At 43.5% G+C, this 72,089-nt stretch overlaps 2 protein-coding genes across 2 annotated transcripts; both read left to right on the top strand.

Annotated features, from left to right (window-relative positions):
* Nucleotides 1-5,690: 5,690 nt before the first annotated feature.
* Nucleotides 5,691-12,612, top strand: Ptgdr (prostaglandin D2 receptor). Its single transcript, XM_075949896.1, has 2 exons — nucleotides 5,691-6,533; nucleotides 12,379-12,612. Exons 1-2 carry the CDS (start codon nucleotides 5,691-5,693, stop codon nucleotides 12,610-12,612), a joined length of 1,077 nt encoding a protein of 358 aa, XP_075806011.1.
* An 18,937-nt stretch (nucleotides 12,613-31,549) lies between these two features.
* Ptger2 (prostaglandin E receptor 2) lies at nucleotides 31,550-41,919 on the top strand. Its single transcript, XM_075949735.1, has 2 exons — nucleotides 31,550-32,532; nucleotides 40,290-41,919. The coding sequence occupies exons 1-2, from the start codon at nucleotides 31,690-31,692 to the stop codon at nucleotides 40,533-40,535; spliced, it is 1,089 nt and encodes a 362-aa protein (XP_075805850.1). The 5' UTR covers nucleotides 31,550-31,689; the 3' UTR covers nucleotides 40,536-41,919.
* The last annotated feature ends 30,170 nt before the right edge of the window (nucleotides 41,920-72,089 follow it).

The raw sequence follows: 72,089 nt of genomic DNA, 5'->3' as shown, positions 1-72,089 counted from the left end.
CCCGGCTAGATCAGCAGGCACGACTAGAACAAACCATAGACACTGCCCTCCAGCAGAGTACATTCCAGGGCACAAAATCTCGCCGGATCTGTCCCCTCTGATACAGACCAGCCTTTCTTCCTCCCTCTCTGACATAACAGACACATGAGTCAACATTTCCTTTTTCTTCCTATTGTTGTCTTAACCCACGGGTTAATTTGTGCCGGACCATAATCCGAAGCAATTTCCCAATCATTACCACCCATGAGCTTCTGCAGCTGTGAAAGTGAAGCCTGAGAACAGGGGACCGAGATAAAAGAACAGGTTAGTTAAGTTGTGTTTTCAAGTCCCCAACAAGAGGTGAAATTGTAGTAATGTTGTTGCTGCTCATAATGTTTTTCTAAAGAATTTCTTTAGAAGGCACAGACAAACACAGATCCCTGTGTCTTGCTGTGTAGAGCAGCAACTCTCCTGTCAGATAAATTCCCTCTGAGACTCCATGTCAAACCCTTTCTCTAACTGCCACCATCCTCTACCATGTCTATGGACTTGGCTAGAGCGTGCGTTTTGGTTGATCCTTCGGATAATAAGATACTACATATTAACTTTCATCCTCTTCATACCTGTTTGTGTTCAAGATGATCACAGAAACAGGTCATTTCTCCTCCCCTCCACCTACCTTAGTGATAATTATTCATTCTTAAAATTGGGTGTTTACAGCTTCTAATTGTTCATTCCCGAATCTTTCCTAATGAAACTAAAGCATATAACTTTGAATAAATCATAAATTGGCATCAGCCAATATCATAGATACAGAAAACAGTTATTTGAATCTTCTTCTAGGGCTGCCTTCAGGTATATGAAATAATACTGGGTCGTAGACTTGCATTTTCATACAATTTGTATTTATTTCATCTGAACTTTGCCTAATAGTTGCACAGATCTTTGCTTCTTAGAATACAAGTCTCAAATTATTTAAGACTCAGGAATAGGATATTTCAGGGCATGGAAAATCGTAGAAGGTATCATGTAGTCTTCATTCATCCAGTAACCATTCATTGAGACCCCATTGTGTGCCTCGCTGGGCCACAGAAGACAAATTAAAGGTAGACATAGCCCTTGAGAGGCATCACCTAATATACAAACACATACATCATACAGTAAACACTGTGGGCTTTTGACAGAGCCCAAGTGTGGATGACTTGGGTTTGGAACAAGACCAAAGAACTTCCGAGACAAATCAGAAGAGTCTTGAGTCATCAGAAGAGTAAACAAAGACTCAGAGACCCGACTACAGACAGTGAAAGCAAAGCCCATAGTGTAGCCATGAGGCCAAGCTTTCAGTTGTTCAGCAAAGGACTTTTACCAGAAGGTTCAAGTCCTGTTTCTTTGTCAGCCCAGCCTCTGTCCCTTCCATTCTTCAGGTGTTCATTGCAAAGTAAAGACCCTGCACACCTTATCCTAATTGCCAGTTCAGAGTCTGTTCAACAGGGAACACAACCAGCCTCATCTGCTAACAGCTTCCTTAGAACCAGGACCAAACTGCTGACAGCTCAGTAATCCATCGGGTTCCACAGCCTATGACTGGGAGGAAATGAATGGTTCAGTCACTGATTGACTCTAATGCCCAAAGACAAGTTCCGTTTTCATCCCAATCCTTAAGATTTAAGATGGAAATTAAAATTATATTTTCTTCAAGTATAGTGCCAAACACAGAGAGAACCCAATCCAGATTCACACAAGAACTTAGAAGGTTAGGAAAATTGGCCAATACCAGTCATATCTCAAAATCTTTGGAAAATTTAATTTCTCAATTTGAAAAGAAAAAAGTATGTATATATAATAGTAGAGATTCTTACCAAACTGAAGGATTGACAAGTTGTGGAGGGTTGAGATATAGGAGACGAAGTCATTATTAAACCACCAATAAATATTGCCAAACATGCCAAAATGATGTTGGGGCAGACTAGAGCATGTGATATTGACTAACCACAGAAACATAGGGATGGCATGTTTCTGACTGGTGGTGCTGTGGCTCCCGAGTTCTCATCAGGTCATGGAAATCTCATGTTCACCGCTTCCTCTCTCACTTCTCAATGTACAAAGTAGAAGCTTAGGACAAAAGATCCAAACCATAGGATGCCACCCTAGATTCATAATGTATTATGTGAGCGCAAGCAGCTTAACTTCTCTGTGTCTTATTTTCCTTATCTGAAAATGAATAATGGATGCTTCTGTGGAGTAGTTGGTAAGAATAAAAAAATTAACTAATGTGACTTATAGGGCTGTACAGAGCATGTGCTTAACATTCTATGGGCAGAGCAGTCAACTGGGGAAAATTAAATAAATAAATAAACATCTGGAGCACAGAAAGTACCCTCAGGATGTTTAGTCCACTTGGTTTGGATGCAGAAGCATCAGAAGTGTTTTATCTTTCTGGGTGTTTCTTTTTCTTTTTTTTTTTCCGAGACAGGGTTTCTCTGTAGCTTTGGAGCCTGTCCTGGAACTCCCTTTGTAGACCAGGCTGGCCTCGAACTCCCAGAGATCCGCCTGCCTCTGCCTCCCAAGTGCTGGGATTAAAGGCGTGCGCCACCACCTTTCTGGGTGTTTCTAATGAAAAGAAATCTTATTATTGTGTGTACATGATGTTGGCAAGTATACCATGGTGGGCACGTGTCCGGAGGTCAGAGGACAACTTTGTAGGGTCCATTCTCTCCTTCCACCTTCGTGTGGGTTCCACAGGTTAAGCCCGTGTTATCAGACTTGTCCTTACCTGTGGAGCCATCTTTCCAGGTGTTCCTAAAGCTTGTTCAAGACAAATGATCCTTCTTTCCCAAGGAAACTGAGATCTGGAGATGACAGACTTCATCAGGAGCAAAGATGAGATGCAGTCCTCACAGGAAACCTCCCAAGACCTCCCAGGTCACCGTACTGGACCAGTCACAGGCTGCGTGAGAAGTGTGTCTAGACGGTCTCCAGTATGAGATATTTCATTAAACATTCCTAAAATCACAGAAGCTTGACCCTGATTACCCTGAGAGCTGATACAAATACTTACGGTAGAGGTCACATGACGTTTGCCTTCCCTTTCAAGTAAGGGCCTAAGAACCCACTCAGCCCTCTACTATGCCTGGCCGAAGTAGGAGCTGAAAAAAGTACTTGATGCATGAACAAGGGGTAGATTTTCATAGTTCTACAGTGATGTCATTTGATAGGATTTCCTAGGGACAGGATTGACGACTCTGAAGTTGAGCTGAGGGCAGAGAGGACAGTAGCAAATCAGCCAGGAAAGGCTGCCAGAAACCCATGGTAAAGGCCAGCAGAACTGGCCAGGAGAAAACATGTAGCTCCCGTTTAAGCCTTCAGTCTTTGAAGCACAGCAGATGTAAATCACATCAGGGAGCTGCAGCCCATATTTGGAGGTGGCTTTTAAAAAAATCATTCACATGATTGGGCTCTCTCCCTCTGCCCTGCACCTTTGGAGCAGAGAAAGCTGCAGTTAAGTAGAGGAAGCCACCAAGAACTAAAGTGGGTGTTCTTCAGGCGATGCCAAGCAAGGCCTTCACTGGCAGGTTCTTAAACTGAGATTATTGGGTCTCCTCCCAATACCACAGTGGGAGCTGAGGGAACGGTGTTTCCAGACTTGATAAATTATGCATCTGAATAGAGAAGACATCTCAGCCTTCATCAGATTCTCCTGTCGTTGGCCATAGAGCCTCCTTTTCCTCCCGCTCTGTCACACTCAAGTGGGACTCGTCTACGTTCATTATTATTTGCTAGGAGGTGGAGTTGAGAAGACAGATGACGTAGGGCTAACCCATATAGGGCCTTCATAGGGTCCATGCACCCTGAACGGCTTAGAGCAGTGGTTCTCAACCTTCCTAATACTGCAGCCCTTTAATGCAGTTCCTCACATTGTGGTGACCCCCACAATCATAACATTATTTCTGTTGCTCCCTCATAACTGCAGTTTTCCCGTTGTTATGAATCGTTCTGTGTTTTCTGATGGTCTTTGGGGATCGGGACCCACAGTTGAGAACTGCTGGCTTAGAGGCTGTCCAGCACAGACAAGGGCTGACCTCATGCAAGGCCTTCTTAGAGTCAGCGTACCCTGAGAGACGTAGACTTGCCCAGCAGAGACAAGGCTCTCAAAGTTAGATTTTACTGTCGTTTCTATGTGTCAAGTGCTTTATTGTTATTTTTTTCTCAGTCCCACCGCAATCCTATGAAGTCAAAGAATTCCCCTACCCCACAGATAAGGACACTGAATCCCTGAGAGGCTGAAGCACTAAACCAGAATCCTAAAGGTCCTGTGTAATTCTCAAGCTGTCCTGCAGCCTGAACTGTGGTCAGGCTGGAGGTAGCTTCTCTGCTCGCCATTCAGATTCCACACATGAAGCTCAGGGCCTGCCCTCTCCCTGACCCTGTCCATCAAAACAGGCAGGGGTGCTGCAAATGAAGGTCTTCAAGCCAAGGTGTAATCTATGCACTTACATAATTTAGCCCAAAGAGTCCCTCTAAAATTCCACATTGGACGCCAGTTTCTGTCCCGAGATATGGAGTGTTAAATAAAGAAACCCCAGTTAACACCCTCTCCTGTTTCACTGCCAGAAAGGAAGAAATATTCTCCAGTAGTCACAGGACAGAAGACTGGGAATGCTCTAAAACAAAGCTAATATGTTACGGTTTCAAAATTCATGTAGAAATTCTCAGCCACCTATCAGCAACAAAACAAACAAACAAAACCATTGCTTCCCTGGCAGCAATAAAAGTGTGGCAACTGCAGGTACCAAGGACACTCTCTGTCTGTCTTGGCCTTCCTTCTTCAAGGGCATCAGCCAAACAGGACAGATGCTACTGTTGGAGAAACTGAGTCCAGTAACAGCTGACCCGGGACTTGAACCCAGGCCTGATGACACTATCAGTGCTCTTAACCATATTCCTGTCCCCCTGGCTACACAATCAAAGTGGTTTCTGCCGCCTGCTCAGTAACACCTCTTGTCTTGGTTTTTTTTATGGGCAGAAAAAGCTGGTCTGGAAATTTTGTCACCCTCTTGGGGAAAGGAGCCATGGAAGGGACAGGTGGGCTCAGCAAACACCTGATTCGTGGCTATCTACCACTCTCTCCCTCTGCCTTGCTAACCAGATCTCCTGACTTTCCAAGAACCTGTTTCCTTACCTCATGGTCAATCCCCACGTTGTGAGGTTCTAAAAGAGAATCAGAACCAAGTTTCAGGAGTGGTGCAAATGTTAGTTATTTAAACTGACTTGAGAAAAGTGGATTATAGTCCTTTCCCAAACTCCAGGCTTGGTCGTCTGCAGAGTTCATGGCCACCACCAGTTCTTCTGCTTCCCCACTCCCCATTGGCTCCTCCTCAGTTTCCCCTCTGTGTCTGCAGTTCTCAGGCCTAGGGTACTCACATTCTGGGGAGTTTTCGCGCTCCTTCTGACTCTGTATACAGAGTCTGCCTCTCCTCCCAATCCTGTGCTTTTAGCAGAGCTGCTGGGACACTTACAACAGCGCCCCGCCCTCCTGGAGGGGTGTGACCCGGGAGTTTAGATAGGAGTACTGACTGTGAGCAACACCCAGCCTCCCGCTGGTCTTTCTCTGTTGTACACTTTCCGTGCCCCAACGGCGCCCAGAGTGGCCCGGGGCTCCTCCGCACCTGGCCTGGGCCACAGCTCCCCTCCAGCCGGACGCTTCAAGAGCCATGAACGTGTCCTATCGCTGCCACGCATCCCCCTGGGTGGAAAATGGCTCCTCTGCGACCATGGGCAGCATGCTATTCGGCGCCGGGCTGCTGGGCAACCTGCTGGCGCTGGTGCTTCTGGCGCGCTCGGGCCTGGGGTCCTGCGGACCACGACCGCTGCGCCCACCACCTTCGGTCTTCTACGTACTAGTGTGTGGCTTGACAGTCACCGACTTGCTGGGCAAGTGTCTGGTCAGCCCGGTGGTTCTGGCTGCCTACGCGCAAAACCGGAGCCTACAGGAACTTCTGCCTACAGCGGGCAATCAGTTATGTCAAGCCTTTGCGTTCATCATGTCCTTCTTTGGGCTAGCCTCGACGTTACAGCTGCTGGCTATGGCGCTGGAGTGCTGGCTATCTCTGGGACACCCCTTCTTCTACCAAAGGCACATCACCCTGCGCCGGGGAGTGCTAGTGGCGCCATTAGTAGGAGCCTTCTGCTTGGCTTTCTGCGCACTTCCCTTTGCCGGCTTTGGGAAGTTTGTGCAGTACTGCCCTGGCACCTGGTGCTTCATCCAGATGGTCCACGAGAAGCGCTCGCTATCGGTTCTCGGTTTCTCTGTGCTCTACTCCAGCCTCATGGCGCTTCTGGTCCTTGCTACCGTGCTGTGCAACCTGGGCGCCATGCACAACCTCTATACCATGCACCGGCGCCTGAAGCGCCACCCTCGCTGCTGCCTGAGAGACCGCACCCAGCAAGGCTCCAGTCAAGGTCTGGGGTCCCTGCATCCCCTGGAGGAGTTGGACCACCTCCTGCTGCTGGCTCTGATGACAGTGCTGTTCACTATGTGTTCCCTACCTTTAATTGTGAGTTACTGGGCACGGAAGTTCTGGAAACTGGTCTTCTCAGGCCCCGGCCAGATGGAAAGGTGGGGGTGGGAGGGATACTGCTGTAGCTCTAGGAGCTGCATCCAGTGTAGGATGCGGGGCAGTTGATTCTGGCCTCAACTCTCCAGGGGAGTGAACCTCCACAGACCTAAGATATGACCCCCCCCCCATTTGTAGAGGGAGAAGAAGGAATGTCAGACAAAGGATGTTCCGAAGACAAACGGGGGGTGTCTCCTGAACTCAGCAAAACCTTTTCCAATTGGCAGATGTCCCCTCCTCTCTGCTCCTGTCCGATGAGGTCTCTTGTGAGCCAAAGACCTGAGTCCTCTATTCCCCGACCCCCGCAGGAGCTATGCAATATTTTATTTTGTCAGATCCACCCTCTAATTTAGACGTCTTGGAAAGGGACTTCTCTGGGAGTTCCTCTCTGGACTTTGGCATAGAAGAGAAGGAAAGGGGTTAGTTCATCCTGAGTGGCTTACAAAAGTGAGCAATACACACAGATTTAGTTCTGAAAAACTCTAGGTTTGTGGCTGCTGCTGTACTACCCCCCACGGGGGTGGGGGTGGGGTTACAGCAGAGAAGTTACAGGAGGCCCCTTGTTTCCTTGTCTGTCTTGATGAGTTTTGTTTCTATCTTGGCCAATGAGATGGCAAAGAATCCCATTAACTTGGATCCAAATTACAAGGAGAAGATGGCAGAGACTGAATGATACAGAAGCTGCTGTTCCCAGATTGAAAGGAATGATTGTAATCAGTTTGATGACAGACACCAAAAACTTAGAACCCTAATGAAGCTAAGCACTACTCAAATGATTAAAAAGTTTAAATTCTTCATATTAGATATGTACTTTAAAGTTGTACCCAGTCATTGCTATTGCATCTTTAATTTCATCAGTTTCATGTGGCAGCTCATGTTTATCTGGGGATCTGACTCCCTCTTCTGGCTCCAGAGGCACTAGGCACACATGTGGTACACAGACATACATGCAAACACAAGACCCATACACATAGAATGATAAATAAAAATTGTGGGATATGTTGTTTTCTGGTTATGTTAGTATCTGCTGAATGTGTGTTATCTGGCACAGTGGTCTATAAAACCTGAATCATTTATTCTCCAGCCCTTACCAATAAAAATAAATTTAAAAAACTCCAGACCAGTAGTTGGTGCTCACTTATGCTGTAATGAAAGCAAAGAATAGCTAAATCCATGAGAGTTGGAAGCAGCATTTGGATGCTTTAATGTGGATAACGCAGAAAACAGTGTAAACCAAAGGAACAAACACAGCCTTTGGACACATCTCTAAGGAGATCCATATCTCCTTATGGAATTGTGAGAATTAAAGGAACTGATATATTTAAAGACACTTTGGTAAAAACAATTTGTAAAGTTCTGGATAAGTGTAAGCCAGACAGCATTCCTCTCAGGAACGATCATTTCCTAGAGAGACTAGGGGATTGCTCAATGGCTGTTGGTCTGGGTCAAGTTTCAGCACTCATGGCTATGGTAGTTGTTTATTTACTGGCTGTCCTCATCTGTTGAGGGATAACCACACTAGTTGTGTGGGGTTGGCAAAGGCTAAAAATCACACACACACACACACACACACACACACCTATACAAGTACAGGCATGTGCATGCCATGATGCACACTTAGAGACCAGAAGGCAAGCTCAGACGTTGATCTTTACCAGACATTCTGATTGACACAGGGTCTCTTTACTTGCTGGTATGTATGCCAGACTAGCTGGCCAGCAGCCTCCTGTCTTTGTGTTTCTGTTGCTGTGATAAACACCAAGACAAAAAGCATTTATTTCAACTTACAGTTCCACATCACAATCAATTGGAAGAAATCAAGGCAGGAACTCCAGGCAGGAACCTGGAGACAGGCACTAAAGTAGAAACCGTGGAGGAGCATGGCTCACTGACCTGTTCATGACTTTCTCCACCTGCTTTCTTATATTCCTGCCCAGGGGTGGCACCACCCACAAGGGGCTGTGCCTTCCCCTATCAATCACTAATTAAGAAATGCCCGGCAGGCTTGGCTACAGCCCCAGGCATTTTCCCAGCTGTTTACTCTTCTCAGATGAAGCTAGCTTCTGTCAGGTTGACAAAAACCCAAGCAGGACACCCTGGGAGCACTAGAATTACAGCTTTGCCTTGCCATCAACTTTATGGGATCTAGAGATTCAAACTTTTACCCACTGAGCCAATTCCCTAGCCCACGCTGAGCATTCTTGAGCAGAAAATCCCAAATGCTTCACAATCTAAAATATTTTGAATGTGAATGCCATGCTGCAAGTGGAAAGTCCACAGCTGATTTCAAGTGATAGGCTGGAACCCAGACCGATGCCTGTCTCCGACTACAGGTGTGGAGGACAAACATCTCATAAAACGGTGGCTGTGGAGGGCTGTGTTCTACAACAGTGTCTTGTGGGATGTACATATTCCACATTCTGGGGGGAAACAAAAACCTATCTAGTCCCAAACAATTTGGAATAGGGGTACGTGTGTGTGTGTGTGTGTGTGTGTGTGTGTGTGTGTCAGCACCACAGAATCCAGTGTCTTGCCTCAGTATTGTTACTAATTTTGGTTCTCATTTATTATTATTTCCTGGTGACTATAGCAAATTAATCAGGAAGTATAATCTCCTTAGGAGATGGCGTGGTAGTCTAAGGCAGCAGTTCTCAAAATTTTTATGGTCTAGGGACCTCTTAATACCCTTAAAAATTACTAAGGACCCATACAACTTGTATTTAAATGGATAGTGTCTGAATCTGTATCAATAACATTATATAGTAAACCTAGGAGTTGCAGGGTTTGAGGAGATGGCTTAGTTGGCAAAGTGCTTGTCATGCAAATGTGAGGACCTGAGTTCAAATCCCCAACAACCATGTAAAATACCACCAAGTTGGCCACAGAAACATCTTCTCAATGACTCTTAAAGTCATATAAGGACACTCCTTTAAATTAATGCTCTTTTACATTTAAAAATATTTTATTTTTTAATGATGTGTATATATGGGCACATTGTGTGTGCACATGATTTCTGCAGAAGCCAGAAGAGGGCATTGGAACTCTTGAAGCTGGGGTCACTGGCAGTTGTAGCCCCTCCCACACGGGTGCTCAAACTGGACTTGGGTTCTCTGAAGGAGCAGTAAATACTCTTGGCCCTGAGCCTTCTCTCCAGCCTCCATGTGGATGTTTTTAATGTAAATTACGTGGATGTACAATTGCCAGTTATAGAATAATTTACTTCTAATAACAACTGCAAGGGCCTGAATAATAATGGCAGATTACTCACCCAGGATTCGTGTGAAGTTCTGGGTTCAACCCAAGCATTGCATAAAAAATATGTAAAATAAGAGATAACCTAGTAGAGTTGGCATGGGTAAGTACTGCATAGAAAGAAAATAGTTTAGTCTGGCAAGATGGTGCAGCAGGTAAAGGCGCTTGCTGCCAAGCCTGATGAGCTCAGTTCTAGTCCCAGACCACGCGTGATGGAAGGAGAGCACCAGCTCCCACAAGGTAGCCTCCGTCTTTCACATGTATGCTATGGCGCTACAATCCTAAACACGCAAAATAAATGTGTTTTTAATTTAAAAGGATAAAATGGTTTGTTTTAATTATACAACCATCATTCATTACCAAACGTTCTTGCATGGCTGGAATTTTGGTTGAAGTTACATTCCGTCAAACTCCTCTCTGAGGAGAAAACTAACAAACATAAAACACATCTGTGAACTGTTTGTTTCTACATTAACCTAAGCTTGTGGTCCGTGTCGTAGCCATACAGCATGTATCTGATACCTACCTCATCTGACACACTCTGTAACTCAGTGACATACAAAATGAGGAAAACATCCTGGTGCAGGCACAAGTTACAAGGGAAGGGTAATAATTAAGGCTAAAGGAGAGTGTAGCAGAGGAAATGGGCAACCCCTAGTTAAGAAGACAATATGCTGATGATATGATGATATGAAGAGACATAGAGAGAGAGAGTGGCTTACTGGTAAGGGTTCGGCATCTTTCTCCTTCTGCAGCTACATGGCATCTCTCCTTGACTCCACCTACTATATATATATCTTCCAGTCTGGCTATATTCTGCCCTGCCATAGGTCAAAGCAGCTTCTTTATTAACCAATGATAATAAAGCATATTCACAGCATACAGAGTGGAATCCCACATCAATACACAAGCTAATTATCCAGTGTTTATATTATATAGCAGACCTATTCCTGAAGCTCTCTTCGCACCCTTTCATTGCACCGTCAGAAGAATCCTGGAAAGCAGGCACAACAAACTTATTTTTATAAAAATAAGAAAACCACATCTTCCCTGAAGCCACACATCTGAAGAGAGGACTCCAACCCAGACGTGTAGACCTTTAGCCAGTGGCTCAAAGAGGCTCCAAAAATGTGTCATATTTGAAGTCAATTTAAAGGACAGCATTGTTTGGCTCTTTAATCCATTTCCAGGCTTGTCAAATGGATATAATGACTGTTTTTACTCATAAGACTTTTCTAGGGAGAAAATGAAAATTTCAAAAGACATAGAACAATGTCAGGGAGTTAAAGTCTCTAAGTGGTCACCAACCTTTGTTATTGCTGTTGGCATTATGAAGCAAGAATGAGGAGAGAGTCCGCCTATCAGCAACAGATGAGTCCAATATAAGGCATCTTCCTTATGCACTGGACTGAAGTAGCCATGACCACTGAAATGTTATAGAGAAGAGAGTCAAAAGCTGAGGAGATTGATTCTAGGAGTTTGCATCTTCTCTAAGAGATGTTCCTGGGTGGCCTTGAGTACTCTTAGCCACAGTTTCCCCTACTAATTCTGGATTTAAGTAGTTGCTGTCCCATTAGTGCCAATTTGTTTCATCATGGATTTAGAATCTCAGTAGGCATGGGAAATCTAATGCCAAAAGAAAAGGTATCTGGCCTCAGAATGGTGGTCTGGGGTTGTGCTGATTTAGGCAGTCACATGACCTAAATGGCATGGAGATTCATGATTTGAGGCACTTTGCAGAGCTCTGAGGAAACCACAGAGACGCAAGGTAAGATCAAAGCATAGGAAGTGGCTGGGCAAAGGTAAGAAGGTAGCTATCTTTGGGCATGCCCCCTCCCCCATCTTATATAGAATCTATCTTAATAAAAGGAACAATTTATAACTGATTGGCAGGGGTGCACACTTTTAATTCCAGCACTCAGGAGGCATAGGCAGGCAGATCTCTGTGAGTTCAAAACCAGGATGTTCTACAAAGAGAGTTCCAGGACAGCCAGAGCTACTCAGAGAAACCCTGTAAAAATATATATTTCATATATATATAGTTCATGTACACACATATATATACAGTTCTTTCATCTGGTCACCTCATGTCTTTTTATCACCATAGTTTCTGTCTTTTTACTTCTGTTCAAAGTTCCATTTCTTGGTGTGTCCATACGTGCAGCAATTACTTCTAAATAAACTAATAAGAGTAGACAGAGAGCTGGAAGCTAAATAAAGTATTCATGTAAGGACACTAGTTAGAGAACCTGTGTGTGGAAGCCTGGTGGTGTCTTCATAATCTGACAGCATCCTGGAGAACCAAGAGCAGAATTCAGAACAACCTTGTGAGAGTCAGTCAGACGGATGTCCCAGATGGCCTCAGTTTCCCCACTTCTCAGGCTCCTCACCCACATCTACCTGTTGTCTTGTGACGGTAGATGTTGTCCAGGCTAAGATAAGCAAAGTAAGAAAATTTGTTCCTTCCATCAGCCTTCTATATCCTTATCTGTGTAATGGTTTGGGTTTTTTATTTGTTTTTCTCCCCCAACAGTATCGTGCTTACTATGGAGCCTTTAAACTTGTCCACACAACTGAAGGAGACTCGGAAGACCTCCGGGCCCTGCGTTTTCTGTCTGTGATTTCAATCGTGGACCCCTGGATTTTCATCATTTTCAGAACTTCAGTATTCCGGATGTTATTTCACAAGATTTTTGTAAGACCTCTGAGCTACAGAAACTGGCACAGCCATTCCTGCCAAAAATCTAAGATGGAATCATCTTTGTGAGGGCTCTGCAGCTCTGGTAAGAGAGAATATACCACACACTCAAAGAACCTTAATTGGAAAAAAAACCTACAATTTAAATCCTTAAAATTATCTCTCATGAGGAGCTGGAGAGATGGCTCAGCACTTAAGAGCATGTACTTCTCTTCCAGGGGACCTGGGTTTGATTCTCAGCACCCATTCAGAGGGTTCACAACTGTCTGTAGCTCCAGCTCTAGGAAAGTCTGATGCCTCTGGCCTTCCTGGGCACCTGCACTCATGTGCATATAACCATACAGAGACACAAGCACACACACAGACACAGACACATATACTATTAAAAATAATAAAAGTAAATTTACAAATATCTCCAAAAACTAAAAGATGTATTTTCAGAAGTATCTAATTTAACAATATGTATTTTGGTCCAGTTTAAAATGTACTAATAACAACAATTCAAATGTGTATGTTGTAAACAATGTTAAAAGTGTTATAGCAATGGCATTAATTGTTCCAACATTTGTATCTGGTGGCCCTAAATTTTTAGAGACCTATGGATTTCATTTAAATACAGTAGAAACCTCACTGTCTGTTTATAATTATGTGGTAGGGATTCTTAAACAAGCCTAGCAACAGCTCACACTGTTTTTCCAGTTAAAACTTACTTTATATCATAATTGCTCTTGTTTTTTATTTTGTTTGGTTCTGGTTTTTGTTTGTTTTTGTGAAATGACCTAAGAATAATCTGAATTATAGATGCTGTTCAGAGAAGTGAGTCGGGAAAGCAGAACAGGCCAGGAATTTGGGGAGACCTCAGGGAGCTCACTGACCTCCGGTGAAGATGGACAACTCTTGAGAAGTGTGTATGAGGCAAGATGTAGCTAAAACCCACACAGCTCAAAATGGAAAAAAGAAAACCGAACTTCTGAAGTCCGGTCTCTTGTAGATGGAGGCAGAGATGTCAGTGGGAATTGATAATGTAGATGTTGACCCTAAATTTTTCAATTCGTGAAAACTCAGTGACGGATTCTTGGGAGGAAACGATCCGTTTCTTGGGAAAACACTGGAGTGTGACTTACCAGAGAGCTATATTATTTACGATTTCAGCTGTGTGAACACACAGGGCATTTAGCACTGTAAGAGGCCCACTCAGGACTAAGCCTCCGTGGAGAGATGGCGATGGACTTTACATTTGCCTATTACAGCTTCATTCTGTTTGTAGAGACAATGAGATGAGGCTCCTATGCTTAGCGCTTGCAGAACCAGAGCAAAGCACGGCTCAGAAGGACACGATGGAACACTGTGATTACACGAGTTTACACAGGTCAGCAACACTATGGCCGAAAGAGAAAGTGGGGGATGTCCCTGCAGTAGGACTGAAGGTTCTAAGTCCAGTTCACAACAAGAACATCCACTTCTGTAATATAGAGAGTTTTCACATCCCTGTGCATCCTGAACACTCCGACCCTGAGACCATCTCAAGGCTTCCAGCGGCAGGAATTTTCCTAAGTCCCTTCCAGAGACAAGAGGAGCTTGCATCTTTCCAGCTCAGCAGAAAACCTACTTTTCTCACCTCTGGTTTTTCTGAGATCTCAGAGATGATATGACTGTGTGTGTGCATATATATGTATATATGTATGCATATATATGAATATACATATACTATACATATATATATATATATATATAATTTATAGCAAAACTGTGAAAAAGCCAAATTAGGGATATAGAAAGTAGAATTTGAAAGTATAACACAATGAAAAATACAGTTGGTTTTGGTTTGGCTTTCATTTCTATGTTAAATGTGAATGATGCCTTTTTTTTAGCTGAAGAAGTGCAGCTTTTTTGTGTCCTACTGTATACTAGAACAATTGTCCAGATGATGTAATAAAGTTCCAGATGAATAAATAAATGTAATTTTATGATATCTTGTGGAGGAAATTGCTTTTTAAAAAATAAAAGTCAAACATCTTGGTTTTTTTATGAGCAAACAATTTCCAGCAGTATTTCAATCTCTATCTATGCAAGTGTGAACTTTCCTAGGTCCTATTGGCACTTATATTACCTTAAACAAAATTTCCTAGGCTTATCCAGAGCCTAGTGTTTCTATTTGGTTTACATGAAATGCTGAGAAACTGCTCTGGTGAAATCCATGTCCAGTTTCAGTCCACTGTGCGGGGATCCTCACTGATTTATCATTAACTTATTTTATCATCTACACAGACCTCAGGCCTAGCAGTTGGTTAGGTGCGAGTTACACATTGTCCACTAGAGGGAGACAAGACTGTAATGGTTGTAACAACTGGAAATTCTCAACAGTGAATGAGAATGCTGTGCCAAGACATCCCCAGAAGGGCCACACGGAGGCCTGTCCAAAGAACTTCACAGGGAGCAGATGTTTCCTAAAAACCCTGAAAATGGGTAGACATGCCAACCCCAACTGAAAACTGCAAGGGACACTCTAAGACAGTCCATAGAAGCGGAAACACATACATATACTTCAGAAATGTAGAAAAACATTTAGCCTAACCAAAGAAATGAAAAGGGTGAATTAAATGATGGAGGACCGAGCAAAAACATTGTGACTTGCGAAATTCAGAAGATCATTGAAATGTAAATATTCACAGTCCTCCAGTAAGTTTGTAAATTACTACACTCTTTCTTGGTAGCAGCCTTACTAAATGACAAGGAACCGAGAAGGTCTAGAGGACCAGTGTTGGCAGAGGTTTCTGTTCTGCCCAGTCCCACAATAAACACAAAGAAACTATATTATTTGCAATACTTTTTGGCCAATAACTTAAGCATATTGCTAGCTAGCTCTTATATCCTAAAATAACCCATCTCCATTATTCTGTGCATCACCACAGGGTCATGGCCTACCTGAAAAGTTTTGGTAGGCTCCAGCAGATATGTCTGTCTTCTGCAGCAGCTACATGGCTTCTTCTTGACTTCACCTACTAGATAGATAGATAGATAGATAGATAGATAGATAGATAGATAGATAGATAGACAGATAGATGATCGATCTTCCAGCCTGGCTATATTCTGTTTAGCCATTGGCTGAAAGCAGCTTCTTTATTAACCAATGAAAGCAACACACATACAGAAGGACTTCCCACTCCAGTATCAGTGTTTCCAATCTGGAATTGTGCTCCAAAAGAAGAAATAGAGATACTGACAGAATCATACTTAAAAAAACTATAGCCTTACTTTATGTAACAAAAAAATAAAACTGTCAGAATAAGGACCAAACAAAACTTCAAATATACCTTAATTTATATATACTATATTCACTAAGCATATAACTATTTTAAAAGTTTATTTCAACTAGCATAAGCACTAAGAATAAAATTTACCACATAACAATAAGTGATAAAATCAAGATACAAACTACTATAAATATGTACACACACACACACACACAAATACCTTGCAAAAATAAATCAAAGAAATCATGAACCATAGTTACTCTTGTCCATGGACATTTCCCCATGACTCTTTATGTTTTCTGAGATTTGAGACAGTAAGTATTTCTTTTATGTGGAAGTATTTTTGAAAAGATCTCTAGAGCTAGACTGAGAAAATAAGAGGAAAGGCAGCAAGACTGAGTTTTGGATCTGAAGGACCAGAATCCAGAGGTGTGCAAGCACAAGCAAGGGTGACCTATCTAGGACCGGTAGCTTCATTTGGCAGAAATAAGGGACTTCAGACTTAAACCTGAAGGGGAAGAGGCTGAAAGAGTGGCAGGTTTCATACCATGAAGTAATGGGTGGGTCAGCAGTAGGGTTTGGTGTTCTGGGAGACTGTGGCTGCTAGCTACTGGAGGCTGTGGAGGGGGGCCAATCTGATGGAGTTGGGGTGGACCATGAATGGGGCAGACAGGGGCATGAGAATAGTTGTGTCAAACCTGGGACAGTTCTCTGTACCCATTCTCAGTAGTGGACCCTAGCTCCCAGCTAAGGAAGTAAATGAGTTTAAAATGGCCTGGCCCTGGATTTCCCTGCTATGCATCCCACCTGATCAGAGGAAGAAGAATTTTAATGGTGTGTGTGTATGTGTGTGTTTTGTTTTACTTGAAGAGGGACACAGAAACTCTGTATGTGAAGGCCTAGAGAAGCCCAGCTGCAAGAATCCCCTCAAAAGATAAAAATGAGTTAAAGGATCAATCTGTCTGGTCTTCAAATGTGAACAAAAATTAATGTTAGGCACAGCAGAATTCAAGTCATTAAGTGTTAATGGTTCAAAGTCACTATTTGGCTATAGGATAGGCCCAGGAGAATTACATCACAGCATGGTGGTTTTGGACAAGCAGCATGCCATCAATATACAAAGAGTAGAGTATAGAAACATGAAATCAAGTGTTACTACCATCACACATCAGGAAGAGGCAGGCAAGATGGAACTGGGTTCAGACAGCAGGGAGAGAGGAAATAACGGCTCAGGGGCTTAGGAGGCAGAGCTCCTAGGATGAGAAATGTTCTGAAAATAGTGTTTTTCTCTCCCCTCTACATTCCCAGTTTTCCTGGACAATAGGTTACAGCTCCTTATTGAGATTACTATAGATTTTAACATACCCTACCCAGCAGGGTTAAGAAAAGCTAATTGTCTTTGTTACTTCTCTGTTGCTGTGATTAAATACTCTTACACAAGCAATATTTAAGAAAGAAAAGTTTACTTTGTTTTATAGCTCCAAGGAACTCCATCAAGGGAAGTCAAGAGCAGCAGTTTGAGAGCTGGTTGCACTGTGACTGGAATCAGGGAGCAGATGGTGCTTATATCCAGGTCATTTCCTCCCTCTTATTCAGTCCAGTATGTCGGTCATCCATAGTGAAGTGTGTCCCCCCACTTAACTAGCCAAATCAAAATAGTCCCTCACAGGTATGCCCAGAGGCTATTGATTTACATAATAGAGCAAATACCCTAATAATCTTCCATGGGTGTACCTAGGTACATGTCTCCTAGGTGATTCCAGGTGCTGTTGAGTTGACAACACTAACCACCATGCAACTATGAAGATTATTCATTTAGTCACAGCTAAAAAGCCTACTTGCCAGGTATTCCTGGAACTTCAGGAAAATAGAAATTTTGTAAACATCAAAACCTGAACAACCTCCATCCTCACCAACCAGGCACACTAGACTGACTTCTCAAAGTGTGGTCCTGACAAACAATAGAAGCTTCTCCACCTGAAAATTAGTAGAAATGAAAATTCTGAGTCCTACTATAGATCTACTGAGTCTGATCTTTGGATGAGGCCAACCACCTTCTCTGATTGGAATTGCCTTGAAAGAATGACTTTCTCTTTTCAGAATGGAACACAGCTCTCTTCTAGACAAGAAGAATGCTAAGTTCACAGCTAATTGAGGTTTGGTGATTGGGGCTTCCTCTCCCTGCTTTACACAACTGCCTAACTAGGTTAAAGACATCATCAGGTCTCATCTGTTATTGGTTAAGGGGAACATCCAATTTTTGAGACAACTGAGGATTCAGAAATCAGTCTAGTCTTAGAAACCATCTTAAAGCAGGTATTTAGGATTTATCATGTCTCCTAGCAAAGAATGCACAAACTCAGAAGGCTTTATTTTGTTGTTATCTCTATTACTGTAGTGCTAAAACTAAGGATAATCAAGCATCATCAAGAAAAACAAGAAATATCTTTTCAGTCAAGCTCATAAAATATCTTGATGGTTTCATCCTTAGGATCCAGAAGTAGGAGGCAAAGAGAGGTAACTGGAAACTGCTGGGGCCTTTGAAACCTCAAAAACCGTCCCTAGTGATGCACCTCCTCCACAAGTCCCCATCTCCTAATCCTTCCCAAACAATTCCACCAACTGGGACCAAGTATTCAAGCACATGGGCCTATGGGCTATTCTCATTCAAACCACTAGAAAGGTATAATTTGAAAACAACAAAGCCTCAAATCATAGATAATTTATAATTACCCTAGTACTATACTGAACAGACAACTGAACAAACAATGAAGCCACTAGCTTGCCTACATCAATTTAGTATCGGTGCAACAGGCCCCACACCTTAGCACAACTGTCACCATGATGAAAGAACCATTCAGGTCTTGAAATCAAGTAAAGAGGCAGCAACACCTGCCAAAATGAGAAAAAAGACATAATCCACCAAAGTCCCATGATTCTGGGAAAGTCTCTAAATGTATTAACCTAGCTTTTTGGCTTCTGTAGTTCTGCTTCTGGCTAACAAGTATTGCTAATGAGGTGTGTCAATGCAGGATGTAATTTTTGTTCTTAAAAGTTTACTCTGAGACAGTCTCACGTGACACTGGGACCCCAGACACCAAGTGTAGTTATTGTCTGGCTAATAAAGACTTTTTATTGGTTTGAACCCATGTCCAAGTAGTCTTCTCTGGTATATATCTCACAGTATTTCTAGAGGCTCCAGCAAGATCGCCAGAGACCAGACCTGGAGCAACTGGAGGTCTCAGAGCCCCTTGGAACTGGGAAGAATGTGGTGGTCAAGGAACTCTTAGGAGGTGCCCAACCTGAGACATTCTAGGACCCTGGTATTTCCTCTGATGTATTGCTGCCTAATGCTTCTGAGGAATCAGACACCTCCACCCCTAAAAGGGAACAAATTCAAAGTCATCTGGCCTGTCACCTCTAGAGAGAAGTCTGGTTAAGGCACCTTCTGTTTAGAACACAAAGGAGAGGCTAGTGGTGGGGATCCATGTCTGGAATCTGGGTGAGACTTCATCAGACTCCTCTGGCTTGTTCAGGTACATGACTGCGTAGTAGCCACCCCTGGTTGTTTTTACTCTGCATCTCTCTATATGTTTCTGTCAGTTCTGTTGATTGGAGAAAACAAGATAAAATGAAGGAAGAGTGAACCTTCCTGGGACCACAGCAGCTGCTGCAAAAACACACAATTTCTTGTAGACTTGTGGTCCACACTGAGTCACTCATGCTGTGCTCCCCCTTCCTAAGCAACCCCAGCTTCAGGCAGCAACTGTGGCTCCTAGGCAGTTGCTGCTGTTGTTATGGTAATGCTAGCAGTAGGGGTTCCCGAGAGGAATGGAGGGTGATGGCCGAGGGCCTAAAGATAGTTCTGTCGTGGGAGATGTTTCTATAATGGAAAACTCTGAACCTTCTGTGAAATCAATTGACCATCTTTTGGAGCCAGGTGGTCCGTGACAGTTCAGGCCATCTGGAACATAGTCAGTGGGAAACCCCAGAAATCCCAACCAGTTTCTTGTATTGACTAGTGGCTTTCTCTGGTGTGAGACCCCCAAGCTCCCAGCTTAAAACCTGTGGACTCTTGGCTTGTCCAGGTCACGCAGAGAAACCCCTAATCTCTGCCAGTTCTCTCAGTCCCGATAGAGGGACATTTACTTCCCCATCTTGTTCCCTGAGCACAAGCTGGGGACTCTGACTACTGGGTCACTTGCCCCAAGTCATGTACTTCTTCCCCACTGTACCCTGCCGCTTGAGCTAAGCAGCCAGGTGTGCCCTGGGTTTATGTCCTTTATCAATCAGTGATCTTACCCCAACACTGACCAAGGTAATGAGTGTGTAATCTACTGGCCTGGTCTGTCACCTGGTACCCTGTCCCTCTAAGAGACAAGTCCAGCCCACTCCCGACCTGCCACCCCCTCCCCTTCCACTGAGTTAGGCAGATCTCCAGCCTCCTCTCAAGCCTGGTCTCTCTCTTTCTGTCCCTCTTCTGAAAATGTAACTGCTTCTCTCTCTCTCTCTCTCTCTCTCTCTCTCTCTCCTCTCCACTCCTCTCCCACTTTCCCCCTTCCCCTTCCCTTTGCCCTCTATAACTCACTAAATAAACTCTCTACCCAAACTCTCTCTCTGCATGGCATATCATCTATCTGTCTCTCGCCCACCACTGCCCAGCAGCGGCCCTCAGGTGACCCGCTGTCACCCCCCCCCCCCCCGTGGGACTGACCTCCAGTCCCCATGTCTTTATAAATGATAACCAGGAAGCACTGGCAATTTTTGCCAGACCCTTTTAGGACTAAAGGCAACTGCTACAAAATAATTGCTTTCATCATATAGTTGGCCCAGATATCAGAAAAAGAATTTCAGAACTTAGAAGGATTTGCCAGTATGAACAGTTCCCAATTACTGAAAATTGCTCAAAAGTTTTACAATAACCATGAATCTGTAAAACCCCCAAAACAAAACAAAAGATAAAAGAAGCCTCATAGAGGGAAGCCAGAGACACCAGGAAAGAAAGAAGGAAAAAAAAAGATGGCCCATCCTACATAAATGATTATAAAGAGGGTCCTTGCCCAGGCACTGGGACCCTAAAGAAGGCCAGCGGCCTATCTATCCAAAAGACTTGCTTCTGCCTAGTGGCTGGCTTGTTTGTGGGCAGTTGCCAATACCACCATGCTAGTAAACAAACTGACTTTGGGCCAGGAACTGTTCCCAACAACCTCACAGTCTACAATGGACCTCCTGAGGGGGACCCCAGAGACGGAAATGTGTAACGGCCAAATAACACATCATCAAGCGCTTCTCTTGGGCCAGCCCCATATCTGATTTTACTTTAGCTACCAGCCTGCTGCCAGACACCCAAAAGAGCCGCTTAAAGACAGCAGCCCAGTTAGTGTCATCAGACCCCACCAACCAGATGGGGGAAACAGCAGTGGATGCACACAGGCCCGGTACCAACCCGGGAAAAGGAGATGTGGTCCCGTCCCTCCAGTTCCGACCAGCAGGAGCTAGCCGCTCAGCTTCTCCAGGCATGCTCTGGCCGTTCAGAAACTCTCACAGCTGTGGTGAAAGATGGGCAGGAGCAGCTCCAGCTCTCGTCCCAAGCAGAGTCCCAGCCCTGGCTGCTGCTCCCCCTGCAGCCGTGGCTGCTGCACCCTCCACTCCACAATGCGGCTGGCTGGAGACTTCAGCCTCCACCCTGAGCGCCGCCGCAGCTGGAATCTACACTTCCTGAACGTGACTGTGGCAGACCTGAGGAGGTACTAACTACATGAGAGCAGTGTTGGTCAAGATGGACTCAGGTGTGCTGGGGCTGCAATTGCTACCTGGTCCCCAGCGACTACAGCACAAAGGGCTAGCTTCTGATTTTAACCCAGGCACTTCACTGGCGGAAGGGCAAAGCCATCACTATGTACACGAATAGATGGTATGCGTTAGCCGCTGCCGGTTTCCACTGGTCCCTATAGAGAAAAGGTTCCTTAACTCAGCCCGAACTGACACAGGAAGAAACTAAGTGGATGAAAAGGAAAGAGGCCAAACAGGAAGGAGGCTAATGGTGGTTCTTGCCAGACGAGAGAGCCATACTCTCTGCAGTACTGGAAGATTAAAAAAATAATAATAATAACCTAGATTTGGGTTGCCTCTCTCCTCGGGTGACAACGGCCCTGCAAGTTTCCCTAAATCTGGCAAAGGTACTAAGTGTTCATTGAAAACATTGTGCCTAGAAGTCACAAAGCTCTGGCCAGGTAAAGTATAAATGTCGCTGAGACCAGTGAAAACTGGGCCAACCGTCTACCTTTTGCCCTCTTGAGGGCCAGGTACACCCAAATTGAGATGCTCATAAGGCAAAAATTACTAGCTGTTTTCTCCTCAAGTCCTTACACACCCTGCCACAGACCCAGAGGACTGTTCACCAGGCTGAAACCTTGCTTCTGCCTGAGCCTGTCCACAGGTTCCAGCCTGGCGACCTCACCAATGTGGAAAGGTTCATAACCTGTGATCCTCGCCACCCCTACAGCAGTGGAGGTCCTCGGGGTCACCCTGTAGACCCACCACTCCAGCTACAGGAGGCTACAGATGGGCTGTCACCAGATTCTCCCACCCCTAAAAATAAGACTGATGCTGTCCCTAGACTTACAGTTTTTCCATTTGTCTTTTTGCTCTCCCTGTTGGAAAGGCCCCAAATCCCCATCAGCCTAAGACTGGAACCGGGAAGCCCAAAGCTAATCAATCAGAGCTCCACTTCCAACCCTGACAACTGTAAATGGGACCAACCTAAGCTCACCCTGGGGCATCTCCAGGGGAAGGATGCCTGTTAATGTCACCAAAATACAACTCCCCCCATGGTTCCGCCTGGGCAGTTAGATCCCTGTAGCTACACCCAGCAGGTTGATTCCAGGAGCGACAGCCAAATGCCTTTTCAGACCCAAGAGACTACCTAGCTTGCTTTAACTACCAGCTTAACCAGTGTGAGTCTTCTGAATTGTTTGCACTGGAGGAGACCTCATTCCTCTTCACCCTTGTGTATGTTCCAGCACAAGGGTTCATTTGTAATGGTGAAGAGGGCAGGAACAGCCTAAATCTAAATTCCGGACCTTTCCATGCACAGTGAGCCTTCCCCGTTCTCATTTCTCCATTAGTGGGGGCAGGAATCACAGGTCCCGCTGCAGTTGAGACTTCAACCCTAATTATAGGAGATAAAAACATAGAGAAGCTCCGTGATTGAAAAGACACGGACCCAGTCCATCTTGAAGATTCTGCTTCCCATGTGGAATCCCAGTGAGATTCTTAGACTAGGTTGTTCTTCAGAATGAAGAGGATTGGACCTCCTCTTTATAAAACAGGGAGGCCCCTGTGTGGTGCTGGGAGAAACTCGTTGCTTCTATGCCTACCAGTCAGAAATAATTAGATAAAGTTTAGCTATGCTCAGAAATAGCCTTCAGGAAAGAGAAAGGAGATGCCATCTTTGTTCTCCTGGTACCCTTGGCTAACTTTTGCTTCTAGCCCTCACTACAGGACCCTTGTTGCTCAACAGCCTATGATGTAAAACAGACATAAGTTCTGTTAGACTGTTGGTGCTAAGGAGATGATGTACCACCCCCCCTCCCTGGGGCCCAGATGAGCCATGGTTTGATTGATATCCATAGAACCAGTGGGGAACGTAACAGACCCTAGACTGTAGCAAAACTGATGCCATGATGAAGGAACCATTCAGGCCTTGAAATGCAGCAATTAGGGTGTACCACCTGGCAGAAAAAGAACAAAGGCCTACTCCCATCAAAGCCCATAGTTCTGGGAGTCTCCAAATGTGCCAACCTTGCTTTTGGCTTCTGTAGTTCTGCTTCTGGCTCACTGTTCTTGCTAACTAGGGTGTTTCAACCCAGGATGTGTTTTATTTTTTTCCTTTTTTATTGATTTTTATTGAACTCTACATTTTTCTCAGCTCCCATCCCTGCCTCTCCCCTCCCCCCTTCAACCCTCCCCAAAAGTCTCCATGCTCCAAATTTATTCAGGAGATCTTGTCTTTTTCTACTTCCCATGTAGATTAGATCTATGTAAGTCTCTCTTAGTATCCTCATTGTTGTCTAAGTTCTTTGGGGTTGCGATTTGTAGAATGGCTTTCTTTGCTTTATGTTTGAAAACCATTTATGAGTGAGTACATGTGATGATTGTCTTTTGTGTCTATGTTACCTCACTCAAAATAATGTTTTCTAACTCCATCCATTTTCCTGCAAAATTCAAGGTGTCGTTATTTTTTTCTGCTGTGTGGTACTCCATTGTGTAAATGTACCACATTTTCCTTATCCATTCTTCAGTCGAGGGGCATTTAAGTTGTTTCCATGTTCTGGCTATGACAAACAACTCTGCTATGAACATAGTTGAGCACATGCCCTTGTGGCACGATTGAGCATCCTTTGGATATATATTCAAAAGTGATATTACTGGGTCTTGAGGAAGGTTGTTTCCTAATTTCTGAGAAATCACCACACTGACATCCAAAGGAACTGTAGCAGCTTGCATTCCCACCAGCAATGCAGAAGTGTTCCCTTTCCCCACAACCTCTCCAGCATAAGTTGTCATCAGTGTTTTTGATCTTGGCCATTCTTACAGGTATAAGATGGAATCTCAGAGTTGTTTTGATTTGCTCAAGCCAGGTCCAGTGTCTCTGCTCTCTTGCTGCTGTCTGTGGCATCCTGATGTAGGGCTCTCAGCTATCTCTCCAGCACCATCTCTGTCTGCACACCACTGTGCTTCCCACCATAACAATAATGGACTAAACCTCTGAAACTGTAAGCCAGCCCCAATTAAATGCTTTCCTTTATAAGAGTTTCCATTGCCAGGGTGTCTCTTCACAGTGATAGAAAACTAAGACTAGTGTGCTAGATCTGATCTTGAACAATTCTGCTATAGAAATCCTACAGCTGTAGTTACCCGCCCACGGGGGCATGGCCTCATGCTATTTATGCCCATGTAGAGCATGCATCTGGTCTCTTTTCCTGCTGCAGGATTTGGCTTCTGTTCTCCATTCCAGCAGAGGGTTCTGATTTGTGAGTCTACCCCCCCCCAAATAAACAACTGTCTATTTTTCTCAATTCTGAGCTAGTGTGGGATTTCTTTTAAGCATCCTTCTTCACAGTTCCAAACTCAACCAGGCATGAGGTTTTTGGATCATCTGGGTGAGGTAAAGTTGGGATTACAAGCTCACAGAGAACTCCAACAAGCACATGCATATAGCATCTATGGCCAGGGTTCTCATTTTCTTTGGTGTGCCCGCTCTGTCTGTTCAACTGAGTTTTATTTTCCCTGTGGACAGAGTGTGGAAACAGGCTCAGTTTGATTTCTGTCAGCCCTAGCCTTCCCTTTGAGGCCTAAGTTCATGGGCATGTCTGTATTAGAATCCTCTGTACCTCTAATCTCTGAGATCTTAGACCCCTGAGGAAAAAAATAAGAACCAGGTTTCCAGAGAATATCAAAAAGAGGAAATGAAATCTATAAGTTCAGGAGACTATTTACCCACTCAAAGTTAAATTAATTCAAAACAACACTGTCACACTAAATTATCAATGCATTTTCAAGACAGTAGTACCCAGCACTATGTTGATGTGTTGAAATTCTTATTTTTAATCCCATTTCAGATGAAAGCGATGTGGGCTAGGAGACAGAGGCAAGAGGATCTCCAGTTTGAGACGTCACCTGTTGTGGTTTGGTAATTTCACAGCTTAGATTTAATTCTACGAACAGAAACTCAAATGACAGTTTGATGTAGTGTATCAAACTCCCACTGAAGGTGGCATCTGGATGACAGCGCCCTTGTCTAAGACACAAATGAAAGGAAACGAGAGAGGAAGGAAGAAGGGAGGAAGAATGGTCTTTCTTAAAAACTGAGGCAATCCCGCTGTCCCACACTGGGAGGAGTGCTTATTAGGTCACTACGGTTCAGAAAACAGAAACGATTGTTCCTGCATTACTATACAGAAAGGACTTGGATGGTAGCAAAGACGGTGGCTGTGACCATGTTATATGTACTGCAGGGCAGAAAAACCTCCAAGGGATGCTTCCGACTAGAAATGTTGAAGTGGTACCTTTATACTTTATTTATTTATTTATTCATTCATTTATTCATTTATTGGTTTGGTTTGCTGAGGCAAGGTTTCTCTGTGTAACTTTGGAGCCTGTCCTGGTACTCACTCTGTAGACCAGGCCAGCCTCGAACTCACAGAGATCCTCGCTCCCAAGTGCTGGGGTTAACCGCGAGCGCCACCGTCGCTTGGTTTTACTTTAAAGTTTTTATAACTAGGTAAAATCAGATTTTTCTTATTTGCAAATGAAGCTTTGGAGGGGAGGAGTTCTTATGCTGCTCCTCTAGGGGGAGCCCAAGTGCTGGAATATTGTGAAAATGAACCTCCTCAGGCCTCTATCCCCAGGCGTCAAGATTTTAGAGATGCAAGGGAGCTGCAGCAGAAAACGCTACTGTGACAGCGAGACCCTTAAGCTCAGCTTCAGCCGCGGGCAGAAGATAACCCTACATGGAATCTTCAGCTAGCACTTTGGCGTCAAGTGCCTGCCGTCCTAGTACTTGGGAGACTGAGAAAGGAGGACCTCTCTTGTGAGGCTACAAAGTGAGACACTGTGCTGTCTCAAAACACAAGACAGCATCGCAAAACAGAGCAGAACCGTGACATCTGTCTCCCATGCACTGGCAGTTGTGAAAGGAAAAGGGGTTTAGCTTTGGACAGTTCTCGAGTTTCATTTGACTCAGCCTCTTTCTACCTCTGAATTGATTTTAAATTAAGGTGCATAATCTCTTCCCTGGAACCCAGTTTTATACCAAAGCTACTTAGAACCAGAAGCAGCTTCCTGAGAACTTTTTATTTCTTCTTCCATTTTCATGGGGCCGAGACAACAATCAAGGCAATGAAAACTGGGGCACGAGGAACTTGAGAAGTTTTCAGAGGTTTTGGTACAGAACCGGGAAAGACTTCAGAAACTCCTAGAACTCTCTGGGCTCACAGGCAGGAAACCAGCAAGTGGGTATGTTCATCCTAAAATCTAGAGGTGGAAATGGCCCATCAAACTCTTATTTGGGGGTGGCTTGTTCAAGAAGCTCATTCCTCCTTCAGTCTGATGGGTGAAATGAAGGAGTGGGCTGGTTTGCTGCCATTTTAGGTGTGACATCTTGCCCTAGACAGGTGTTGCACTCCTTGCCTGCTTGGAGGCGCCTCCTCCCCGCTCCAGTTTGCTCACCCCAAATAGTATCACTACTGCTGTCATTGTTATTAAGATGACAAGACTGGAGAGGTGGCTCAGAGGTTGAGAGCATTGACAGCTCTTCTAGAGGACCCGACTTCAATTCCATCACCCACATATCAGCTCACAACTGTCTGTAACTCCAGTCTGACTTAGGCTCTCTAGGGTACCAGGCAGACATGTGGTACACACACATACATGCAGACAAAATACCCATAAACATTACATAAATAAATATTAATTAAAAATAAATAAAGATGATGTGTGCATGGTAAAAAAATACATGATTATAGAAAAGCAAGAGAAACACAATAATATAGCATATTGCTACCACGGAGAAATTGCTACTGTGGACACCTTGGCTCGCCTCCTCCTAACCATGGGTGAGTGAGGTGTCACTGGAGTGTGAGGGTCTTGTTACCTGCTTGTTTCACTCAAGTTCCCCTAACTTACACACAGACACACACACACACACAGTTCCACCTGTCTAATTTTAGTCTAAATGCAAATTTCTGTTCTCAAAATTCTCTCTTATGTTCCTTTTGTTCAGACCACAACCTGGCTTCAGACCTTGTTTTGCTCAGAACCCACCTTCTTCTTGGAAACACACTAGCCTTCTTGACTGGCTATCCCTTCTGAATGCTGGCTTCTGCCTTCTATCCTGCTCCACTTGACCTGATGTAAAAGAAGACGTGACTTCCAGTTATGTCTTAGATCTAGAATGTACACAAAGTTGTACTTCCTGTTGTTTTTTTTTTCAACTCAGAGAAAATAAACATTGATTGGACGTTATGATCTACTTTGGGGTATTGACAGTTTTGGCTTTTAAAAATATAATACATTGAACATTTGTGTGTGCACATGGGTGCACACGCATGCACATGTGCACACACATGAACAGCACAGTACATTGTGTGGCAGACAGAAGACAACTTTTGGTGGTCAGCTCTTTCCTTTGACCATGTGATTCCAGGGATCAAATTCAAGTCGTCAGTCCCGATGGCAAGTGCCTTTACCCAGTGAGCTTGTTGGTCCAATTGGAGCTTTTCATTGAACCATTAGTCCCTCTTTCTCCCTAGCCATAAGAAAGGTGATATGGGAAGTCCTTCTGTATTTGTGCTACTTTTATTGGTTAATGAATAAAGCTGTTTTGGCCAATGGCTTAGCAGAGTAAAGCAAGGCAGGAAATCTGAATAGATACAGAGAGAGTAGGCAGAGTCAAAGAGATGTCTGTCATAAAGCTGCCAAAAGAGAAGGACACGCTGGAACCTGTAGTTCTCCTTCCCTTCATGTCTACCTTCACCTTCTTTTGAAGAATGACCTACAGCAGCTTGTCTTTCAAAGCCCTTGAGTTACAGATTAAAAGAAAACTATGAATTTTAGATTTCAAGAAATATGTATGTGTCAGAGTTCTTCAGAGAAATAGAAGAGTTTTGGGGTCTGTGTATGTGTGTTCTGTATACACAATCATATGATACATAATGTTTTTATCAGTAGTGTATGTCACACTTAAACCACAAATCTGCCTGGCAACAACCTTCTCAAACTGTTATCCCAGCCTTCTGTATACACAATCATATGATACATAATGTTTTTATCAGTAGTGTATGTCACACTTAAACCACAAATCTGCCTAGCAACAACCTTCTCAAACTGTTATCCCAGCCTTTAATTTACACGCAGGTCTCTATATGAGTCTACTTGTAAATTTGATGTTGTAGTTGGAAGAGGTCTCGAAACTGGAAAGTGGAGGGTTCGGATTATAGGCGGTCTGAAGGCCTGAGAATCAGGAACGCAAACGGCAGATCAACGCCCCAGATTAGGCTGGGGATCCACCCTCCTCTACATTTCTAGTTCTGTTCAGCACCCAACAGACCAGAGGAGGTCCACCTACACTGGACTTCATTAGTCAGTCCACAGGAGAGGATATTTAGTTCTTTTAGAACTCCTTCCCAGGACACAATCGGGCTGTTTAATCAGCCCCTGAGCACCCCATGCTTGGCTAAGTTGACACAAAATTACTAATCACATGGTGTTCCCCAAATACAATGGCCTCACAAACAGGAACTGAAAATTAGGGAAGCTTTATGGCTCAATTCTAGAACTGGGGTGTTAGTATGTTTTCTGTTAAGAATCTCTAGACTCTGGATAAACTGACATTGTACGGAGAGATGCTGACACTACAGTTAGAGACAGGAAGAAGTCGCTTTAACTACACGACGAGACTTGATTTACTGGAACAAACCCGATGGCCGTAGCTGAGGAAGTAGGGGTAGCAAATTAAACCTCCTGCCAGACTTCTGAAACTGCTACCTCTCTCTGTCCAAATACTGGAACAACAAAACAAACAAAAAATGGTGACTTGAGAATGTAGCAACTGAAAGCATGTAGCCCAATAGAGAAACTGGTGAGCTATGAACTCCCAAAATTAGAAGAGCCAGCTCTGATCTATGTCTTGTGGCAAATCCACCCATAAGTAGGGATTACTCACTGAGCCCCAAAGCCACCTGTACTGTAGAAAAACTTCCTGGCACCTGAGGTCAAGAATTCCCTGCTTAAATGTTTGCCTTCAGCTCATTTCCAGGCTTCACACTAGCTTCTTCTCCCACCCCTGCCCCCCCGCCAGGTTTACCCAAGGCTGTTCCACATGCATGGGGTCTATGCCCTAGGGTCTGAGGGGCTGTCTTTGAGGAAGGGATGTAGACAGAGCTTGGTCATCAGAAACTGGCTTGTCCACCCACCTCTGTGAGTATCTTCTCACAGTGTACAACTGAGATGGGGTGGAGACTAGCAAGTTAAAGGCAAAGTTTGGGGTGAGGCTCTGCAATTGTTCTCTGGCATCCATTAAAGTCAGAGGAGTCCTGCCACCATGCACTCATCTAGCGAAAAGCTATAGACAAATATATAGAACTAGTGCAACAAGAGGCTTTGGCTATAAGTGGCCTATGAAAATGGAAAGTGTACAAAAGCATTTGGAAAATGAACACAGTGGGAAAAAAACTGCAACAGAATCACACCAGTTCTTCTCATTCACACAGTCGCTTGGGATGAGATGGGGAATGGTTCACCTTGGGTGGCTCGGTTGAGGATGCTACTGCCCTGCAGCTTGCATCCTGAAAGAAAACTAGAGTTTTGACACCCACTCCACCCGCGCCCTAAGAAGGTTAGCACTGGAGTGAATAGCTGCTGTTGCGCGAAAATGAGCCTGTAGGCTTCACAAATAAATTCTGCTTCCCTTATTTTGCTAGAAAACCCTCTCTCGGTCCTCCAGTCCCCAGGCCAGAATCAGGGTAAAGTCAAGGAAGCAAGATGCGCTCTGCAAGTCATCTTTGCTTTGCTTTTTTCTTTGTACCAGGCTCCTGTGCAAACCTGTCTTGAAGCAGTCTCTTTTCTCATGTGAAATATGCCTTTTCAAGTAGCATATGATTGCCTACATTGTCTGTCAAGCTGGATTTGAAAATTTCAAAACATCGGTGCGCTTTCGCTACTCTGTAACTATGACAACAGATGCTAAGCAACTATTTGTGTCAGCTCCATTGTGAAACTGGCCAGCTACCAACACACTCCCAGGAATGAATCTTTCCAATAGGCCTTCATGGTTAACTGACCGTGAGAGGATAAATGAAAGGCTAAACAGCCTATCAACAGTTTCTTCAAGATTGGCTTGAGTTGAGTAGAGGAACGCTAAAGTGCAGTTTCGATCTATGGGCACAAACATGACTCTAGACGACCACAAGAACCTCTCCCGTTTGTTTTGTTAAGGTTGCTTAAGCAAGTTGTCATTTGTTATAGTGTTGGCATAGGAAAAAAAAATTTGGTAACTGACTCAAAGCTACTAACTGTACAACAGGACGTTCTGTGGTGGTGTGTATAGTTCCATTCTGTGGATGAACCGGCTTACTTTCACTTCCTTCCGGTTTTTGTCTCACCCATGTTGAGTATCTTCTTGGGAATGTAAAAAAAAAAAAAGCAAAGCAACAACCTCCCTCATATCGTTCTCACTTCAAGTTGTCTTGAAGTCTTAGTTCCTTTGTTCTTTACATCTCACAGGACTGGGTCCTCCTAACTTCCCTTTAGTGAGTTAGTTTGCTATTCTGTTACCTCAGCCTTACTACCCTGCACTGGTTCCCAACCGTCTGCTAGGGCTAAAGGCTTCAGAGCTGAAGTCAGACGACCCTACAAGCATCCTGGATGCTCCGCGGGAATGAAGACCCTACAAGTCAGCTCAGGGTGGACGCTGGACCCCCTTCTAGAGCCCAGCTAGTGCGTCTCGCCTTGTTCCCCCACCACCAACCCCAGCAGCAGCTCGCAAACAATGGAAGTTGCTTGCCTGACAGCCACTACTGGACCTGCCCCCAGACGGCGCCGGCATGGGGGTTGAGGGCTACCCCCCAAAGCTCTCCCCAGCAGCCAGAGCGGATGAGGCGCAGGAACCTCGAGGGCGACCTGATGATGCTTCAGGGAAGTGGCCACTGGGCGCGCAAGCGGGAGACCCGGGCGAAGCGGCCCTTGGCGCGAGCTGGGGGCCGGAAGGGAGCTCTGGATTTCGGTCCCTCCCCTTTTCCCTTCTGTGTCTTGGAGCACCGGGGCCCTCAGACCCTCTTGCTGTCAGGTACCAGCCTGGAGGAGAGACTTTCTCTCCTCCAAGCCCTCCACCATGGATAATGCCTCCCTTGACTCCGGGCAGACGGAGGACTGCCAGAGTAGACAGTGGCTCCTCCCGGAGGATAGCCCAGCCATCAGCTCAGTGATGTTCTCGGCCGGGGTTCTGGGGAACCTTATTGCGCTGGCGCTGCTGGCACGCCGTTGGCGCGGGGACACGGGGTGCAGTGCCGGCAGCAGGACCTCTATCTCCTTGTTCCACGTGCTGGTGACAGAGCTGGTGCTCACCGACCTGCTGGGGACCTGTCTCATCAGTCCGGTGGTCCTGGCTTCCTATGCGCGGAACCAGACACTGGTGGCCCTGGCTCCCGAGAGCCGCGTGTGCACCTATTTCGCCTTCACAATGACTTTCTTCAGTCTTGCCACGATGCTCATGCTCTTTGCGATGGCCCTGGAGCGCTACCTCTCCATCGGACACCCTTACTTCTACCGGCGCCGTTTCTCGCGTCGTGGGGGCCTGGCGGTGCTGCCAGTCATCTACGCGGTCTCTTTGCTCTTCTGTTCCCTACCGCTGCTCAGCTACGGGGAGTACGTCCAGTACTGTCCCGGGACATGGTGCTTCATCCGGCACGGGCAGACTGCATACCTGCAGCTCTATGCCACGGTGCTGCTGCTGCTCATCTTGGCGGTGCTCGCCTGCAACTTCAGCGTCATCCTTAACCTCATCCGCATGCACCGTCGGGCCAGGAGAAGCCGCTGTGGATCATTCGGCCGTGGCCTGGGTGGCCCTGGGTCGCGCAGGAGAGGAGAAAGGACTTCGATGGCGGAGGAGACGGACCACCTCATTCTCCTGGCCATTATGACCATCACCTTCGCCATCTGCTCCTTGCCTTTCACAGTAAGTCGTTCGTTTGTTTCCACAGCCCAGCAGCATGCAGCTGCCTCAAACTCCCTTCACCTACCCGTTCTACCTCCGGGCACTCACTGGCAACTTGGAAAACAAAGTGCCCTAATTTATAAAGGTCTATTGCCATCATTGCTTTCCCTTTTCACCTTTGCCCACTTCCTTCCGCCCCCAGCGTTTACGCATGAACTTTCCTAAGAGAGCAGTTCTTCTATGCCCTACAGGAACCTTCTCCATGGTCCCTTCCCTGGGTGGGTTGGTAACTGAAGAGGAGGGAGTCCTTCCAGGTTAGGACGGTTGTCCTGTTATAAGCCGACCACTGGAGTTCAGTTTGCAGGGCTTGAAGCCTCATCCCTTGGTGCTTTCATTTCTCCTAGGCAAAATGTAGTTGCGGGCCCATAGCATTCAGAGAGTCCTTGGTGGAGAAGTTTACAGCCGCTTGCATTTGACTTTAGGAATTTTAAGGCCAAAAAATCTAGTTGAGAGACTCACCAGTTTACATATTAGAGTACAAGTCTGTGTGGTCATGAAAATGAGAGGAAAGGATCAACTGTTACATAGTGCTTTTTACATCCCTCACAGGAGACACTTGTAACCTCAAATTATTCTCTTAATGTCACTGTCAGAAATATAGACAGATGCTAGCCGCTCTGTAGCTGTGCACTTGATGCACACGAAGGAACTTGCAGCAACAGCTGGTACATCTCAGGGAAGCAGAGAAAAGGCTTCCTGGGCAATGGAGGCAGGGCCAGGGTAGAAGTGTGGGTGCTGTGCAGTTAGAGGGACCATTAGCTCTAAACAAATTAGTTCTAAAAATAGATCCTGAGCTCCTAAAGTCTAATGTGGAAGCAGAATTGAATTTGGAGCCTTCTGACCTCTCATGGAGAGCTATAAACTGGGGATTTTGGAAATGATGGTATGAATGGTGGCTAGGGGAAGATGAACCACATAGAAGCTACAGACGTCGCTCTTTCCTGTCTCCTGCCCTCATCGATGCTTCTGATTGGTATCATCTACTCTTCCTTGGGGATATGAACCACGTCCCCAAAGAACCCCTATTCTCAGCCATATTCTCTTTGCTCTGCTCCCCGTTACCCTCACACTGGTAGCTCTGTCCCTGGAGCAGATGGTCTGAATTGGTAAGTTATACTTAGTGGGGAATAAGATGGAGCTGGGCTGTAGAAGGTAGCAACTCCCTAGGCACCCCAGCAGGAGAGTTTGTGTAGTGAAATGTGGTTTAGAAACCAACATGGCTCCTAGGCTTCAGCTTTATAGGTAGCGTGTTTTATATTTGGGACCACTGACCATTTTTTACTCAGAATAGCAAGAACTGTTTTTTCTACGTTCCTCAGAAGTATGTCAGACTCTAGCCAGCAAAAAGTAGCATTCACAGCCAGAGCTGGTGGGACCCTGGTCAGTTCTGCAGTTCTCTGGCCACGGAAAAAGATGGGACTCAGAAAATCCAGAGTTAGCAATGAACTGCTAATATCAGCCATCTTCCCAGGTTATGAGCAGTGCAGTCCTTCCTTCTAGGATGTCAGTCCAGGGCCTCCAAAGTTCAGGAACTAAAACTCTCAAAATAGAAAACTAAAAACGTTCAGTATACTGAGATGAATTCAGTTCAGCCTAGCGTACCACTACTGTGACACCTAAAGACTTAGGGTTCTGAGGGTGCATTTTTACATCAACTCGCTATCTTCACACCAACCTCCAAGATGCATCCTATTGTGTAGATGAGTCAAGTAACTTCCTCCTGGGCCCACAGCTAGGGAGTAGCAGAGCTGGGATGCAATGTATGAATAGTAATAGTATCTAAAAGAAAGTCCTCATTTTAAGAATAACATGGGAGAAGATCCAATTATGGTTTCACAAGAGAATTGGGAATACATAATAAATATTTGGACCACCTTGTCTCTTTATTCTAACTTTTACTAGCTTTAAAAATAAAACAGCCTGTTAGCGCTGCCCCCCCACCACACACACACGCTAATACAATCATGTTGCTTCATTTTCTTTCTCTGCAGTCCTGTGAAATACAAGCCTGGGACTGAGATTTTAGGAGATTGGCTAGTGTAAATGCTAGTCTAAATTAAGAAATAATCAGATTAGCCCTCACATAAAACCTTCCTTTGATGCCCATAAAACATTTCTTCAGTGACTTAAAAAGCATGTGATGTGGTGCTTAGGACTTTTAATTGTCCAGTATGAAATCGTACATGAGACCAACAACATGTCCAAACTATTTATTCACTATGTATAAATTAATAAATTCCTCCTTATGTTAATCAGCTGTTGTCATCATTTCACAGGAAGAAAGCTGTTTTTCTTCCTGAAATGGAACAGCGCAAGGGAAACATATGAACCTTCCATTCTTGTCTCAAATACTCTCTGTTTCTCAATTTCCAACCCTTGCTCAGCTAGCTGCTTTCTCAGCACTTTGATAGTTGTGCTTAGCTTCTCAGCATTTTAAACTGTTCTCCACATGCCATTAGGATAAAGTGCTTATGCATTTTATTCAGTTCTAAAATTTCAAGAACCTGCCATTGACTCACTTAAAAAATATCTTCATTTTTTTTTTTTTTACAAATTCTCCAGGGATAGAATTTCTAGGCAAATCTGATTAGTGGAAATCTGATCTTCACACTATAGAAAAATTTGAAGCAAACAATCCTGGAGTTTCCTGTTCATTGCTGTTCATTTCTGGTTTCCTTCATGCCAAATGTCAGGTAAACAGGTGGTGAAAGTCACAAGGGTATAAACTATAAGCTTCAGGTAGTGATGGAAGAGAAACCTAGAAGTCTCTGGGTGCCCACGGAGAACTTAGTGTGGTGATATGTAAGTGAATGTTCATAAGCAGCTGGAATGCCCTTCATCATTGAGGCATCATTAGGGATGTGTTTGACAATTGTTGCAACCGTTGAAATACGCATTTCCTTTTAAGAGAACATTCCTCCGTGTGAGTGTTTTCAGTTGATATCTTTTGCTCCACCAATTTGCTATTCTGCAGTAGTGACTGTAAATACAGACACAGTTCTGGTGGTTTTTTAAAATACAGTCTGTAAGAAGCATCGCCTCCCCCCCGCCCCCCGACAGAGAATTAGAGCTCTTTATCCTCACAGTTAGGTGGATCTTTGCTGTTATTTCAGACTAGGATTTCAGCTTTAAAAAAAAAATAAAAAAATAAAAACACCATGCTTTTGAGATCACTTCCTTCTTCTTTCGCACACCAACATCACAGTGTGAACTTAAAAACAAATAGATACCATGTTTCAGGACCACCAGCCAACAAATCTCTTTCTAGGTAGAGGCTTAACTCTCAGTTAATCTACAGCTTGCTCTGTGTGCTTGGCCTCTCCTGTCCCATTTTGAGTTTCTGACCTTTAATCCCCATTCAGATCTTGAGCGTATGTCCACTGTACCACAATTCCCATCACTGGGCTCACTAAGCTGCATTTCTCTGACAGCTTTGCTACCTAAACTGGTCCCTAAATTGAGAACAGGGTTAAGCACTGTGAAACTAGGACCCTTGTGTAATATGAAGGCCAGAGAAAGGGAAAGCGGTTAGGGAAGGCTGAAACTTCCTGTGGACAAGGGGTGTTGATTTCTGCTCCATGGGCGGTACATGTGATACTGTCTGAGGCCTTGGATGAGTATGTTTTCTCTGCCAATGAGGAAATTTAAAGGCAGGGAGAATCTCCAGTGTAACCGGTAACAGCGGGGAAAGGCCTCAGACACAGCAGACAGAGTCAACAGGTGAAGAAAGGCATTTATTCGGGGAGAGGAAACACAAAGCAGAGGTGAGCTGGGGAAGCTGAAGCCCCGCCTCTCCCGGAAGGAAGCCTGGGTTTCAGGGTCTGTGAGGAGCCTTCCCCAACTCAGTGTTGCTCCGTCTGACCAAAGACAAGGAGGCCATTAGCTCCACAAGTTTGAGGTAAACGTACCCTGATCCAGCCTCGAACTTGTCTTGCTGGTCCATCAGCAGAGGTACGGTAGTGGGAGGGGGATTGACTAGTGGGGAAAAAGACAGAACTTTAGGTCTTTGTCTTCAGTCATATGTATAAAGAAAAGTCTGGGAGTTTGACAACATTATGTATTTATGGCTCCTTTCCCTATCTGTCTGCCTCTGTCTGACTCCCTCCTGGTCCTTCACATGGATCACACCTACACCGGCTGTGAAATATGTTAGGGACTCCTGGGTGGGGAATCACACCTACACCAGCTGTGAAATATGTTAGGGGACTCCTGGATGGGGAATCACACCTACACCAGCTGTGAAATATGTTAGGGGACTCCTGGGTGGGGGGTCACACCTACACCAGCTGTGAAATATGTTAAGGGACTCCTGGGTGGGGAATCACACCTACACCAGCTGTGAAATATGTTAGGGGACTCCTGGGCGGGTGAATCATTTCCTCAGAGCCACTGTCCTGGGCTGTTTCAACCCAGAGCTGTAGACCTCAGCAGTGAGTTGTCATTGCACTTTCAAGGCACACAGTGCCAAGGTCGTTCTCATGCTGGGCCCATATCCATGCCCCGGATTTTTGGTTTTGGTTTTGGTTTTCTTATGAAGTAAAGTTGGGTTCAGTTTCCATGTGCCACAGACATGTTTAGGGAGAAAGGATTTCTTTAAAGCATGGCCCACCACCACCACAACAAGAACAACAAATTAAGAGTTAATTGTGCAATGCCTGTAGCTAGGAGACCACAACATCTTTCGAAAGGCAGATGAACAGAGAGTAAGTGCTGCCTGCAAGTTAGCTGTTGGTAAGTGCTGATGAAAGGGAAGCCCCATGGAGAAGAGCCAAACAGAGACTTTGAAAAGTCTCCATCTCTAAAGAGAAGAGGGATAGTCACGGGCCTTGGTGACATCCTTGAACAGAAGTGTCAGGTGGTCACTCGTCAATCTCACAGGAAGCTTTGTCTCAAAGGTTTTGTATGCACGTGCCCAGATACTGCCTCAGGACAGACACAGAAGTTGGTGCTCCTTCACTGCAGTTTGACCCCTAAGGCAAAGTAACTAGTCTTCTAGCCTCGGCTTCCTTCTCTCTAAAATGAGTCTGCACTCCTGTGGGCTATCAGATGACCCCCGCCACTGAAGCCCACGGCTTAGCCAAAACTGACTATGCCAAAGAAGAAAAGCAACTGAATGTTTGATATCTTCCCAAGTGAAGCGCTCATTCACTCTAGAATTCTGAACCCACTTCATATAGGATTAAAGATAGTTTAAATGACAGCCCCTGACCATTGCCAGGATGGAGCTTTCCAGGGGCGGCTGCCTCAGACATGGCCGAAACAGCAGGTTCCTGTCTGCATCACTCAATATGTGCCACAGTCTTTGCAAAACCGGGGGCAGGGGTCAAGCAGGTAACTCACTGGATTCATTAGACTAGGACCTGGCATTTTCTCACTGGTCAATTTCTTTCTGGTCAATGCCAGAAGGAGAATGCATTCCCACCAACCTCCAAATTTAAATTCTAGAACATCACCAAAACATCACTCCTGTGTCTCTCCTATGTCAACTGTTTGTTAAGAACTGAGGATCAGCCATAGGGAGAGAGGAAGGTCCACACTTTGAGTTTGGAGGTAGGTGGTAGTAATAGGTACTTTTTTTTTACATTAACGTCAGTCAAGTTCATTTCCAAGAAGAGATTCATGAAAAATTCAGGCAGTGCCAGTGCATACATAGGTGAGGATGCAGAAGAGTCAGGGAGATGGCAAGGTCTGGGCTGTGGTCTTTATTGGGGTTTCTGCAGGAAAGACATGTCAAGGTAAAAGGATTCGGATGGCAAACTTGGGTAATTATGACAGGCTGTCAGCTACAAGGCAGTCCTTGGTTGCCTGGTAACAGGACCCTGGATCGTTAAGGAGAGAACATTACTATGAGTTGGGGGGTCTATGGAGGAGGTATATCTCAGGACTGGTTAGTAATGTGTGTAGCAAAGACATACTCATTGTGGAGTCCTTTGTTGGTTGCAATAATTAGCCATCCCAAGGAGGGGCATTCTCTCCCGCAACTAGAGACTTTCAGATCTCTAAACCTCACAATAGAGTTGGGAATATAGCTCGTGGTAGAATGCTTGCCAAACATATATGAGACCCCAAGTTCAAGTCCCCGCACCATAAAGAAAAAAATTCACATGATAAAATATCATGATATATAAAAACTGTAACTGAATATTTTGCATCCAAAATAGCACAGCAGACTAGAAGACTAGTGCCCCATTGCATAGCCCTACCTAACTCTTCTCTCTGAGGTCTGAGAAGCCCACCATCAATTCTTCTTTTTCCTTACACATCTGCCAACTCTTTTCTCCATTCCTCATGCCAAGATTCTCTGGCATAAACACCTCTGGCTGCCAAACCTTCCCGCTATTGTCCTAACATAAGCAACCCAAAGATGACTACTTTTCTCTCGCCCTCCAATCTGTTTGGTACATCCAGTTCCCAGATGCTGCGGAATAAGTACGGGAGAAAGGGAAGGAATGAGTTGTTTTGGGGAAAAGTATCAGAGAAGTGGTTGGCTTCCCTACGTCAAAGACTAGGCCAGAGGATCCCTGGCACACCAAGAATTACTGTGTTTGTTAGTTAGATGATGAGGTGTGGTCCACGTTCGAACTCTTCCTCTCTGTAGGCTGGAATGAAGAGGTATAGCCACCAAGTCCATACCGTTCCCTGCCAATCTGCTGCACTGAGTCAAATGAGAGCACCAATACCGGTCTGGAAATGCCAATCCACGTGTAAAAGTGTGTCTGTCCACTTCCCAGAGCTAAAGACATAATTCTGCAGGCCCCTGCTGCAGCACTGACCTGGATGTAATATGCACTGAGCGCATACCAGTCCCAGAAGTCTTGGATTTGCACCCTTCCTAGGCTACCAGCCAGCCTTAGATCCATGGCAAGTGCCCCTGTGTCCTCCTTGGTGAAGTGAGGTCACAACTCACCTACTCTGTAGAGCACTATTACAGGAGCTCTGTCGGCGCAGCCTAAGTGTTGCTTCCGATGACCTGTGAGGACAGGCTCACAGTCTCTTGCCCACGATACTAAAGTTACAGACAGAGTTAAATTCAGGTCAAAGCAGTGCAATACTCAGAACCAGTTCTCCCACTGATGTGCTCGCTTGCTCTCTCTCGCTGAATCGTGATAGTCACATCAAGCCAGATATCTAGAAGTGTAACGTTATTCTTAACATTTCTGAAACTTACTTCCTCATCTGCTATGGCTTCTGTAGGACTACAAAGAAAGCAGGTTAATGAATGACCCAGTGTGTTTCACAGCACACATATTGGGCTATCGACAAACGGAAGCTACAAATAGTATCATCATGACTACAGATATTATTAAAATATTCTATTTGGCAAAGCACAATGGCTCACACCTGCAATCCTCACCTGAGAGGTTATAGGCAGATCATGCGGTTGAGGTCAGTTTGGGCTATATAATGAGATCATCTAAAGGGAAAGCAGATTCTATTCTAGGTGCCAAGAAAAGTTTATTAATTTCCCTCCATTCCCAGGGACAAGATTAGAAAGTTTTGTATATGATGCCAATGTTAACTGTAACCCTTAGAGTACTTGCTTTCATTAAGTTCACAGAAAAAAAAAGATTAAGTTATGATTTACATAGAAGATTTTTTCCACCCACCCTTCCACTTGCTGCTACTACACAAAACAAGGCTGAATCTCAAGAGATGATGGGATCTAAGTCAGCTTGCTTACAATATAAAACTAACATTGTTTTCCTCTCTCCTTTCAGATCTTTGCTTATGTGAATGAAACCTCTTCCCGAAAGGAAAACTTGGACCTCCAAGCTCTTAGATTTTTATCAATTAACTCTATAATTGACCCTTGGGTCTTTGCCATCCTTAGGCCACCAGTCCTGAGACTAATGCGTTCAGTCCTCTGTTGCCGGACTTCATTGAGAACACAAGAGGTTTCACGGACTTCCTGTCCTACCCTGTCCAGTGCCACTAAACAGACTGACCTTTGTGGACAGTTATGAGGATGCACTTCACAAGGGAGCCTCTGCAAAGGCCTTTAACAGCCTCCTTGGAGAAACGTGAAGAGCTGGCGTAGGAACAAAATGAAACTGCAAGGCCCTTCGTGGAAGATCTCAGAAGGCTGTCTACAGCTCATGCTATGTGACCTTTGTAGGACAACCAGCTGCGTCTAAGACCCAGTTGATATAAGCTTTCCTGCTGAATAACCAAGCATGTGGTTTTGTAATTTGTTTAAAACTCTACGTGGTTACTGTCTCCTGTTTTAAATTTTGATGCCACTGCTGTTATAAATGCAGTGTGCAGTCAGGCCAAGCGAAACTCATTCTCTAGGAAGTCAGTTCGTGCAAGCGATGAAGCAATCGAGACAGACAAGTTGCTGTCTTGTGATTGCTTAATGGACTCTGTTTGGACCATGAACTTGAAAGTCATCAGTCCCTTTAACTGTAACGTTGTAACTTTGTGCCTGTGGGAGTCCTCTCCAATCAGGACTGTGCCACCCTGAGAGGGCTGCACTGATGTGGTTAAGGCCGGTTTGGTTCACCCTTCCCCTAGGAGCCTTGTCCTGGTATCAAGTTATTTATTCTGTGTTGTCTATTGTGATGATGCTACTGAAGAAGACTAGAAATTTCCTTCTCAAAAAGAAACAGTAAAGGAATTAATTCTAATGAATGCTTTTCAGTTTTTGTTGGGGAAGCTTTTTCATAGTTGAGGCCAGATTTTAAAATCAAAATCTGAAAACTCGAGCCCATTCTTCAGGGATACTGGAATCCTTGTGGTGTTGATACTAGGGGCACGACTAACATCCACATCCACCTTACAAATGACTGACTGGGCCACAGCAAACTCTTCTGTCGGTATTTTTATTTAAGGAACATATTTTGACTCATACTACAGAAGAAACCATGTAACTGTGAGTCATATCTCAATGTATTTCCAAACATTAGGCATGGTTTAAACTCAGCATTAAAGTATTTCAGTGAGCGTGTACATTTTAGTCAGAGTTATGGTATAAACACATCTGAAACGCTACAAACTAAACTCTGAAAAAAACATGGAAAAGTGGAAGTCTTCAGCGTACTTATTCTCCAAGAATAGTTTGCAGTTAGCATAGGCATGGCGTCTGTAAGTGAAACGAAAGTTGAAAAAAATCAAATTAGGGTTTTTTTTTGGGGGGGGGGGGTTGTTTGGCTTGGTTTGGTTTTTTGTTTGTTTGTTTAATTTTTTTGGTTTTTGTTGTTGTTGTTGTTGTTTGTTCTTCAAGACAGGGTTTAGAGCCTGTCCTGGAACTCACTCTGTAGACCAGGCTTCCCTCAAACTCACAGAGATTGTCTCTGCCTCCCAAGTGCTGGAATTAAAGGCGTGTACCACCATTGCCCAGCTCAAATTAATTCTTGGCAAGTTTTTAAAATGTGTGTTTGTTGTAAATTCAAGTTTTAAGATATTCAGTGGAGTTCTTGATATTCAAAGAGAGTTTTGCTTTCAATTTTCAGTCTTTTAACATGGTCAATTGGAGGGCAGATTGAACGGCAGATAAAATTATGGCATGGCTGATTTTTTCAAATTTAATTGTTTCTCAAGTTTCATTGTTTACTCAAAGCTGTTTTCCATAATTAGTTATCAAACTTGGTGATCACTTAGAAAGACATCAAATACCTAAGCATCTCTGATACAAATTGTCTGTATCAAATTAGCTCTTACCTTTAATAAAATGAATAAATAATTCACCTTTGTATAAATTTAAGCATGGCAGGCAAAGTTTAACAACTAAAAATCTAGACAGGTCTAAATAAATACCCCCCTCCACCCAGTGTTTCATGCCAAGAAATTATACCCAGGGAAACAATGAGGCCTGCGGTATGATCCTCAAGCATAAAATTCTGATTATTTTGAATCTGGAATTTTGATTCTTTTTATCAGATGACTTCGTAAAATTTCAGAGTGAAAAATTATTAACACTCAGGCAACACTGTCCCCCTGCACCCATTCCAGAGCAATACCTGAGAATTTTTTGAAATGGGCATATTACAATGGGAACAAAATGATACACTTGGAAGCTCACAATATCATAATTTAAGCCACTTAAATTATTTATTAATTAATTATTATGGCCAATTTTAAGCATGGCTTGCATGTATTTTTTTGTATGTGTGCCTGCACAGGTTGTTGGTGAAAGACCCTACAGACCCCCTCCTCAAAACCCGCAGCTAGCATGCTCCCGGGGGAACGTCCTGTTTGCTTTAAAAAAAATTCTCCGGATCAGCACGGGTTTTCTACTTTATTCACTGAGGTCGAATCCTTCCGTCAAATGAAGAGCTCAGCAGTATAACCTTACCAGTTTAGCTAGACACGTTCCTCTGGGGGTCCTCTCTCTGCCAGCCCAGAAATTATGTGGGTTCTGGATATCCAAACTCTAGTCCTCATGTTTGCACAAAAGGGCTATAACCACTGAGCCATCTCCTCAGGTCTGTTAAGCCACTTATTTAAGAACTAGTCAGTCAACTAGTCAGTCTCTAGGACTCCATTTCCTTGCATGTTGGTGACTAAATTCTATTGATTCATTTGCACCAATTTATACATAAAAGAATTTGAATACCAAAACTTTATCTAATAATCACCTATTGTTCATGACATTTCAAAGGCAACTTAGAAAAAAAATAATACCTAGAAGGCATATGACATTTCCTCTTTGGCGGCCCTGTCCCGTTGGCCATGCTTGTTTCGGTTACTGACTCATTTTCCAGGGAGAGGAGAGAAGCAGCAATTACTTTGACATAGTACAAACACGGTTAAATTTGAAGAAAGAAAAGCTGATTTTGTTTTTTAGTTCTGTCACTGGTGTGAAAGGGAGAAAAGTGTCAAGTGAATATTCACCTGAGAATGCCGGACTTAAGTTAAGGTGTCCTGGAATGGAGCCAAGTGGTCTGTTCTGTGCTGGGCTCTTTCGAGATGATTCAGTGTGACCCTGGTCACCTTTCCAAGAAAGATCTGGGAAGTGCAGCTGTTAAGTTGGAGCCTTTGCTCTCTAGAGATCTGGTGGAGAACCAAGTTTGCTATAAAGCCTGCAGAAGACCTGAATGTCAAGAACTTTAGAACCAAGACAACCTACAGCAGCCCTGTGCTCCAGAAACAACCATCTCAAATCTAGAACCAAGACAACCTAGAGCCAATGCTCTAGAAACTGCCATAACCCAAATTGCCCGGGCTGGCACAGGTTTCAAGCAGGGCGACCAATCCATCCCACCCCACGCCCAACATCTCTTGTTAAGCTTTGACCTTCTTCTCCCCAGGGACAATTCACTTTGTGGGGTGTGGGAGGCTTGTGCTAATGCTAGGGTCAAGACAGCTCTTATTTGAAAAGTTTAAGAAAAGAACACACTCTGGCTTAGAATTTGACAACTTTGAAAGGCAGAGGTGAGCGATTAGCTCTCACTTGGGACAAGATTTATTTTTTTCACTTAGCTTAAGCCAAACCTAATTATATTCCAGACTCGGGAAGGGCTCCTACTTGGGCCATGAGCAGAGATGTATTTCCCTCTGCAAAAAAACACATTTCTCTGTGCAGAGTCACGGGCCTGTGCTTCTCAGTAAAGAGCATTCCTCTCCACTGTATGTCCACCGTATGTCGTCTCTGAGTGCACTTGTGACATACCACCAATCACTCAGCAGCGCTACAATAGACTCTAAGTTAAACAGCATTTCATCAGTGGGGTGTGGTGGCACACCCTTAACCCCAGCACTTACAAGGCAGAGGTAAAAGAATCATTTTGATGTAAGGTCCTCTGGTCTATATTTTGAGTCCTAGGCCAACCAGGGCTACATAGTGAGACCTTGTCTCAAAAACAAACGGTCAAAACAAAGTCAAACAGAAGGCATTTGATCACCTGAAGGCAGCAGTATTTAGCAACTCACAAAAGCTGCAATCCGATTTCCATATAGCCAAAGGCCTTGTGTCAGACACTGCTGTTTTCATAACATTCCTTCCTTATCCTGGCAACTTAGGTGATTTAAAAAAAAAAACAACTATAAATATTTTTCTTGAATTGTGGTTGTATTTCCTATGAAATATATGTGGTATTCGAGGTCAGTTTTAGAATTCTGATTCTGCAATCCATGTATGTCAGTACCATGTGGAAAATATAGAGTTAAGTATAAGTCAGTGATGGTTCAGGTAGGAAATGATGGCACGTTCAGGGATAAAGGAGGAATGACTAATGAAAGGGATATTTACAGAGGGTGACAGGGTGAAGGGATGGTGGAAAAGGCCTCGGAAGTTGTTCTTCCTCCTGCACCTGGTGTAACAAAGGAGGGAGCAGTTCCTGGAACCCAGTGAGAGATGTAGAAGGTGCCATCCAATAGGAGCCATGATGAAAGGGGAAACAGCTACTGCCCAGGTACAGGGCAGGAAGGAGTTCTTCTGCCCCTCCCTTCCATCAGGCAAACCTAGTTGGTAGTTAGTCTACAATGTAAGGGGACTGAGCTGTGCACCCATGAAGCACAGAATGCTAGATCTAGAGGGTAAAATGAGAAGATCGACCAACAATTTGTGCTGAGTAGTTCTGCTTGTCATCTTCTGCTCCAAATAGATGTTCTTTAGCAAGTATGGGAAATAGAGATCTGTCCCATTTGCATGGGAAGGATTAAAATATCATAGATCATCATTCTAAGACACTTGCCCTAGATTCTGTATACTGGTTTAGAATTGAAGTTGTATTTTTGAGAAGGACCACTGGGAAAAGAAAAACCTAACTATGGCAGGCCATGTCATCCAAACCACAAGTTGGATAGGTTCACACTGCCATATTAAGAGCATATGAAACAATTCAGCTGTGTCTAAACACTAATAAGAACCACAAGGAAACTGACATGGAGGGGGCACACCTGTAACCCCAATGCTAAAGATACTGAAGCCTAAAGAAAGTGAATTTGAAGCCAAACTGGACTACACAGTGGGACCCTGTCTCCAAAGGGGGCAGGGATGAAGAATGGAGTCAGGGAGGGGACCGATAAGAAGAAGATTTTAACAATAAAAAAAAATAGCTTCCAGGAGCAGCTGCCGTGTGGCTGATCCTGCTCAATGGGGTTTGCCTTTGTTCCTTTACTCACCCCCTGTTCTCTTCCCACTTTTGTGACACAGTCTCACTATGTAGCCCAGGCTATCTTCAAACTCAAGGTCCTCCTGTGTCCCACTTTCCAGAATACTGAGATCACAGGCATGTGCCACCACCCTCGGCCTCCTTCTTGGGTGTATCTTTCCAAACATGGACTGTAATCTAAACTTTTCTCCCCCCCCACCCCCCTCCCTGCCATCGCACCCAATACATGAGCGTGCACGCACACACACACACACACACACACACACACAGAGGGGTTTTTTTTCTTGTTTTTAATGTTTCTGCTTCGGCCTTTACACTAGTGGGGGGGGGCACATCGGATTGTTGACTGAATTGATCTTTCATGTCGATGACTTAGTTCTCAGCTCTAAGCCACAAATGGACACTCCCTTGCAAATGGAGCTCCTTGAGTTCTACTTATCAAGTGGCATCTTTACTAGAAATAACCAGCAGATACTCATCTCCGCCCTAAGGGTGTACGTGATCAATCCAGCATTTAAAAACTGCAACAGCTGGACCATTGTAGATATAGTTGAGACTATCTATCAGTTCTTAGTGTCTCAGTATTTTCCACACTGAGTTTAGAGAAATCAGCCAAAAAGATCCTGACTTTTGAAAACACATATTTGCTTGTCTGTATTCTCAAAAATAAGTGTCCTGAGAAATAACAACATCTTGAATTTTGCAGGAAAATGGATGGAGCTAGAAAACATCATTTTAGGTGAGGTAACCCACACAAGATAAACGATTATCACATGTACTCACTCATAAGTGGTTTTTAAACATAAAGCAAAAAAAAAAAGCAACAACAAAAACAGCCTACAAACCGCAATCCCAGAGAACTTAGACAACAATGAGGACACTAAGAGAGACATACATGGATCGTATCTACATGGGAAGTAGAAAAAGACAAGATCTCCTGAGTAAACTGGGAGCATGGGGACCTTGGGGAGGGTTGAAGAGGGAGGGGATAGGCAGGAAGGGGAGCAAAGGAAAATGTAGAGCTCAATAAAAATCAATAAGAAGAAACAATAAATAAATGTATGTATGTATGTATGTCCTGGTGTTACTTGAGAGTGAAAGACACAATGACCAGGATGCTACGGGCTACATACTGCAGTGTGCTACTCTCTGACCTGTAAAAGTGAATCTCCTTGTGCAAGGAGGCATTCGGATAAAAGAAGAGCTTGTCTATGGATACTTGAGGGACTTTCATTATCTTTACTACCTATTATAGTGATGAGAGAGTTGAGCTCCCACCCTGAGAGGAAACACCAGCTCAGATGTTCACATCTTTCCATGACACACTGGTTTGAAACACTAAGGAAGGTGAAGAAGTAGACACAGCCTGCCTTTTTCATTTTTCTTTCTTCGGCACTGGAGGTCCATACCAGAGCTCTCATGTCTAAGCAAGTACTAGACTACTGAGATGTAACCCAACCCCCTTCTAAGAATCTCTCCTGTTTTCCTCCCACAATGTTATAGTGACACATAATGGTTACAATGACATAGTATGTGGGAACATGATTAGCCCATTATCAATATCAATGGCATCTTCAAACAATAAAACTGTGCCTTTAGCTTATCTATTGAATGTGTTAAGATAATACTAAGTAGAATATTTTATAGGAGGAATCTTACATAGAAGGCCAGTCACCCAGGGAAAAGCATAGCGGTATTCTATCACACTGAGGTTAATACAGAAAGCTGGGCTGGGGCTGGATTACTGAGGGAAAGGCTGAGTGGTTTGATCCCTTTCTCGCACCTCCTTCCTCTTCCCCCTCCCTCCCTGCTCAGACTCCTGCCAAAGGTCACCAGCCACCTTTAACTCTCTGTACAACATACTCAGAAAACCTCTGGATCAGGCTCAATGCCATGGCTGTTTTTTCTATCTGGAACAGCTGCTTTCCCTCCAAATAGCTATGCCTTGCTTGCTCATCTCCTTCAACATTTTGCCCCACAGAGACCTTCTGTGGAGACTCTTCCTAAAACTGCACCCCAAGATGGCCTCAGACTCACTACGGAGCCAAGGATGACCTTGAACTCCTACCTCTACTCGCAAATGCTGGGATTACCCGCCTGTGCCACTGTGTCCAGTTTGCTGCGGTGCTGGAAATGGAGCCCGGGGGACTGAGCATGCAGATAAGCACAATGGCTCCAACCTCTGCTATGCTCCGCTTTAAAACAAGATGCAGCTCAGTATGTTGTGAGGAGGATTTGATGCCGTCTCGTAAGTGTTGTGTGTATTGAATCTCAACCCTAAGACAGCACTGTAAGATACGGGCTTTCTCCATTTTACAGATGGCACAAAGGACATTCAGTCAAGCAGCTAGATCAGGATCTCATGCCTTTAAACCCAAATGTTCAAGGTAGTGTCTGATTCTAGGTCCAGGAGACGTTTTACTGACTCTCAGGACAGAGACCTACATGACCCTCTCTTTCTCACTGTACTTCTAGAATAAAAACATTCTGGAAATATAACTGGCCTATCAAGTAGCATCAAGGATACTACTTCTTATTATAGTACGTAGGATAGGGCTTGGTAATGTGCTGGGTTGTCCTAAATGTTTTGAATGAATAAATGAACAAATGATCTCAAGAATACAATCACTATAAATCTCTTACTCATTCCTCCTCTGTCTCTCTTTCTTTCCTTCTCCCTAACAACTCAGTCCCTTTGTGTGTGGAGGGGAAGGCAGACCAGGCCTGCCACTGGGGGATGTAAGAGTTCATATGAGAAGGAGCCCATGCAGAGACCCTCACATATTGTGATACGCTCTCACTGGGTGAAGTTGTAGTGAAGATATGTCTAGATATAGGAGTGGTGTGATGTGAAGATATGGAGTCACAGTGGAAATGCGACACCATAAGCCCACAGACAGGCTAGAGTTGGGCATCAGAGCCCAAAGAATGAGGAGTTTACTCGTGTAAGTAAGTACCCATTGTGAGGAGGCAGACTTAAATAGGGTGGCATCAGGATGTAGAAGCATGAACGGAAAGAGGCCTCCTGATCAGAGATGAGGCTAGCTTCAAGGGACTAGGGAAAGCAGGAGTCAAGTAGTGTAGGAACTCAGAACCTGCGTGAGGGTAGGGTGTCCTTCCTTGCGAAGGAAGGACCATGACCAGCTTGTAAGCCTGAGCAAGGTGAAAGATGCCCCTGTAGGATGCCTTCCATAGGACACCAGGATCCAACTGGCAGGAGAATGGTGTCTGTGTAGGGCAATTACGGCTCAGATTTGAGCCAACAGCTTGAGCAGAAAGAAGATGTAGGGGAGAGTGACGGCCATGATGAGAGGTTGGTCATTTAGATGGTTTAACAAATAAACCAGCCCTTGAGGGAGAACCGAGAGCAGATGTCACAGATGAAGACAGGAAATGAGAATGAATACCATGGCGCTAGACTGGAAGCCAGGGCTTGATTCTAGCTCACGATTTTAAAAATACAGAAGTAAATACATGTGTGTTTTCTCAGACTTCATTCACCAAGCGAGCATGAAATCTGCAAGCCTTCCCCCACAACCCAGCATTAACAAGCACTCCTCGTGCCTTAGCCTTTACATATCATTTTTGGTTGGGGGGGTTGGGGTTTTTTTTTCTTTTTTTCTGAAGAAGACAGTGAGTTCCATGGAAAAGGCTGCTTCCTGGGAGAGAGTAGAACAAATTCTGATATTATATTCTGCAATAAAATTAAGAGGAATTCAAAGAATGAAGTGGCCACACCACAAAACATTGACATTGGATTCAAAGGGAATTCCCACCAACTAAAGTGGAGCAAATTCAAGCTTCAAAATATAGATGTTAACAGATTGTGGGTGTGGGTGCCATAGAAAAACAGTGACTCCACACAGACAAAAATAAATTTTGAAGGGAAATTATCTGCTGATAAAATAATTGCTGATGACAAAGAAGAGGAGAAACTTGGCAGTGAGATATTTAGACAGATTCTGACCAAATCAAAGGAACAAAGCAAACAGCTTCAGTAATGGACACAACTGAAGCCATGAGCCAGAAGATTGTATGTAATGCATCCTGGGAGCACTGCTGTGAGGCTCTTTCTCTCCGAGATTCAATACACAATCATGCAGGAAGACCAAATGGCCTGCCCCGTGACCATCAAGGGCCAAAACCATGAGAGTCAAGGATAGGTGAAAAACTATTCCAGACAGAATTTTCCTGAAGGGTCAGAATGAGCAGACATGAGTGGTTCTGAATGAGATCCTTTCACTGGGGTTTATTGAGACAATTAGCAAAATGTAGATGTGTATTGAGAGCTGAATGGCAATGTGCCCATCATCACCTCCTACCTTTGGTTATTGTCTCATGCTGATGCAGGACACCGTCCTTGGAAAAACACACTGAAATCTTCATGGTGATGATGTATTAGGTCCAGAACCCAATCTCAGGTAATTCTGAGGGAAAAGTTGTGTCCTGGGTTCCTGGAGCTTTTGTAAGCTCATGGTAGTTTCAGTATTCAAAATATTTAACAATGAATCAGGAGGCTTACTTCCTGCAGGAGAAAGAAAACAAGACCAAAAGTTCATGGGTTTTGTACATGTGGAAAGATTAGTCAAAGCTATCATCACAGCCTAATTTCTATCACTGAGGTTAAGAAGGCATTGAATGAGTATCTGTATGTGTATATATTATGCACATACACATAAACATTCATATATACACATATAAATGCGTATGTGCATATATGTGTGTTCATGTGTATATGTTTGTGTTGTGTGTGCATGTATGTATGCTCGCGTGTGTATAAGTACACACATGTAGAGGATTGAAGTTGACACCAGATGTCTTCCTTATTCGCTTTCCACTTTACATATCGAGGTAGAGTCTCTTCTCAATAAGCCTGGAGCTCACCCACTCTTGCCCAACTAGCTAGCCAGCTTGTTTCTGGGGTCCTCTGTCTCTGCTTCCCCTTCCGAGCACGGAAATCAGGCAGCTGCCTCACTGCCTGGCATTTTGCATGGGTTCTGGGCACACAAACAGGTCAGTTTTCACTCTTTTGTTGCAAGAATTTTATTCACTGAGCCAATTCCCCAGGTTTGTGGTTAGTTTACATCAAATATTTGGCTTTTGAGTTATAAAGAAGTAACTGTGTGTGAAATAGGAAACAAATAATGATGTGGTCCACAGAGCTGTGTTTCTAAGAACTGTTAGCTTTGCCTAGCTTACCTGCTCACCAGTCCGTAAAGCTAAGCACTAATATGACATTAAAGTTTAGCTTTAAGGACATATATCCCTGATCATTCTATTCCAAGAAGAGAGAAATAAAGCAAATACATCTACAACGACAAGCTGCTATTTAAATGTACAGGCAGTACTTTGAAATCACAATGTCTTTTTTTCCCCAGTGTGAACTTAGAACATTAGAGAGTGAGTCTGTCCCAGAGACAACTGGGCATGCCCAACAGAGGTCCAGTTCTTTATCCAATTGTTTCAGCTTTCGGGTTCCACAGGTGTCTCAAGCCTCTGCTGTTGTAGAATATGTATATAACTATGTTGCATTTGTTTAATTTTGTAAATATATGTTGCTGTTTTGCCTTGCCTGCCTAAGGTACCTGACTGGACTAATAAAAAGTTGACTGGCCAATAGGGAGGAAGTATAGTATAGACAGAAATTCCTGGCAGGGAGAGTAAATAGAAGGAGAAATGTAGGTCCAAAAAAAGAAAAAAGTAAAAGAGATGAAGAAGACAAAAACCTCTATGGGAGCAGGCCTGAGCCAGTGATTTCCTGCTGGAGTAGGCCTGAGGCAGTGACCCCCACAGGAGTACAAGTGAGCAATCACTGAGAGAAAAGGCCCAAGTCAGGGACCTATGCAGGAGCAGGCCCAAGGCAGAGACCTCAGTGGGAGCAGACCCAAGAAAGCAACCTCCATGGGAGTAGGCATGAATGACTCCTGGGATTGAAGAGCAACTCCCAGGAGCACTGAGTGACCTCTGAGAACACCAAGTGACATCCAGGGAGACTGGAACTGTGGAACTGTGGCCCTGACTGCACCGCGAGAAGCATCCATCTGAGCCTTGGATCCACTGGCACCTAGAAGATTGATCACCAGAGACACAGCCCCAACTACACCAACCAGAGCCACAGTGTTGAAAACAGTCTGGTATTGATATAAAAACAGACAAGAGGACCAATGGAACTAATCAAAGACCCAGATTTCAATCCTCATAACCAAACACCTGATTTTTGACAAAGAAACAAAAAATATAAAATGGAAAATAGAAAGCATATTTAACAAACGATGTTGGCATAACTGGATATCAACATGCAGAAGAATTAATATATATCCATATCTATCACCATGCACAAAATTCAAGTCCAAATGGATTAAAGACCTCAACATAAAGCCAGCTACACTGAACTATATAGAAGAGAAAGTGGGAAGTACACTAGAACACATTGGCACAGGAAATCACTTCCTAAATATAACCCCAGCAGCACAGACACTGAGAGAAACAATTAATAAATTGGATCTCCTTAAACTGACAGGCTTCTGTAAAGCAAAGGGCATGGACAACAAGAAAAATGGCAGCCTACTGAAAGATCTTCACCAACCCCACATCAGACAGAGATCTGATCTCCAAAATATACAAAGAATGCAAGAAATTGGTCATCAAAAGAACGAATAATCCAATTTAAAAAAATGTGGTACAGACCTAAACAGAGAACTCTCAACAGAGGAATCTCTAATGGCTGAAAGACACTTATGGAAATGCTCAACATCTTTAGCCATCAGAGAAATGCAAATCAAGACAATTCTGAGATTCCATCTTACATCAAAAACACTGATGATAATTTATGTTGGAGAGAATGTGGGGTAAAGGGATACGTTGCTGGTGGGAGTACAAGCTGGTACAACCCCTTTGGATGTCAATGTGGCTATTTCTCAGAAAATTAGAAAGCAACCTACCTCAAGATTCAGCAATACCACTTTTTGGTATATACCCAAAAAATGCTCAATTATACCAAAAGGACATGTGTTCAACTATATTCATAGCAGCATTGTTTTCATAGCCAGAACCTGGAAACAAGCTAAATGGCCCTTGACCAAAGAATGGATAAGGAAAATGTGGTACATTTATTTACACAATGGAGCACTACACAGAAGAAAAAAATGATGACATCTTGAAATTTGCGGTCAAATGGATAGATCTAGAAAATATCATATTAAGTGAGGTAACCCAGAACTAGAAAGACAAATACCATATGTGCTCACCCATAAGTGCCATAAGTGACTTTTAAACATAAAGTAAAAAAAAAACCCTAGCCTACAATTCACAACCCCAGAGAACCTAGACAACAATGAGGCCCCTAAGAGAAACATACATGGATCTAATGTACATGGGAAGAAGAAAAAGACAAGATCTCCTGAGTAAATTGCCAGCATGGGGAACTATGGGAGAGGGTAAAAGGGGAGGGGAGATAAAGGGAAGGGAGTGTAGAAAAAATATATAGCTCAATAAAAACAATTTAAAAAGAAAATGTGAAAAAAGAAAGAAAAAGATGAAGGGGCCAGCCAGCTAGACATGGAGTAAGCAGGAACATAGAACATACCGAATGAGAGAAAGGCAAAAAAATGCAGGTGGATAAAAACAGGTTAAATTAAGTTAAAATAGCTAATGGAACAAGCCTAAACTAAAGCTGAGCATTCATAATTAATAATAACTCCTCATGCCTTTATTTGGGAGCTAGTTAGAGGCACAAAGAAAATACCAACTAAGCTCTTCTTCCTTAAGCACAGAATCGCTGTCTCAATCAGCTTTACTACTCAACACAGTTTCCATTCCATCTCCCCAATGAAGATTCATTACATTTTTCAAATATTTATCTCATTTGCATGGTGCAGATATAGTTGTGCACACGTGGAGGTGAGGCAACAGCTTGTGGGAACTGGCTTTCTCTTGACCATGTAGGTCCTAGAGAGCAAACGTAGGTCATGAGGCAAGACAGCAAGCCCCTTCACCACTGAGCCACCCTGCCCATCTGAGATTTATTATTCTTTAAAGCAAATTTACATAAGACTTTTCCATAAAGTGACTACCATTAAACTTTCCACAATTTCCACGTGTCCAGCAGGTAAGTCTCTTCACCGACTTTGCCCATCAACCATAGATCTATGCTGGAGAGCACAGAGGGTTATGTTTCATGTTTACTCTAGAGAATGTTTAACAGCACACCTGGGGGATAGTTGTTCTCTGGACAGTGATCAAAATGATGGCTCCTTGTTCTCAGTACTGAAGACCTCCCAGCCTGTCTTCCCCATGTTGAGAGAGGTTTTCCCCTTGGAGAAAGAATAGCACAGTCATCAGTACAAGGTTTAGGTTCATCTCAAATCTTGCTCCTGCCATCACTGCACAGTAAAACATCAAAACCAAGCACACCACCGCCATCATCATCACCACCACCACCACCATCATCACCACCACCATCATCACCACCATCATCATCAACACCACCGCCACCATCATCACCACCGCCACCATCATCAACACCACAGCCACCATCACCACCACCACCACCACCACCACCACCACCATCATCATCGTGTTTGTGTGTGCTTAATTGCTCTGTCAGATGTTACTAGAAGGTCTAGCAGGTTAGGGCTGACTGAAGCCCTGAGGCCCTGAAGGCTGAGATGATATAGCTCATTGACAATCCACTTGTGTTCACCATAACGAATGCCCTGACTGTACCAACTTCACTTGTCTCCGCACCATCCACAAACGATGTCTTTTGCTCCAAGTAGTCTCATTCTTCATCTCTCACTTCATTCAGGTTTGGGCTCACTGTCACCACAATAGGGAATATTTTTGACCTACATGAAGTAGAAAATAGCTCGATACAACAGTCCATCTTCCCTGCACCCCCACTCTTTTTATGGCCCTTTTCATTCTCCTCAGGACCTGGCATTAAACACTCGTCCCTGCACACGTGTGCCTATCATCTTCCTTTCTAAGTAAACAAAGTCTCCCTAATGGCATACTTTTTTACTTGCAATTTAAACACTATTTGAAAAAGTAGATTCCCAACAAATATTTATTGAGTTAACATAAAAGTAGATCTAATTTCAGCTCAGTTTAAAAACAAATAACCCTCATTTTTAATCAAGTCCAAAGGTCCTTGGGAAAATGCAGTATTGCCACATTTGCTAAGGGGAGGAAGAAAAGGGGGAGGAGGAAGAGAAAGAATAGTTAATAAAAAGTATAGTTAATAAAAAGTTCAGTATAGTTAATAAAAAGAGAAGGCCCTCAAAATAGCCTTCACCATGAAGCTCTTGATACACATTAACAGCAGCATACACTTCTGTATTTTTACCTTTTTATTTTGAGATTTTTTTTCCTTCCTCGTGGTATAGGTTTCCAGGAGCAATACCCCTCTCTATTGCACCTAGAGGAGTAACGGCCTTTCTGCTGCCTAGAAACCAGTTCCTTCCTAATTCATCCTCTCCCTGTGTGATTGATTTCCATCATCCCATCCTCGCCGTGGACACACCAGCATATACTGGCTCTGCCCAGTTGCTCATCTAAACCGTGCCGTCTTCGTTAGCTTTACTGCAGACCTGACACAGCCTAGAGTCACCAGAGAAAGAAGTCTCAATAGACGGAATGCCCAAATCAGATTGGGCTGTGGGCATGTTTATGGGGTGGGGTGGTCATCTTGATTGTTATTTGATGTAAGAAGATACAGCCTCTTGAGGGCAGCACCATTCCCTGGACCACAGTCGTATAAGAAGCTAGCAAGGCATGAGCCTGTGAGTGAAGCCTGGATTTCTCTCCTGATGCTGCTCAGTGATGAAGTGTGACCTGGGAGTGTAAGCCAAATAAACGCTTTCTTTCCCTGTGAGTGTTTTATCAAAACAAGAAAACTCGAACTAGAACATGCTGGAACTGAGAAATTCTACTTCTACTTTGCTGAGCCTTGGCTTCTACTGCCCTGAAGCCATCCATGCCTCAGTTTCCCTGTTCTAGTATACATGATCCATTTACAAGACTTTGAGGGACAGACTTCTTCTTACTGTGATCATAATGAAAACCTCTGATCAATAATGTTTGTAATCTTTCAGTACAAGCAGCCCATCTCTGTGTGCTTAAAGGCATGTCTTTAATAATATATATCATTAAATTATATTTGTGTATGTGTTCTGAAAATAACTCACCCAATTCTGTATCAAACACTAGATTTTGAAGTGCTAATTGTGTTAATAAAATGCACACATCAATGCCTGTGAAATTATATACTATGACCCTAATCATAAAAATCTTCATAACAGTTGCTTTTCTCTGAAGGAGGATCTCACAAACAGCGGTCAACTTTAAAAAAAAGCAGGAAGCAAAACAAAGCCCTGTTTTGGTCAGGGCTCATCCTTGAACTCATATCTTAACCCAGAACATGGCATGAGAAGCTTAGCTTGGTCCGTTACAAAACTACAACTATCAGTACAATGTATCAGAGTATAAATTATATCTTGAAATAATGCCATTATACTTAAACCCATCATTTTTTGTGAACTTTTCTCCAAGCAAAATAAAGTTGACATCTGAGATGCATTTTATTTCTTCAGTCTAACAGCAGTGCCCTGGAGTTGAGAGTCAGAATCTGAAGCTTTTGTTTCCTAAGAGTTCAGATAAAAATCTCCAAGTAGTGACATAAATAAAAACTCAGACCAAAAACTATATACAAAACCACTTTAGTAGGCTTCCAATGTAAATCTTCAACCAGAAGTCTTATTTTTCTTTTCTCTTTTTTTTAGGGGGTAGTTGGGGGAAGGAGGGTCTAAGACAAGGTTTCTCAATGTAAAAGCCCTGGTTGGCCTGGAACTTGCTCTGTAAACCAGGTTGGCCTTGACTTCACAGCACGCGGAAGGCAGAGGCAAAGGCTGGACCCCTGAGTGCAGCCAGGGGTAAGGAATCCTTGAAGAATCAGGACCAATGTAGCTTTGGCTAAAAATTAAACACAAAAGTGAACAAATCATGAAGTGCATGCCTTAAGAGTTTGAACTTGGAATGTGAAGAGACAATTGTGACTGTTGTCTGTATGCTTCATCTTAAATGTAAATAACTGAACATGTCTACTAAGGGATTTCCATCTCCAGAAATACATTTATAGTTAAAAGAACTCTTCCATAGACTTCCTTGCAAATGTACTATGAAAATCAAGTAATCTTTTGGTTTTAGTTTTAGATTTCATAATTTTGCGAAAGAGGTTTAAGGACAATGGCAGTGTCAAACCCCACACAAATTGTGTAAAATTATTTGCACATATGAACAAAACTTTTTAAAAAATTACTCTTTCTTCAAGACTCCATTACCTGTCACATATGTTGATGAAGCAGTAAACATTTGCTACCTTACATTAATAAGAAAAGGAAAAAAGTTTAATTGTTAGTGATGAAGAACTTGGGAATACATGGCACCCAACAGTGAACAAAAGAAATATCCTTCAAATTATATCTTCTTATTAGACTGTTTTAGTCAAGATGGCATGATTGATGCATATAAGGTTCTTGGCTGAGCAGAACATTTACAAGCTTTTTGGTGTCTTTAAACTCCAGCTATGTTTTCTCAGAATTCCCTCTTCTTCCAGAGGCTGCCAGCGTTCCTCAGGTCAGAGCCACATCTGTCTGACCTCTGTGTCTATCCTCACATCTCCTTCTCTGGCTCTGACCCTCCAGTGTCCCACTGGTCATCACTCGAATTATACTAAGTCTACCAAGATAATCTAGAGTTTTCTCTACATCTAACATCCATAATTGTTTCTGCAAGAGTCTTTTACGACGTAAACTAAAAGATTTAGGACTCTGGTATGCATCCTTACAAGGGGACATTACTCCAGCTACCATGCAATTTTGAAGAATTAGGAGGTTGACTTTGCCGCACTAAGCTTACTATGAATCTTACAAAGGCTTACAATGAACCTGTGCTAGTTAGAATGGTTCTAGGAAAGCTAAAAGTAGACAGATCCTGAGGCAAGGCTACCATGTCGGGAACTTAATATAGAACAGAAGTAGTTTTGCAAATTATGAGGGAAAGACTAATAAAGACCACTGAGACTATTATTGTCTATGCAGGAAACAGTAATTAGATCTCTACTTGACCATATATGAAAGTACTTCCAGGTAGTCATTTAGACACAGGAAAAGGAAACGCAAAAGTGTAGGAAATAATCTTACAAATTCATATGAGAAATATTTCTTAAATAGAACCAAAAAACACACATGGTGAGTTGTAGACACAAAAACGTGATGTCAGAATAAAAAAGCCATGCATAAAGTAAAAAGGCCTCTCTACCATTCTTGCAGTCAAAACATTAATATTTAAAATATAGAGAGAATTTCTACAAATCAATGAGAAATTATAATTACATAAGATTAACTGAAATTAATAAAAGATCTAAACATAAGAGTTAAAAACCATAATAATCTTAGGGGGAAAAGAGATCAATCTTTATAACCTTGAATTGGAAATAGTTTCTTAGGTATAACATCAAAAGCACAAATAAAACAAAAAATACATAAAATAAGATTCATCAGAATTTGAAAATTTTGTGTATCAGAAAACCATAATGAATTTTAAAAGGAAGCATATAAACTCAGAGAGATATTCACAAATTACATATTTGAAGCTCCTAGCATCTAGAGCACTTACAACCAAACAGAACTCATTTTTAAAATGGAAATTGTTTTTTTTTTTTTTTTTAGTTTTGAGACAGGGTTTCTCCATAGCTTTTTTGGTTCCTGTCCTGGAACTAGCTGGAACTAGACCAGGCTGGCCTCGAACTCACAGAGATCCGCCTGCCTCTGCCTCCCGAGTGCTGGAATTAAAGGCATGCGCCACCACCGCCCGGCTAAAATGGAAAATATTTGAATAGATATTTCTCTAACAGAGATATTAAGTACTTGGGAGGCAGAGGCAGGTGGATCTCTGTGAGTTCGAGACCAGCCTGCTCTACAAGAGCTAGTTCCAGGACAGGCTTCAAAACCACAGAGAAATCCTGTCTCGAAAAACCAAAAAAAAAAAAAAAGATATTAAGTGACCAACAAGGACCTGAAAAATGCTGAAAATCATCATCTATTATTAAATACAACTTTAATCACACAAGATACCAACTCTACACCCACTAGCATAACTATAGCAATATTTGATGGGAAATAGATAACAGCAAGGGTGTGGAGGAATCCAACCTTCATGTACTGTTGACAAGAATGCAAAAATAGTGGCTGAGAGATGGTTCAGGCAGCCAAGTGCCTACCACATCAGTGTAAGTATCGAGTCCAGATCTCCAGAACACACGTAAGTGGGCACGGCGTTGGTGTCTATTACGCCAAAGCTAAGGAGAGAGAGACAGTGGGTCCCTGCAGCTCATTGGCCTGACATGTAGCTTTGGACCAGTATCCTGCAGTTTGCACTGAAAGTTAAGTGTCTGGGGCTAAGACCCTCTTGGAAGTATTTCGGTGGGGGGGAGGGGGAGCAGGGAGTGGAAAGTAAGATATAAAATAAAAATAATTTTATTGGCGTAGCTACTGCAGACTGTTGTCTTCACAACACTGAACAGAATTGCATATGGTCCAGCATTTCCATTAGGTACCTACTCCCAAGAATTGAAACGGACTAACACAGATACCTATGTGGCAATGTTCACAGAAACACTATTTACTATAAGCAAGAGATTGAAATCATCTAAATGTCTGTCAAGTGATGGGCGATTTAAAAAGTATGCTGTAACCCAATATCTTTCAGTTATATAAGGGAATGAAGTACAAGGTCAGAATGCTGAGAGGGATGTGACAGAAAAGACGGCTTATGAGTTTCAGCAGGGCACCGGGACTCTATTGGGAATCAGCCTGGAAGCCATTTGTGTAACATTCTGTCAAATCGCCTACCTACATTTTATCCATGTACTGAAACTCTAGTAGGTTGAGGTGAAAGGTGATGGAATAATTAATCTGGGGGAAGAGATGTCCAGTTAGCTCAGAATGCAGACTGTGGCTTGGGTTTTGCCTCCTAATGGGGAAGACTGGGAGCATAAAGAACAGAGAGATCCCAAATGCTTGCCTCTGGCCCAAAATGAAAAATAAAGCTGGGGCCAAGGGACATATGGCTTTTAAAGAGAGGATGGACATTAAAACAAGTCAAGCACTTTGCATTCTGACAGTAGGAATAGTGTCTTGAGGATGCTTCAGGAATGGGCCAGACCCACCCATTCCGAGGTTTAAATCATTTGTAAGAGTTAGCTTTGAGACGAGCGATTGGGGTGTCTTGCTCACACAGGACTGCCTACAAAAATGTTTCCTCATGTTCAGCCGTCCAGGCCCTCAAAGGCCACTCTTATCCCAGGGAGCCTGACTCCTGGCTAGGCTGGTGGCAGACACTGGTGTTGGTCCTATAATGCTGGTGGTGCATGGATATAAAATGCCAGAGACACGGAGCAGTATCTGTGAGGGTGGGAGGCTGAGCGACACCCTGAAAGGAAGCGTGTGGAGATGCAAGAGTGAAGTAAAAAAGAAATGCAGGGGAGATCCCAACAAGGTAGAGATGCCAGGTTTATAGAATATCTGTTGAGAAAAGATGTAGGAAACAGGAAGAGCCAGCTCAGGACTCTGCAGGCTGTGGGGACAGTGTAGGCAGCCTTTGAGGCTGTGGGGGCTGGGCTGCACAAGTCAGTCCCTTGGAACTCACACAGTGAGGAAGGCCAGATGTGCCAGGGCAACAGGATTTAGTGTTGGCCCCGCTGGATCTCAGCATTGCTTCTGTCCCCTGCCTGCTCTCCACATCTTACACTTGGACTGGAAATGTCTGCCCTGGTACCCTGTGCGCCACAAATATGAATTTGCTCTTTTTTGTTCTTTTGGTAGGGGCTCCAAGATAAGATATAACTTTTGAACAATGCTGTAATTGGAGCTCTTAGAGGTATAAGGAATTCTGCCTTGGGAAATGGACATGAGCTTTTGGGAGCCAGCTCATGTGATGGGAAAACAAACCGTTCTCCATAAGCTTACATTGGGTCCCTCTGGGGGTGATAGCTCGGGAGGTTTGAAAAACTTTAGGAAGTGGGGCCTGGTTGGAGAAAGCATCCCACTGAGGACGTGCCCTTGGAGGGAGCATTAGGACTCTAGCCTCTTCTTGCTGTCTCTCTGCTTCCCGGCCTCTGTGACATGCATAGCTTTGCCACACCATGCCTTACCTCAGGCCCAAAGTAAGAAGGCTAACTGACCATGAGTAAAATGTCAGAAACCGTAAATAAAATGAAGTACTAATGTATGGTACAATTGAATGAACATGGAAAATAAGTTAAGTGAAAGGAGTTAGACACAAAAGGTCACATGTCACATGACTCCATTTATGTGAAACACTAAGAATCAGCAAACGAAGCAATTCGTGTTTTCGGCGGCCCGGTAGGGAAAAGAAGGAGAAATTGCTTATGCATATGTGTTTCCTTTCTGAATGATGAAACGTTGTGCAACTAGGCAGAGGTGTGGTTGCGCAATACTGTGGATAACTGGATTTCACTAGTGCGTGTTACTATGCCAAATGAGCAATATGCTGCATGCAACACAACACACAGGACCATGGAAACTGTTAAAAGATAAACTAGTAATTATTTTTTAAGATGCTTGTCATCCATGTAGCTTGTCATCCAAGAAAAAAATAGTACCATAAATCTTTGTGAAAATACAAATGACGCAAAGGGAAAATGATCTGAGGACCAACCAGACAGTTTGCTGAAGAGTCCGATATGAAATGACCACCAACAAAAAAATACAAATTAATTAATTAGAATTAACCTCATTATGCTTGTGAAACTTCAAAGCCAAACATACTTTCGGACACAGATCAAACATCAGTGAAAATGAAAAATGAATTGGATATAATGCCTTATTGTGGAAATACCTTCCGATGTCGAGTAAAAAGGCAAGGTGGATTTACACTGACACACTTGTATACATTTTTAACACATTCACTGTGATTGGAGACATAGTAGAAGACAGGAACACATAAGGAAAGATGCCCATCAACTTCTTGATGGTGGTTGTCCCTAGAGATAAGGGTGGCATCAAAGGAATATTATCTATAATTTTTATTTCTTAGAAGAAACTTGAAAGTCAACAAAACACATGGCTGATGTTTGTTATTTCTGACAGATGGCACTGTCTTTGTGTGTACTTTTAACTGAGAGGCTCTTTCAGAGTTAAATAACCAATAATTTATTAATGGCTTATTGTTAATAAATGAGATATAGCCATGAAGACTGCATAAATTTTGCTATGGTAATAAAACTGACTAAAGTGTGTGTGTGAGAGAGAGAGAGACAGACAGACAGACAGAGACACACAGAGAGAAACAGACAACAAAGAGATAGAAACAGAGAACTACTGCACGAAGGTGAGCATCTTTGAAAAGGAAGCCACAGTAACAGCTTCAGCAACACTCCCTAATCAGAGATCCCTGAACAGCCAAGTGCTAGAACCTTGTGTGTTTGCCCAGGACAGTGTGTGCTGCAACTGAACAAAGACACTTCCTGTTCTTCTGAAGAAGCCAGACAGACAGCAAAGTCCAGAGCATAATCTGTTACCCTCCCCTGGTTCATTCCATATATTCATTGATTTAAATCTGGTATAAGCCATAACACTGCAGATCGTATCAAACACGGGTTTCCGATTATCTTTGCTATTACACTGGCGGCTGGTGGGGAGAGTCGTCTCCAGTCATTTGTATTTGAGGCCCTTTTCTGACACCAGCGTGCATGTACTGAAGGAGAACAACTGGAAAACCTGCCACTCGCTGCTTTGGTAAGTAAATTGCTATCGGTCTTCTGGGCTGTGTGTCCTAGCAAGCAAACTGCTATGCAGAAAGGGGAATTAACTAACAACGAGGCTAAGAGGTTTGCAGCCCCACAGTCCAGACCTCTTTCTCGGTGTGATGTGCCGAGAGTGCTGCCTGCTCAGCACATTGGAATGCTCCATTTACAGGCTACTTTCGCCAGTTAGTAAACATTTCCTTCTAATGCACGCTTGCTGGAAGAAGCCCCGACTTGGTGCTCTCAGGACTGTCTCTTGAACCTTACCCAGGAAATAAAACAGAGAACTCTGTTCCGAAGAACCACTATGAATTTATAAATACCGCATGGCGGTGCATATGGCCTTAAGATGAGAACTTAAATCTCGTGAGGGTGGGGACTGCCTCTTAAGCAGAAAACACAAGTCATTATCACATCTCATTATCTACAACTTTTTAGAACTTAGCTTTCTTTGCTAAAAATACAAATTTCTCGTGGGTAGGGATTTTGTCCATTTGGTTAGCATAGGGTCTGGCACCTAGGTGGGACCTGCGATAAACAGGAAACTCCAGGTAACTACGTGGGTACGGGTACGGGTTTGCATTCACTCATCCACGAACAAGTGGCATGCCCTACGTCCTTGCTCTTAGAAGAGTTAATTAGAAAGAAAAAAGTAAAAATATTAGGATTCTGATCATTCTGAAACAGGAAGACCATCTTTAAATATGAAGAAATCACAAGTACAGCATGACCCAGTGACCTGTCGTTGTGACTAAGCAACTTCAAACAGGAAAGATTTCAGAAGTCCTCAGTCACTTGAACCTGTTATGACTCAGTGGTGGGAAAGACAGAAAAGAGCTGGGATCCCAATGCCCGCTTGATAGCCACGGCCCCAGTGGTCTAACTTCTTCCCACTGGGTTCCACTTAAGGTCCCCACTTTCCCGACAGCCCCACAGTGACAGGGCAAGTCTTAAATACGTGGCTTATACTGTCAAACCACAGCACGGTCACCATTGTTCTAGAAAATGGCACGAATTTCTATTTGTAGTCATAAATGGCGCACAATCACCCGGTAACTTCTAGAGAGCCACTCTTTATACTGAAGGACGAGGACCGAAAACGATACCAAGTTGACAAGCAGATGCGCATACGCGCAATCTGGGAGACATACTGTCATGTGACCTGACATCCTGTTTGGGTTTTCTTTTCTCTTTTTCCAGCACACGGGGGAAACCCTGACCTAAGCTGACCTGGGCAGAACCTTTATCTGAAATTTTGAGCTCGAGTCGCGTTCAAATTCACACCAGCAACCAGTCACGCTAGGTGCTCTGTGGAGGCCCTGTTTGCACCCCTGAGAAACGAAAGCAGAAAAAACCAGTCATGGGAAAGACCAATGAGGTAAACACTGTATTAGCTTCCTGTTGCTGCTGTAAAGAATTACCACAAGCTTAGGACCTTAAAACACGCAAGGAGGTTTTTTAGGGCTGTGAGGCAGAAATCTAAAACAGGCTGGCGGGACTGTGTTCCAGTAGACTGCGGGGAACCACTGCCTTGTTTCCTCCAGTCTCGCTACTCTCCGTCTCCCAAAGACCCTTGCACTCACGCTGGGCCCACCTGGATAGTTCAGGATAATATCTCTAGTTCAATATGTTTGGTTTAATCATATCTACAACATCTGGTTTGCCATGTAAAGTGATATTTTTGAAAATTCCAGGCATTGGGACATCAGTGCGGGGGGGAGGGTGTCATTTATGCCTACCAAAAATATCCAGGGAGGTACAAAGGTCATAGGTGAAGAAAAGGTTCCCACAAGCCTTTGCTTCCTGAGCTCCTACACTTGGGTACCAGGACACACCTTTATGCCCCTGTGAAACCTCGTGGGTAGCAGATGCCTAAGCATTCCACTAAGAATTCTAAAAGCTTACAGAATTTATTTTCTTTATCACCATCACAACCACTACCACCACCATTATTGTATGTAGGCACACACGGGTTTAAGGATGCCTGTGGAGACCAAGAAGGGGCAGCTCCTCCTCTGGAGCGGGAGTTTCAAGTAGCTGTAAACTGCCTGAAGTAGGTTAGGGGAACTTAGCTCAGATCCTCCGCCATCGTAGCAGGTGCTCTTAACTGCTGAGCCATCTCTCCAGCGCTGAGAACGTCGGGAGTGACAGGACCAGTGAGCAGCATCTCCCCAATGGAGCCGTCCATGTCAGAAATGTACGGCTCTTGCTCTAGCTAAGGACAGTAGAGTCCGTCTAGGCAAGTACAGCCTCTTTTCTCCGATGAAACTATAAAACAGAAGCCCTTGCTAACAGTAGCAGAATCTTAATTAAGGGATATTTAGATCCCACAGGAGACCGCCTGCCACATGGAATCCCAGGGGCTCCAACGGGGGAGGGGATCTTAGCTTGGTGCATTTCTTCCTGCTTCCTCTCCCTTCTCACAGAAGGCTTGTGTCCAGAGCCTCTGGCCACAAGTGTACATGACCTAGACAACATAGTCGCTGCCCTTCCTAAGTAACCTGGCAGCAGAGGCAATGTGTTTGACAGTATGAAAAACACTTTTCCACACTGAAGCACATTCTCTAAAGAGAAAGCCAGTAGTTTCAGAAACCAGAGTTTTGTTTCTGTCAGTTTTGTTTGGTGCTCAGTGCCAGGGGCTCACTTAGCCTGGATCCCTGGCCGGGATTTTGTAGGGAATTCTGCCTGAGTGACACTTAGCAACTTCCCTAATCGCTCACCCAAGTGCTCTCTGTGACCTCACAGAGCAGAAACGACACTGCCACCTTCACCCCAGACAGAAACAACGATAAGAGGACCCATCGTAAGCCCAGCGTATGAAGAAACCAAAGGGGAATCATACACTTTTAAGTGGAATCGTGACTCAGAATCAAGAACACCAGGAGCAGACCCAGGCTGAACTGCTCAGCAAAAGAAGCTGCTTCCTGTCAGCTGCCTTGCCCTCGTCTTTTTGTGAAGAATTCCCCGAAGAGTTAGGAACTCTATCTTTAAATCCCCCACTATATCTTTTAAGACCCAGTGAAATGAGTGTGTACAAAATAATCTTTTACTAGGTCCTGTAGAAATGCCGTCTGTGTGCCTGTTTTGCCAAGAAATTAAAATACGGTCTTTGCCAAAGATCATAAATATACTTGGCAGAGTAGAGAGGCTCAGTAGCAAAAGAAAAAGTGATCTTTCCATTCAGCCAGTTGCTCTCACTTATTACAAACCGTCTGTCTTCCCCTGAACAGTCTCCCTGATGGAGTCTGGCTCAGAGGGCCTGTGGGATGCGGTACAGCTTCACACACAGGGCCACAGGGCTGTCACTAGCCCCGCGGCTTTCCTCCCTCAGCAATCTGCTATTTTTCTTTACAGTAACAACCAGTTTTTAGGAAAACATCCAGTATTAGTTATGTTGTATTTTTTCACTACTTTAAGACCTGATTTGATTTCCTTCAGCTCTCTGAGTATTATAAAAATGCCAGTAAGCTGAGTAGACCTTCGGCGTGTGGGCCAGTGATGGGCTCACTAGTGATTTCTTAGCTTTACAGTCACCAAATCAACTCAGGCTGCTCATAGGAGCCCGGGGGAGATTTCAGGGTTATGCGTTTTAAGAGTTAGGGCGACAGAGACAGGGATGATCACTGGGGTCGGGGGCAGACAGTACAGCTAAGCTGTGAGCTCAGATCCAGTGAAGCTTTCTCTCAAATCACATGGTAAAGCCAGCTGAGAAAGGTATGATCAAAAGCAAATTTTTCAAAGAGTTCAGAGAGAGAGAGAAAAATAAAATGGAATCGAATAAAGACGAACATCAACATTCCCCTCTGACCTCCAGGGTCATACACATGTGTACACACACACACACACAGACACATGCATATGAGAACGCGCATAAGCATGCACACACAATAAATAAACAGGCAGATAGATAAATAAAAAATTTCACCCTTAACCACCTATGTGTCCTTAACTACATATCACTCCAAGATGTGTATAGCTACAGTAGCCTGATTCTGGGCATAACCTCCTCTCTCTGTTCTGTGACGTGAAACCATCAGAAGGCTAAAATTCCGTGAACATGCAGATTTAAGACAAAAATAACTAACACTGGGTAGAACTTTTAATGTGATTGGAAGGTCAAGGCACGCCTAACATTTCAACAGAAACATACGTCATCATCAGCAAATAAAATCTGATAACTCTTGCTGGCAGTTAATTTAATTTGCTCTGTGTACTTGATAATAGCACAGCTTCGTTTCTCTTAAAAATAGCCTGTAACTGTTTTCAAATTACTCAAGTGCCCATTTGTTTAGGACTATGGCTATTTGTGTTTCTGTTGTACTTTCCACTCAAATTCCTTATTCCTGGAATGGAGGTACACCAAAACATGAGTCAGACATAGTTCCTCGGGAGTTTAGACAAATACAAGGTGGGGGTATATGCACCAAGGGCCCTTTCTTCCTCTTCTGTGTCTCTACTACATTTGCAAAACCAAACGCAAATCCTGTAAACATTTCTCATTATTTAGCATTTGTGCGGGGGCAGGGAGCTCATGTGTGTGCATGTGTGTGTTGAAGTGGGCAGTGTACATCCGTATGTGTGTGCCTGCTGAGGTCAGAGGTTGAAACCAGGCGTCCCTGTTCCTCATTCTACACTTTCCTTATCTAATTATGTGTTGATTTATAGACAGGGTCTCTGGCTAAATCTCAAGATCTCTGTTTCCTCTTAGACAGACTGACTGGCAAGCTCCAGAGACCTCAGGACTCTTTCTCCCAGAGTTGAGATTATACACACACACCACTGTGCCTGGTGTGTGTGTGTGTGTGTGTGTGTGTGTGTGTGTGTGTGTGTGTGTGTGTTGGTTCTGGGAATATGAACTCAGGTCCTCACATTTGGTGCTATTTTAAAAAGCTTCCATTAAACATGGGCACTTTTGAAAAAGCTTCATCTATGATAAGCACTACTATAAATCTTCACACAGTGAAGCTCCTACCTGAGATTTTTACTATATCTCTACCACTTAAAGATTGGAGTACGGTAGAAAGACAATGGAGGTCTCTCTCAAGAGAATGACTAAATAAAACCATTTGGAAATACTGTTACATTGTAGCTCACATTTCATTTTCATTAATCATTATTAATTTATTTATTTATTTATTTATCCAGTCTTGAACTTGCTTCAGCTTTTTGAATGCTGAGATTTTAGGCACATGTCACCATGCCCAGCTGCAGTTAACATTCTAAAAAAAATGTTGTAGATTGTATTTCGATTATAAACTATTCTTTTAAATCAGACATCTCTAGGAAATGTTTCTAGTCCGTTAACATTATTATCAAGATATTTCCACGCAGAAGCACGAGTGGATATGAGACACCACAGTTCTGCTCAGACCATTGCCTGACAAATAGTTACACAGAGCAGAGCTTCTCACAATAAGACAAACAAGCCAGGGTCCTTCCAGGAAGGAGAAAATCACGGTGGAAACAATGTGAAATCTGCCAGCAACAAGCCACCTGTGGGCCACCTGTGGGCAATGACCTTCTGTCACCTTTGGCAGATTGAATTTGCTCAAACTTGGGTTTATATTAAAATAATCCAGAAAAAAATGCTTCTTTGATTTTATCAGTTTCTAAGTGTCTGGCTTTTCTGTTCTTCTCATCAGGTTAGAAACACAGTTTTAGAATCATACCTCTAAGTAAAAACAAGGTACAATGTAACAGGAAACGGATCTCCTCAATAAAAGCACAGATCTTCCAAGTCCTCAGAAGAAATTGGAGTCCCCAGATTCATGCTGGGATGGGAGTCCCTGTAGATTTTCCTCCTCTTGTTGATTACCATCACGCTATGACTCAAACACACACACACACACACAGAGAGAGAGAGAGAGAGAGATCTTGACCACTACCCCATTCCCTAGTTCCCTTTAACCCAGTTAAAATGGACTTAATATTTTCTTTTAGACTTTTTAAAACATCTTTGTGTTTCTTTCCTTTTTTTTGCAGCTTATCACTGAACTTTAAAAAATGTTAACTAAATAAGGGAGAATATAAAAAATAATTATAGTACATCTAAACTCTAGAAGCAGGCACATTTCCAAAGAACATATTTATGATTCTAAAATAACCTCCCTGGAGGCTGATGGGCTTTTTCTAATCACCTTGCCCAGCCTCTATAGCCTCTGGTTCCCTACATTGCTCAAGCTGGCCAACAATTCTTAAAACCTATACCCATAAGAACCAATCTTAGTCACCAAATTTGACACCCCACCCCCTTCAGCTTTCCCTTGCGTCCAGCTTCTCCATTTAAGCCTAGTTTTCCATTCAAAGGAATTATGTGCTTTGTAGAATTATATGATCTGCCATTTTTAAACTATGAACTACTTTTCTCCACCTCTAGTAACAGGTTCTTTCTATCTTTAGAAGTCTCAGGTTCAGTGCCAGCTCATTAAGAACCAAGTCAAGCATCTGCTACCCCCGAACTAGACGATGGCCGCTGTGTCCACGCAGAATCAGGTCTTGCTGAGCACCACTGGGACTTGAAAGCACAAAATTCAGGGGACTTGGGTTTCTCTGGCCTCTTTGAGTACACCATTTACAACGGCCACAACTCGAGACTGCCCGAACAAGCAATCTACATACCTGAAATGTCTTGTAAGACAAGGAGATTTTTGTTCTCTAATATTCTTGGGATTAAACCCAAAACCCTGAGAATGCAAGGCAAACCCTCTACCACTGAGCTACATCTTCAGCTTTGGAACCACAGGGCTGGTCATGTAAACAGCAAAGGGCTATGGGAACATAGTCCTAGGGGAATAAAATCTCAGACTTAAAATTCAGGCCAAAACCACATGCTGCTTAAGACCCAGGGTTACCAATTTTCACTCACGTAAAATTATTTATACCTGAAATGTTCATTGGGGTAAATGATGCAATCATATTATTTACAATAATATCAACATACTTTTAGTAATTAGGACTGGCTCTATATTCTGGCTTTGTAATGCAGAAGAAAAGGAAAGCAAACAAAAAGGAAGGACAAATAGCCAGGAGGGCCCTGAAAAGAACAGGTGAGCCAAGAGGGAGAGAAGTGAGAGGAACGGAGATGTTGGCGTCAGATCATAAGCTGGAAGTCTGCCAAGTTCAGCTGTGTGACACTGGGCCACGGGAGGCAGTGGGAGGACTAGGGATAAATGGACGGGGCAACAGGACAAAACAGAGATGGACTGAGTGGAAATTTAAATGGTGCGGATGCTTTTTTAAATCATAGAGAGGACAGAGGGATTTTTTTCCTTTTAATATATGTATGGATGTTTGCCTGGGTGTTTATGCACCCATGTGTGTGCCTGGTGCCCTCAGGGGCCAGGAGAAGATGTAAGATCAGGACTAAAGTTATAGACAGTTGTGAGCAACCACCTGGGTCCTCTAAGAGCAGCCAGTGCTCTTAAGAACCATCTCTCTGGTGCAGAAATATATTTTAAGACACTCTAGTTCATTTCATTTGGAAATTTAAAAAGGAATAGCCCCATTCTTTGTTATTAACAAAATATTAACTTAGAATTATAAAAATAAATAGCCAAATATATAAAATAAAATTCTTATTTCATAATATGGGCTCAGACACATTCCAAAGTAATCAGGTATCTAAATATTCAAAATGAACCCATGACAGTTTTTAACATATATATGTTTAACATATATTTAAATTTATATTAAATTATATATTTTTAAATATATATATATGGGTAAATTCATTTAAAATTTTAAAATGGGGGAAACTGTTCTTTCTCTGACTAAATATTCAGGCACAATAAGATAAAAACATTTTCAGATGGCAAAAGGCAAAGGACAAATTGGGAAGATACCACAACACTCCAAGTGGGGCTGATCCCTCAGTCTCTATGGCACTCCTACAGCTGGGGAAGGAAGGGGCCGACAGCCTGATGGGAAACAGCCCAGCACAGTTTATAGAAAGAGAAGAGCAAATGATCTTAACATACAGGGAAAAAACTCAACCTCCCTTGTACAAAGACAATGAAAACTTAAACGCAGTGGCTTATTGTTTCTTTAGCAGCGGTCAGAGGGTCTAAAATCTACAGTTCACTCACTCCAACAGGTATGGGGAAGTGTGCATTCACACCCCTGTGGAGAGGAAATTCTGTGCATCTACCTCTTGATCCAGTCTTCCTGCTTTTAGACATCTAGCCCAAAGGAAAACCGATACTAGAGCAGTGGTTCTCAACCTTCCTAACGCTGCAACTCTTTAGCATGGTTCCTCGTCTTGTGGTGACCCCCCAACCATGAAATTATTTCGCTGCTATTTCATAACTGTAAATTTGCTTCTGTTATGAATCATAATGTATTTATGTAATCTATGTTTTATCGATGGTCTTAGACATCCCTGTGCTGCAGGACAATGGTCTTGTACACTGTAAGGATTTGTCACTTGTAGTGGTTTAATAAAATGCTGATTGACCAGTAGCCAGGCAGGAAGTACAGGTGGGGCAACCAGAATAGGAGAATTCTGGGAAGAAGAAAGGCTCAGTCTGTAGTTGCAACCCAGACCAAGAGGAAGCAAGATGAGAATGCCTCACTGATAAAAGGTACCAAGCTACGTGGCTAACACAAACAAGAATTATGGGCTAATTTAAGATGTAAGTGTTAGTTAATAAGAAACCCTGAGCTAATAGGCCAACCAGTTTATAATTAATGTAGGCCTCTACACTGTGTGTTTCTTTGGGACTGAATGGCTGCGGGACCTGACATAATAAAACCTCTGCTAACACCCCTGTGAAAGGGTATTTTGATCCCCAAAGGAGTTGTGACCCACAGGTTGAGAACGGCTAATCTATAGGTATGTGTATATTATATCTGATTATAAATAAGGTCATATATTATTGCTTATGAGCACTTGCAATAGACAGAGTTTGGTCTCTAGCAACAGTCCTCACTCACCAGGCAGGCAACAAAACACTGAGGGGTCTTTGGAGAACAGCTAATTCTAAGTTTGCAGAGAGGAAAACAATGCAAAGAATACAAATCCTAGGACTCTGAAATACTTTCGTGCTAAAATGTCATGAAATATTTTTTAAGAGTGGTAGGCTCATATGTAAAAGACAGAGAAAGCTAAAGGGCCAGCTGAGGAAAGCTGGGGAGCAGGAGGACTTACCCAAGCACACACAAGCTTGGACAGAAGGTCAGGCTTGAGTTTATTTACAAACAACACTGCATTACTTGAATTCCCCAGAGCAATACTTCTGGGGGCGTATTAGCCACCAGCCAGAAGGCGTCCGGCTTGCTGACTTCTCTGGAAGCCGTGCTAAGACATTTTGTCTCTTCTGTCCAAGAAGAGATAGTAGGTCATCCTTTAACCTCCTTGGAATAATCAAGGCAGAATCTGGCTTTCCACATTTTAACCCTTTATAGGTAAAGCAAGCATGGTTTAGACTACTAGGCACTATAATGTTGCTTCAACCTTTGAGGACACTGAGAAGCACAGAAAATAATATATAAATATACCATACCTACCAACCAGAATTTTACATTCTGACATGATTGATATGCTTATTTAACAATAAAAAAATCACAGTAAGTTTCAGTCTGTTGTGTATATGAATATGATACATAAGGAGAGAGAGAAAATGACTTTTTGCACTTTTAAA

This window comes from Microtus pennsylvanicus, chromosome 15, assembly GCF_037038515.1.
Source record: "Microtus pennsylvanicus isolate mMicPen1 chromosome 15, mMicPen1.hap1, whole genome shotgun sequence".
NCBI classification, from domain to species: domain Eukaryota; kingdom Metazoa; phylum Chordata; class Mammalia; order Rodentia; family Cricetidae; genus Microtus; species Microtus pennsylvanicus.
The sequence above is the reverse complement of the archived record's forward strand: the minus strand, read 5'-3'. Positions and strand labels throughout refer to the sequence as shown.

Excerpts from the sequence above, each read along its gene's own strand:
- Ptgdr (XM_075949896.1), top strand. The coding sequence starts at position 5,691 with ATGAACGTGTCCTATCGCTGCCACGCATCCCCCTGGGTGGAAAATGGC. Across the intron at positions 6,534-12,378 it reads TGTGTTCCCTACCTTTAATT|TATCGTGCTTACTATGGAGC; the intron begins GTGAGTTACTGG and ends CTCCCCCAACAG.
- Ptger2 (XM_075949735.1), top strand. The coding sequence starts at position 31,690 with ATGGATAATGCCTCCCTTGACTCCGGGCAGACGGAGGACTGCCAGAGT. Across the intron at positions 32,533-40,289 it reads TCTGCTCCTTGCCTTTCACA|ATCTTTGCTTATGTGAATGA; the intron begins GTAAGTCGTTCG and ends CTCTCCTTTCAG.